This window comes from Pseudoliparis swirei, chromosome 6 (assembly GCF_029220125.1).
Source record: "Pseudoliparis swirei isolate HS2019 ecotype Mariana Trench chromosome 6, NWPU_hadal_v1, whole genome shotgun sequence".
Classification (NCBI taxonomy): Eukaryota; Metazoa; Chordata; class Actinopteri; order Perciformes; family Liparidae; genus Pseudoliparis; species Pseudoliparis swirei.
The window spans coordinates 11690320-11751665 of NC_079393.1; the positions used below are offsets into that span (position 1 = coordinate 11690320).

General features: G+C 41.4%; 3 protein-coding genes across 5 annotated transcripts; all 3 read right to left on the bottom strand.

Moving 5' to 3' along the window:
• Positions 1-10361: 10361 nt before the first annotated feature.
• On the bottom strand, positions 10362-15336 carry morf4l1 (mortality factor 4 like 1). The gene is made up of 12 exons (XM_056416750.1): positions 15224-15336; positions 14345-14391; positions 14178-14245; positions 13998-14084; positions 13627-13704; positions 13488-13513; positions 13211-13302; positions 12940-13041; positions 12223-12311; positions 11950-12122; positions 10933-11017; positions 10362-10850 (listed from the first exon to the last, which is right to left on the bottom strand). The coding sequence occupies exons 1-12, from the start codon at positions 15261-15263 to the stop codon at positions 10766-10768; spliced, it is 972 nt and encodes a 323-aa protein (XP_056272725.1). The 5' UTR covers positions 15264-15336; the 3' UTR covers positions 10362-10765.
• A 1378-nt stretch (positions 15337-16714) lies between these two features.
• On the bottom strand, positions 16715-24544 carry pias1b (protein inhibitor of activated STAT, 1b). 3 transcript variants are annotated; one of them, XM_056417408.1, is made up of 15 exons: positions 24521-24525; positions 23051-23145; positions 22395-22827; positions 22100-22184; positions 21879-21926; positions 21619-21709; positions 21384-21518; positions 21165-21270; positions 20640-20713; positions 20249-20409; positions 19885-20018; positions 19620-19797; positions 19361-19500; positions 18637-18674; positions 16715-18539 (listed from the first exon to the last, which is right to left on the bottom strand). In XM_056417408.1, the coding sequence occupies exons 2-15, from the start codon at positions 23051-23053 to the stop codon at positions 18207-18209; spliced, it is 1959 nt and encodes a 652-aa protein (XP_056273383.1). In that variant the 5' UTR covers positions 23054-23145; positions 24521-24525; the 3' UTR covers positions 16715-18206. The 3 variants fall into 3 exon arrangements, with proteins under 3 accessions (XP_056273383.1, XP_056273382.1, XP_056273381.1); XM_056417407.1 differs by lacking the exon at positions 23051-23145 and having other exon boundaries at positions 24521-24544; XM_056417406.1 differs by lacking the exon at positions 24521-24525 and having other exon boundaries at positions 22395-24512.
• A 1338-nt stretch (positions 24545-25882) lies between these two features.
• On the bottom strand, positions 25883-32207 carry skor1b (SKI family transcriptional corepressor 1b). Its single transcript, XM_056417521.1, has 8 exons — positions 32145-32207; positions 29959-31694; positions 29540-29633; positions 29335-29439; positions 29153-29212; positions 28697-28771; positions 26683-26757; positions 25883-25980 (listed from the first exon to the last, which is right to left on the bottom strand). Exons 2-8 carry the CDS (start codon positions 31675-31677, stop codon positions 25883-25885), a joined length of 2226 nt encoding a protein of 741 aa, XP_056273496.1. The 5' UTR covers positions 31678-31694; positions 32145-32207.
• Positions 32208-61346: the final 29139 nt, after the last annotated feature.

Consider the following 61346-nt stretch of genomic DNA (forward strand, 5'->3'; position numbering starts at 1 on the left):
TTTCAGCTGCTAAACAACGTGGCTCCTCGAAACAAGTGTCTCTAAAAATGCAGCAGCAGCGGGCCTGATGAGTCCTCAAGCATCCTCCCAGTGCTGTGATTACTGACGTTTACCCTCTTTAATATGTGTAATTCCCATTTTCTTTGATTCAGTAAGAGCCCTCAGGGGGACCACAGCAAGTGGCAGTCTGCCAAAGCCCTCCCGTAGAAAAGGCTAAGTCACTTCTGCCTCAGCAGTGAGATACAGCGTGACAGTTACAGGTTGTCTCACTCTACCTTTATTGTTGTTTGCATCTTGGAGCACTGATGATAGCTTGATTATACAATGCCTAATGTTATGTGCTTCACATGCAGGTGTGACACAATTATGACTACAGACCTATAACAAGGCACTGAAAAATAATAAGATGATGTTTCACAAACATTGGTTATAAATGTAACACAAATTGCTACTAATCGCATGCCAGAGCCCATGTAATGACCACTGCTTCGTCCAGCCAGCATGACTGACCACAGAGGACACAGGTCGTTTCCTAATCCATTTTCCAATACATAAAGACTAAAAACACTAAACAAAATTTGCACGCACACATTTACATTTGTGAGGACTCAGAGAAGTGTTGACTACCTATATGTAGAATAATCAAATGTTCATTTAAGTTTTTACCAGAATAGACAGCATTATATTATTGGATGTTTATGTTATTTTGTTCACAACCCTTCTGGATTTAAACTTTTGATGATTAAGCTGTAACTGTTTTCAAAGTCTCACACAATAGCCCATGGGCAAACAGTCTGTTGTCAAAATAACATGTCCAGCTTCAGTTTAATAACTAAGAGGAATTCAGAGACAAGTCAATATAATATTGGATTTCTCCCACTTCCTGGCAGGAAGTACCCTTCATCTCCACAGCAGAGAGGATGTGAGAGGTAGTTGTTTCATTTAATGTCTAGTCGGTGTATTCTTTTCATCTCTGGGTTACAGAGGGCGCTACAGGCCAAACACAGAAGGCCCACTGTTGGAGAACAGCTACATGATTACAGACCCACCAAGAATGTTGCCCTGACCGCCATATGTAATACAGCACCAGAGTTCCCTTATTAAGGAGTGAAATAATTTCCACCAAAGTGGTTGGTGGTGCTGACAGCTCAGATTAATGCTCTCTGTAAAACAGCCAGAATAACAACTGCTCCTGCACGCATCGTGAAAACCAGTACGTCTGGCTGAGAGAAAGCCTGCCAGCTCTACAAATTCATGCATATGGGTTTGTGAGCATCTGCCAGCGCAAATAATTTATGCTGTTCTCTCGGTTAAGGGGCAGTGAATCCCCTCTGAAAAGTTTTCTCCGACTTGCCTGCACAACCCCCCTCCCTTCTCCCTCCCCCTGGTGTGAAGTGGTGCAGACACACGCTCCAACCACAGACCCGGCTGAATGAGGAGGATCCGGGGGCGTGTGGGAAAGTCCCAGGCACCACTTCAGTCGACCGAAGAGCCAACTGTTTCCTGTCCCTCTTCAGGCCTTGGGGTTAGAGCGTGCTGTCAAGGCCATATCCATAACATCCTCCGTGCTGCAGCATGAATGGAGTCTGGCCTTGGGTGGGATCTCCAGCAGCAGCCAGAGCAGATATCTGCATGCACGCCTCACTGTCGGGGCCCCGTGGACATCTTTCTCCACTGGAGCGGTGCATATCTTATGAGCATCATGGAGGTGGATCAAAACATTTGAGCTTGCCGACACTAGAGCACTTCCAAAAGCTGTGTTGTTGTGTTCCAACACAATGGTATCAGGTGATTAAACATCCAAGGGGAGGCGTATTGATATTCACAATGCCTCCACCAACAGATGGTCTGTTAATCATTAATTGATTGTCTGCCATTTCTGTTTGATCTACAACACACAATTCTGTGCTTATTCAGCTCCATTGGGTTGTGTGCTGCTCGGTGATGATAGCTCGACTATTTATGAGCGTAGAGGGAACCTATCATTTCCTACTAAAATTATAATAATACACTGCTCTCTGTTCCTGTCGTCAACACACCCCGTCGGACACAAAGCCAGCTCATACTCCATTATATCAGCTTGCAAATTAAATAACAACCGTCAAAATATGTTTGTTATTATACACCTGACAACTAATTATAACTTATAAAAATGCACCTGGAAATGAAAAGAAAGTAGAAATTTAATAAATGAGCACATCGCCCTTTGACTCACGAAGTTGAAATGCACGAGAAGAAAGCCTCAAAATCCTCAGATTAACTGTGCCAAGTGTGTGTGTGTGTGTGTGTGTGTGTGTGTGTGTGTGTGTGTGAATGTGTGTGTGTGTGTATGAGGCAAGGCCAAGAGCTGTCATGAAACTCCTACTCATTACTCCACTCATCTTCACCCTCTCCTCCCAGTACAAACCACTCTCTTCCTCTCCTCCAGTGGACTAGCAGGAGGTCAGCAACGGGCCAATCCCCGGCAGCCCCAGAAGGGAGCTGCTGTCAACAAGCTACACGGATAGTTTGAACAGCGAGGGCAACGCTGTGGCGCTCTCAGGTCAGGAGGAATCACTCAACCAGGACCGGACCAGCAGCACAGTTGGAGGAGATGTAACCGTCACGGTTCAGGCCTCCTAATGAGATATCACCATTACATTCCTACACATGTGCTGTACGCCTGTTCTGCTAACCATTTTAAATTAGAAATTCATTAAGAACTGCTGTGTACTTTACTATATTTTCAATAACCTTTAATTATTATTATAATAATAATATATAGATCATATATAATATAATAATAATATAGTATCGAAAGTATTTGTATTACCTTGTTGCCAATGCAAGTACAAGTGCATCATACTCATATTTATTGTTAGGTACCCCTCGCTGAAATGAATGCAGTCTAATACAACTGTTACCTTCATGAAATTGTAATTTTCTGGTTTTTTTAGCCTTTTTGTGTTATGTTGTATTCAATTCAATTCAGTTTATCTTGAGAAGTGTTTCCATTATTTAGTCTACCTTTCACTTTAAATGGCATGATCATTTAACTACATGTTACAATTTCCTTGAAGGTAGGATATATTCCAGGGCTGTTGTATTAAAATGAAATCGACGAGTAACACAGAGTAGCTTCCACTCTCTTCGCTCACAGCTCGACGGCTGATCTCTGAGCTCAGTCTGCCCTCTGCAGGTTCAAACATGACAGCTTCATAATTATCAAAAAATCTCCAGCTGAATATTCCACTGTGTCATTGGTGCACCGCCAAAAACATCTTTATATTAAACATGTACACCCCTAAATGCTCCTTTTAATCTCACTAAGCAAAGCTAATAAAATGGAATAAAACTAGATATTAGGTGTGAATTACTAGTTAACAGTGGCGGGCCGTGCATTTTCTACCTAGGCCTACCAAGCCGTCTTACTACAGCTGAACAACCTAATGTAAGATTAGTTCACCATGTATTTATGTATGTACATGTGTATATATCAGAGAACCTATCTATCTCCCCCCTCCTCCCCAGTCTACGAGTACCTAGGGTACAAATCCTGGTTACCATATTCTGGTCCCCAGGACTCTCCCAGATCCTCAAGTAGACCTCAGAACAGCGCTCGAGTCTGCTCTATATACAACGGTGCTCCGTGACGTCACTAGCGACGTCTCAGCACAGAACCAGAACGCTGCGTTGTGAGAGCCAATCAGCGCTGAGCTGCTCCGCTGTTGGATCTAATTGGCTGCTGCTGCTCTCGTGACGCTGGATGCGGAAGTCATTCACACCGGGGCGCTAGATGTTACGACGTGTGTGGCATTTCCACAAGAAGTATAACGTAGAAAAATTGGTTAATTATTCCGTGGCGGATGGCGGAAAATATTTTTCCACGGAGCAAAGTAACGGAGATAAACCACGCCCCCTCAACGACGCGTATGACGGGTTAAGCCACAAACAGTCGGGCTAGTAAACTCACGCGAGTAAGCGCTGTCAGTTCTGTTTGTGACGGGTTCACACACATGCTGACCAGTGGATCTCCAGGACCTTTCCAGGACTTTAAACCAAATGTCCATGATTAAACATTTTGTGAAAACTCTGTGTATACATGAACAAGTGAGAAGATATAGTGTGTATGTATAGCCTACCTCTTTCCCGTCTGTGACGGGCTTTGTAGCGTCGGCGTCGGTCTTAAAGTTCGTCTTGAGAATGGCGTTATAATTATATCCTCGACCAAATCGATATCTTCTTCTCCTTCCGCCATTCTGGGTTGAAAAAACAGCTTAGTAATACGCGAATTAATTCGTTTATCAAATTCAGTTTCCTAGTTCTGAGGTTCTGCATATACCTGCCCATAGGACCCGCCTCTCAATATTGGTAATCCAATCAAAAGACGTGCACGCACGACGCCTGCTAGCTGGCTCCTGTGTAACACTGGAGCCAGCTAGCAGGCCTACGATAGCCAACTCTAAAGCTGATTGGTTGACCCTACATTTTCATTTCCATTCACTTTAAGCTACAAGCGCCCGCACTGTTTATTCTGAAGGCCTGAGGGCAGATTTTAGACCCCTGGCAACACATGATGGCTGAATATGATTGGAAAAAAGATCTAACATAAAGACCAGCCCTCCAAATCTCAACCTGGGGCTGGAAGCAGTGCAACCAAGAGGAAAGCTATGAAATAAAGAGTATAATTCTTACTCTGGGGAATAATTTAATACATATTTGTGGGAAAATATGAAGGACACAGCTAAACTCACATGACGAGAGTCTCCTGATGAATGGGTGTGTGTGGAGGATGCTTCCTGAGATCTGAGCCTTTTGTTTTTCAACCATGAGACTGCAAAATCCTGGAAAGCGGATCCAACCCTCACGAGAGGTGTCAAAGGTTAAATGACACGTCTGCCCTGTATTATTTCTGAAAGGGAGCTTTCAGAAATGTCTTATCAGAAAATCTGAATTAACATAGAGACAAATCTTTAGTGCAGAGGCACAATCATACCCAGACACTGAGACGGGGATCAAAGCTGTGGGCGACGCAGGGGAACAGCAGATGAAAGAGGTGCGCACTAAACTGTTTACAAAGGTGACATGAAAAGGTGTTTAGCTCAGTATTCAGCCTAATGAGGGAGCGAGACCGAGGGTTATCTGATTAGGTATTCTGAGCTGCCAGTTCGCAGCCCTTTAGATCCCCTGTCAACATCAAAAGAAAGCTACATTTCCTGGCAAGGTGAACTCTATTAATCGTGAGGTCCCTGGAGATTAAGTTAACATTTCATTGACGGGCTCACTTAGACTCAGGCACTTACGGTCTGAGGTGAGGTCTCAACAGTTAGTGGTGTGTAGTGTGATTCAAGGACACTTGTTCGCAACCTGTTGTTCAGCGGCCCAACAAGGGGTCATAAGTCACACTGGAGGGGATCCCAAATGATACACAGCGGACAAAAGACTATTATTAAATGGATTAACTTTTTTTGGCAGACATTTGTGTTCTCTGGAGGTCAAACGCCACCGACTTTATTGATCTTCTGACTTTTCCTGGAGCGCCGCCATGAGGCTGGACTTTGGTTTTCAATGAAATGCAAACTAACTTTGTCTCTATTGTCAAACAATGTACAAAGATTCATGTTCCCCTAAGGATGACTTCACTTGGGGGATCCCCTGATCTTCCCCTAGCCCCACCAGGAGGCCAACAAGTTGATTTACTCCATACTTTGGCTTATGACCAAATATTTGCAAAACTAATGACATTCCTGCCACAGTTGTAGGCCCACTTTGTGTTCAGTGCTAAACACCGAATGTCAGTATGCCAAACTAAACCGACCATTTTACCTAATAATCAGCATGTGAGCACATAAGCATTTAGCTCAAAGTACCTCAGAGTCTGACTACAGACTCTCAGAACAACGACCATAACATTAGACTCTCTGCTTTTTTATCTGCTTGAAGATATATTAAATAAACCTGGTTGAACTGGACATAACTGACAACCAGAGAAGAGAGGATTCAAGTAGACATGGCTTTGTTTTAACAGGGCGTAAGCCAAAAAGGTTGGAACGCACTGTTCACGTAGTCCAAACAGAAAACATAAACTTCTCAGCACGAAAAAAATATTCCTTATTCTCCCAAAAAGACTTACTAATTCATGAATTAGTCAGTTTATACAATTTGATTAAAACAAACAAAGATAATGCCAGAATATAATGACTGTGGGGCAGAGATGAGGTAAAAAAGTCAAAGTAATAAAAAATACAAAACTATCTGAAGTCTCCACAATGTCTTGAAATTGATAATCACAATGAGACTTTGAAATCATTTAATTAATTAATTTCATGTAAAGGAAGTTACTGATCATCACAAGTGATATAGTATCACATTTTTTTGTCAGATTAGAAAACCTAATAAGCAAGCAAATGTATAAAAATACTACAGCTGTCAAATGAATGGTGTAAAAAGTACAATATTTACCCCTAAAATGTGGTAGAGTAGAAGTATAAAGAAGCATACAACGTACATATACATGTACTTGGTTTCTTTCCACCACTGCTCGGTGGGGGTTCCTGATGGGCGCTCACCACACACACAATAAACCAGAGTGTAAATTGAGCAAAGGCCCCAACATGCTCTGAAGCCTCCACGGTTTCATCGTTTCCCATGAGTCAAGATCCTGTGCACCAAACCACTACGCCGCCGCATTGAAAACAGATGGATCAAACAGTCCTTCCCCTTTATTTGGACTGCTCTCTGTTATTGGAAAGAATTTCAGTAAGAATTACCAAATCTGGCCGTCTTTCAGGAAAACAAATGGACACAGATGTAGTTTTTCCATTTTACAGGCTGTTTATGTCTTGCAAATTCCTTTTCCAGAAGAGCGGGGTATGTTCTTTCATGTTGTAATGGCTCAGAGTGACCACAGCCCTTTGTGGCGAATGCTTTTTTCCCGATACTAATGACATACAGTCACACGAGGCTCTGGCAGCAGTGTGCTACAGAGGCTGCATGCCCACTGTGTAATTAGTCTACCACTAACTCCTAGTGTGGGGAAACATTCACAACCACATTAAACACAGACGGTTTTTCACCTCAGAGATTCTGAAGCAGATGGATATGATCTGGAGGAGAAAAATGTCTTTCATCAATCAGTTAAACTGATCACATTTGTTTTCAATGGGAGGGGAGATCTCAGCCAGACGACCGAGAGGAATTGGACTACAATCTTTGTATTAGAGTGTGTCTCTTATGTGTGTTCCTGGGAGAAGAAACAAATCGCTGAAACAATTCTGATGATCATAAAAGGAGCCAATACTGTCAGTTTCCAGCACCTCAGAAATACCACCATGGCACTCAAATGGATAACCTAGAGACGCACGACTGTGTCGCTTTAGTTGTTATATGAAATCCTGCCATCTGGTGGCTGTCACACAATAGTACACCAAATCAAACATTGTTTTCAGTGGTGGAAAATGTATTGAGATCTTTCACTAAAAGCCGCTATAATTGCTTATTTTTTAAGAATTGCAATGCATCAAATTATATTGTGAAACATCCCAATAATAATTCACATGAATCTGACCCTGCCCTCGGCTTTATGGAGGATTACCTGGCTGAGTGGCAGGCCCCACAACTTTACTGTGTTTTCGGTAAAACAGTAAACCCTCCATGACAGCCACATTACCTGCTCAACACCACACAGCAGACACACAGTTACGTTAGCGACGAGCTAGAGAACATAGTTGAGACTTAAGACGTCAGCGGCTCAAGAGACAGATACCTCTCTGGCAAAAGCAGAGCTGCAGAGACTTGACTCCAAATGAATGATAGTTCCTCCTTAACTGCTGGATGCAAACAGGCTTATTAGGCACCTGTTTGCTTTCAAGCTCTTATGAACTTTAAAGCTGATGTATGGTGTTCACAGCTTGTTTTTACTGCACCAAGTGGTCAAATCAACAACAACAACAACAACAACAACAAATCATGTATTTCAGGTTTCAAAAGGGAAAGATTTGACATTTTGGGAAAATGCTTATTTGATATCTTTAATGGTTATGTAACAGACGATGTCTTGGTCAGACTAGTTGCCTGGCAACATGCAGAAACTTCCAGGAATACGGCATTTGTTTTGTATACACTTTTGTACGGATTAAACTAACAAGACGTGATGTGTTATTTGCAGAGTTTGGCGCTGGAAGGTGGATTTGTGTGGCCTGTGGACAGACTTAGGCCATTTCCAATTTGTTTATGTTTTTAAAATGCAGAGTGATTTCCTTTTCACTCCAGAATGTAATGCTAGCGGAGTAGAAGTATAAGGTGGGCTAAGTGTAAAATGGAGAAACTCATGTAAAATATCTATTTGAATGAATAGATATTAGATATTTATATGAGAGCAAACTCGTATTTGCCTTAATATTTAAAACAGAGCCACATAAATGCTAAAATATGCTGTTAAATCCTTCAGTCGTCCCAAAAGAGCAATGAACTAACTGCCTGAAAAAGAAAAAAAACCTCTGAAATCCCTGAGTCAAGCGGTTCCTGCATTCCGGTCTGAAGTGAGTCGTTTGGTTGGCGGACCAGCACAAGCAGGGAAACCTGCTGAAACCATCACTCAGGCGTAGCCCGGCCCCATTAGCTGTGGCCGTATCATGCACAGGCCCCTCTCATCTGTGGGGCTATGAAAGCACTGTGGCTCTGCGTCACCAGGGTCCCATGAAGGCCCTCACTCCAGAAGAAGGCCTCTTGCTGACCCTGCATGCAACGCCATGTGTGTAAAGTGTTAATCACAGCAGCCAAGGAGCCAAGCAAGGAGCCAAGCAAGGAGCCGGCACCGAGGCGTCTCCCTGAAGGGAACTGCAGAGGAGTCCTGTGTCACGCATCAGACTTTCTGATGGGCTGTTAAAAGCCATCGGGGGCTGCGATCGGAGAACACACGCCAGTGAAAACATATGGTCAGGGTTAAGGCGAGGGGAAATTGGATTAAATAAATTCTTCTTGAAACGGTCTGAATTGTTCTTGCCATAATAACTGCGAGCAGCTGACACAGGCAAAACCACAAATCAGTCTGAAACTAATATTATGCTTCTCTTTTTCATGTCAGGCAAGTCACAATAGTGGAAAAGTGGAAGGGGGGATTCTACTGAACACAGTCGAGTCCAGAGAGGTCAGGATGAGGACGAAGGTTTCAATAACCTATTACTTTTCTTTGTTCTTGACTGCACCACATGCTTTCCATCACCGGGATGTTATTCCATCACTGGCAGCAGGAGAACCTGGACTGATGACTCCAAACCATCAGAGCAGGAAAATGATCTCACACATTATGAGAGGAACAAACTCACAGGTGTCTTTGTAACCTCGGCGTTGGAGCACATTCCCCACTTTGCTGGATATGATGTGAATACGGGGGCAATAATAAAAGTGTTCAGGCAGAACTAACAGGCCTGAGAACGTTTCTCTTAAGTCGTTAAATTAAGACCATCTGTCCAATTCATACTAAGTCATCCGTTTGGTCATTTAAATAAAAAAAGTAAGGCATCTTCACCTGCAATAACATCAATTGCGAGTTTCAGAGCCTTTAGCGACGGCTTAGTTCTAATTAAGTCGGACTGGCACAGATCTACCCCAGCCCAACAGAAAGGGACCTCGTACTATTTTGACACACCTGTGTTCACCTTTGCCTGATTAGTCTTCCTCGCTGCCTGTCCTGCTAGTTTCATGGCATCATGTAACTCACAGCATGACGACATTTAATTTGAATCGTGTGGCTACTGACCTTGACACGCATGTACTGGAAACCGGATAATCAAATCATTGTTTTGTATGTTTATACTAAATCAGATTTGACTATTTTAGAATATAAAGCCAACAAAAAGATGAGGCAAAAAGGTCAAAACTCGCTCCCAAATGAGAGAAAACTTGGTTTTGATTAGTCTGAGCCAGGCCTCTCTCCACGGGTCTCTCTAATTCTTGTTTTTCCATATTCAATTTAAATTAATGCAAAAGTAATCATGCAATAAGCAGAAAGCCTTAGTTTTGGTTTCACATTGATATCAGCTCCTCGTGGAGAAATTACCACTAAATATATGGAGACTTAGTTACTGTAGTTTCAAACAATTAGTTTATGGATACTCAAAGTAATAGCCCAACACAGTTCTTCTCTGAACTCGATGACGTTTTAGACAAAATGTACACTAGTATACATTCACTTTTGTCTATGAAATGAATGCACCAGAGATTAAAGCATGTATGACTCCAATAAGCTCCGGTTAGAAGGATGTACTGCCGTCAGCAACAACAGTACCAATAACAAGCATTTTTTTAAACAGATAAAAAGATGGACAATAAATCCCAGCTTGATCTAACCTTCTTACATTTGATATATTGAGACAAACATCTTGAGAATGAGGTTTTTATTAGAAAATGATGATAGCCTACAAGACAAATTTAGCCAGCATTTGAACCAAGACAGGAAACCAAAAAATAATCATGATGAAATTCCTTTTCAAAAGATCTTGGTAAACCACCGGACAAAACAAGTATCATAGAAACTAAAAAGTGGTACTCAAAAACATACCAATACAGGAAGAGCGTACTCAGCAGCTTTCCACATGAAAGAAAATGAATTTGTCCAGGTATTAGTGTGACATCGTGCTCCGATTCTTCTTCTTCTTCTTCCTCCTTAATAATTCAACAGATCTCACACAATCAGTTCTCCAAAGGCTTTTTGTGAAATCACATCCTTTCGACATGTACGAACGTTGACTCCAAACTTCAACTCACAAAGGCTTAAAAAACAACCTTAAACAGCCTTGCGGTGGTACTCTGGAGGGGCGACTTCATAGTCACTTGCATTGAAGAGCGATGCAGAGTTCTTTACAAGATACCTGGAATAGAGGAGCATTGTAATGATTTCTGCAATATATCAATCAGTACGAGCCTTATTCAATGACTTCTGTGAATACTCACTTGAGGAAGTCTTGTAGATAACTGAGCAGCAGTGCAAGGCTCTTCTCATCCAGAGGAGTGTACGCCAGCATAGCTCCAATTCTCACTTTGAAAACCAAACAAAGGCAGAAGAATGTTATACACAACATACTTAAACCTCATCTTCATTTAGAATGACATCACCATTAGAAACTCTGCCATAATTGCACTTATCCTCAAGGAGGCAATTCAAGCGATGAAGAGACTACAATAGCAGGTTAGGATACAGCAACACGTCTTAGTTTACTCATTGTAGCAAATTTGGGATTATACAACATAAACTGAATTGAATTATCGATGGCTTGAATTGTGCACCAATGTTCTATATGTTGATTTTTTTAAGGTGTTTTAACTTTAATTTGCGATACATCCGAAAAGGCAGACATCTGTTTGCCAACTTGATGTTTTATGCGAACAATAAAGCTAAGCAGCTACAGCTCAGAGGCCGAGACAAACGTGTTCAATCTTCTTTTGTTGTACATGTGAGCAGCAACACAACCTGACCCACTGTAGCTTTCATGGAGATAACAATTAAAACTGTGATACTGACAGAGCGCTTAAGTGAGTTTACCACAAGTTAAGTCGTAGGAATGCTGTATGGTACAGGGCCCAGGACACCAGAACCATATTCAACATCCAATTGACATGCGTGTCATCGCGAATAATAATAATAATAAAAGATCCAGAGCCTCTCAATATTATGTTGCGTTGCTCGTTTTATGCGTTTAGATAAGGACTGTAGCTTTTTCAAATATGCTAATAAAGCGGTTTATTTATTATGTCTTTTTCAGCTGCCTTTAATGCACACCATGTCCCATAAGTCTGAGAACGGCTAAACATTGGGGTTCAACAAATGAGCCGCGTGCATTGGTGATTAGATATGTTATTGTGCTAATTCAACTTTTACTGGGATTACTTTAAGTAGCAACGCATTAAAGCTTCTCTTCTCAACAATAATAGAAATACCACAGCAGAGTAATGTTGTGTAGGTGTTTTTACCAAAGAGTCGGAGTAGGTGAGGAGCGCCGTAGATTTGAGACAAAGATGTATCTGGGTGGTTGGCCAGGATGTCTGCGTACTGCGGCCTCTCAAATTTGTAGAGAAGTTGCGTCCCCAGCATGACACTGAAATACTCCCGGATACCAGAAACCACCTCGTTCACAGCAAACTCCCTGAAGAGTGGAGGAAAAACAAGTTTTAACCCTGCACGAACTATAACAGAGTAGCAGGTATGAAAACAATCACTGAAAAAACAACAATGTATATTTTTACTTGCTGTCAGAGTTTCCTCTCGATTTCTTGTAGTTTGCATAATCTTCAAGGACGGCATCGACGCTCTTTTTGGCCGGTAGGTGGAAAAGCTGGAGGCATAAAACAAAAAAGGACAAAAAGAAACAAATAAATAACGTTGAAAACATCATCAGGGCTCTTTTGGTTTAATTAAATCAAACGACAAAGCGATACCCCGTACAGTACAGAGCATGCAAACATGATTGAGAGCATTTCAAAAGACTGGGTGTGTGTTATAAGGATGAAACCTCCTTAAAACAATGCATTGTAGCAATCATGCAATTTATTTTTTCAAGGACAAACTAAAACCTACACTGTTAATTTACCAGCACTAGATAACTGTCAATTTCTTCTCTGCTCCGAATGACAACGACGAGTCTTATACATTAGTTAAATAGTCAATTTGCACTTCCCAGTGTAGCTACAGTGGCATCTAGCTAGCAGACGGAGAATTCTTTGCTCTTAGCAACCCAGCTTGAAAAATAAATCAGTGTTGTTGGTTCTGCTATCCGGATAAGAGAAGAAATAAGATATTACTACTACTTCTCATGTCTTGGCATTTTTAAGAATTTTGAAAGATTGACTTCAGGCATTTTCATAAAATGTGCCTTTTAAGGATCTGCAGGAAACAGTTATATTGGAAATAAATCTGATAATATTAATGAAGAAAAATACAGTGTAGATTTTAAGGTTACAAACCTGTTTTTGCCGTGTAATCAGGTCCCAGTCATCCACCAGCCATGGTTTCAGCTCCTCTGGGATTTTTACTTTAACCTCTACTCGATTGATAAAAGTCTCCTCCTGAGCAGAACACATTTAACACAACGGTTACGCAGTTAAAAAAAAACTCCAAACCATTCCTACAGAGAAATAGACTTCTTCCCTTTAGTTCAACTCAGTATTATTTGACAGTCTCCAAAGAAATATAGAAACCACCAATTAGAAACATCATTACTAATTGTGAACTTACACTTTCAACAGTTGGGTCAACGCGTGCCCTCTTCTTTCGTGGAGGGTGAGTTGGGTCACCTCCTGAACTTGTCCCTTCTCCTGCACCAGGAGCTGCAAGATCATAAAGTAAATCATGTCATTGTGAAATGATGCTATGACTAATTATACTTGTATTTACTCGACAGCTTGTTGTCCAGTTGAGAGAAACACACAAAAACCTGCCGATTGATTTTTGAGGGCATGCATTGAAAAAAGGTGTCTACTATATAAACACACAACAGGACATTCACACTTACTCTTTTGTTTGTTCTTTTTGGTTTTCCTACAAAAGACAAAAGGTGTTAAAATAATAATTTAAAAAATCCGTAACATGCATCAGATCACAAAGACTGGACAAATCACAGCAGCTGACATGTAGAATAACCAATGACTCACACATCATTTTTCTGCGGTGGAGCAGGTATCTTCTTATTTGGCGCAGCTCCCCTCATTCTTCCTTCTACATAATGGTCTCTACATTAGGAAAACAATTAAGAATACATCATTCATATTAAATGCAGACTGTTTTCAGGAGATTTTTAGGACACAGACTACTGTTGGTGACTTTAGGCAGTACATTTAACAAACACCATTTTCTATTTTCTTTTGTAGACATACATATCAGCCTGTTCTGTGTGCCCCAGTGTGTTGTTACACATTAGGTCTTATATTCAAAGTTAATCATGTAGAACACCATGTTATATTAACATTAGGCAATGACTGTATTTTGCCATAATAATATGGGAAAAGTTGGAGAATAGACTTACTGATTGGCCCTCTGAAGCTCTTTCTGTTTCTGCAGATTACTGTCCACATACTTCAGCACTCTGCTTTCAGGTACCCATTCGTCCCAGCTGAAATATAAAACACAGAGCAAGAAATCAAGCACATGGGAAATGTTTACAGTATTACCATTAAAGATTAGATTAATCCGAACCAAAACTTACTTCTTATTCCAACCACTGTAATGAATAAAGTATTTGATTTGTTTTTCCTTGATGTTTGTCTTTACACACTGCAAAGAAAGACACAGTACATTGTCAAACAGACGTCATATCAGAGACACAGAGGAAGATCACATGATCAGAGTAGCAGGCTAACTAAAGCAGCCTACCTTAGCTTCGTAGAGCAATGGCCCATGAAAACACAGCACTCTTTCACCTGAGCAGAGTGTTGGTCAATTACAATCAGCATGAGAGCAGACCAAGTAAAACACAATGCAATAGTAAAGCGGACTAAACTACTCCTACATACAAACACAAGAAGCATAATTACACCATACACTTAGATTCTGGCACATCAACAACATTACATTATAAATCCGTTTTAGCCATACACACGGGGACTCAGAGCACATTAAATTAACTCGAGTAAGACAAGAGTCAAGAGGTTCATTTAGCAGCAGACCTCACATGGTGTATTAAGGGTAGGACTGAACCCAAGACGAAAGATTATTTTCATTATCAATTTGCCCGTTGAATTTTTAATTTGTGTTATCCAAATGAAAACGTGTCTATAATTATATATACACACACAAATACACACACACACAATATAATTTGTTTTACTTGGGAAAAGTTGATTTGACACATTAAAAAACAACAACACTAAAGTCCTCAATACACGATGTACTTGTCATATTAAAGAGCGGCGCAGGAACCAGCAGCTCGGACTCAGGTGGGCGGTGAAATCAATGGTGAGCTAACGCTGCCTGGAGGAAGCTACCGCTCTTAGTTAGCTGGGAACCAGATCGCAGGAATTCAAACCACGACTTCACCGTTACACAAACGCTAAAAATGCACTACAGTGTAAATTAAATAGCTATCGCGTCAAAAAAATCATCAAGACCTGGTATGTGCAACAACAATGAGGGCAAAGCTAGCGGTTCGGCGGCTGCAGTGTCAAAGCTAGCTAACACCGCGGACCTCTCCGAAGCCTCCAGCGCGGACAGACACTACACAGCCACCAGGAACGAAGACGGACAACTTGTTACCTTCTTGAAATTTAGGTTTCGGGTCCTGTTTCGGCGCCATTCACGGATTAAACTATCAAAATATGGGGAAAATTGCTCGCTCCCATTCCAGTCTGAAACGGCGCCGCTCTCTAAAAAACGTCATAACCAACGCAATGACGCAATAATACCGCGACCTGAGATGTGCCTGAAAGCAAAGAACATGTATATGGTCCTCGCCTGAGCGTCGCTTTAAATTCATGAATTAAATCAAAAACGCCAAATTTAAATGTAGAAAATAACTGTCTTTTTAATACTTTTTTGTTATGTGTAATGAGCGTCTTATTTAAATTGTTTTTATTTTAGTGGTATGTTTTATAACATACAAAGGTAGATACGACTAAGATAGACTATTGAATGCAAATTAAACAGAAAAACTGAGGCCACGAGTCACGATTGAGCCACGGCTAATGTACCCTTAAAAGAAACGTTTTCTAGCAAGCAAAACATTTTGATTTATATATATATATGTATGTATGTATATATTTCAAACATTTACTGTTTCTGATGGTTCAAAACGATACCATTATCGGGATTACATTAGAGAAATGCACCATTCCGTAATTAAGTGCAATTTAGGCTACGTGAAGTCCTCCTTAAAATATATCCAACCCACATTTGAATAGATAATACTTGGGATGCGACCTGCCTTGCATTTATTTTACATTCAGATTAGATGGGGACTATATGGTCATTTTTTAAATGTCTAAGCAGTATATACTTCCCTGCAAACCCATACTAGTGTTTCATATACAGGTTATTAGCTGAAGGCCCGTTGGTTCCATGAAACAGCCCTCTGTCAGTGTCGTCCCTGGAGGCTGCCTTCCTGTTCGCTGTGCCAGTGCTACTCTCACATATTGTGCATATTTGTTTGGCTCAGAGTGGAACAAGCAGTAACAGTAGATAACGTGTCTAAACAAGGAGATATATAGTTTCCTCTTGATTTTGCCTATAGTGGTGTTAATTATAGGTACAATTAAATACGAGTTTTAAGACACTAACTCACCACATCAAGGTCTCTGTCACTCCTTCATCATTCAATCTCAAGACTGAATCCAACACCTGCTGAGCCACCACCTCAGAACCATGTGATCCAGGTCTAGGAAAAACAATGTCCTATATCTTGGCATAATGGCAGTTAATACATTATTTTTTAAAGATTCAAGCAGTTTGAAATAGGCCAATATGTTTGGGGTTTAAAATGAATCAATAAGTATGCACAATTGCAGTAATATGACACCATTTCTAAACTAATTCAAACTATTGGTGTTGCTCTACAGCACATTCAGGTTCCTCAATTCTTTCACATAAGCTGATTATTTGTCTGGAAAAAGTAAATATTGGGCAATATATAGATACATTACCCAATGTTTACTTTTTTAACTACAAGCATGTGCTGTATTGCAGTGCGATTAAGTTTAGGATTTTTCCCATGCAGCTGAATCTGAACTGCATTCAGAGCAACTGCAGATGTTCACTTTCTTATATCTGTTTAATTCCTACAAGTATCAAACAGCACAGTAGACCTTGTAGCGGTTCAAAATGATCAACGCCTCTATTGAGTTATTGACATCATCTGATAGTAAAACAAACAGAAAATGTTACAATGCATGTCAAGCAACTATGACATCTTTAAATAGCATTAATTATATCATTACAAAAGAAATATCACATACAATGACAGCAATGCATATCCAAAAATCAAACAAATGCTTAAAATATATATGATAATAAATAATCCTAATTGTAAGCACAAGTCAAGAAAAATAAAGGGAAGGTACGCGTCCATAATAACTTCAATGGTTTTAACTTCAGGGCCAAAATGCATGTTGCGAAACACTCAAGAGAATAAGCGATCACTGTTCCCTTAGAGGCGGTTACATGAAGGCTATGCATCCTGTGGCCTCAGTAAGGAACGGCATAGCACACAACAGGTCAGTTTTCAGGCCATTTGCAGGGACATGCAAAGCTGGAAACAACTCTGGAAGTGTTCCCTGCAATTGTGGACTCTTCACTGCTCCACACAGCCTTTACGTAAAGATCAAGTGCTAAAATAACATAAATGCATCATGAAATGTCAAATCACCTCAAGTGGACCACAAACTAGCCGTCTCGAAACATGTCATCTTTCGTGAATATCTTTGAGTGTAGTATTCCAAATAAAACAGGCGTGCCATCCATTTACACATTGGAAAAACCTGGTCTTACAATACCGACGAACTACCAGTTTATATGTATTTTGGGTATAGTGTAAACTATACACTATGGTTCATATTTGAGAGACGAGTGCTGAGTTCTGACGAAGAAGGATCTAGCGTTTAAATTCTAGTGGCAACGGTTCCTAGAGGCATACGGAATGCTTCTTTAAAAAACAGCATACATACAACATAACTTACATCATAAATAATTCCGTGACAATAAAATGACAACAGCATCAATGTTTTACAGAAAAATCTACAGTGATGGCAAAAATGGCCAGATCTTTCTGCTGTCAAAACTGTTTCGACAGAAACTATGCCATTTATAAAAGAAAGTGTTACACATTTTCCTGTTTTGCTGTGACTCGCCTTTTGCACATCTATAACAATGCCCATTTTCTTTATACTTTAAATATCATGTTACATAAGGTGTCACCTCATTGGGTTCTGTGCACATATCATACTGAAATAATGCAATTGACATGAAATATCAGAACAAAACTGTAAAAACCAGGTACAAAAGGTACAATATAATCAAAGGACCACATGAAGAAATGTGAAAAAGTCTTCAGTATTCACAGAAAAATATCAACTGAAGTAACTCACCGGACAAGAAGCGTCCTAAGTTTATATACATACGATAAGTAAATTGAAAATAGATTTTCCTCTCTGTACATAGCACTGTATTCTTTCATCTTCCCCTTCCTTATTTACAAAGAACTCCTGTTCCCGAGGTCTCCCGTCATGTCTTTCAGTTTTGTGTGGGTCTAGTCAAGAGAGATAACGTCAGATATGGAGCCATAAATGGCCGCCGCCGCTGCAGCTTCCACTGAGGACCTCGACAATCCCGAGATGGTGTCTCTGTCTCGCTCTCTGTCTTTGTCGCAGTCCCGCAAACTGCTGGAAGACACCAAACTACTGGTGCTGCCACTGTTGCTGCCCCCGTTGGTGGCGGCCAGCGTGCTGCTCCCCGGGGTGCCCGGCTGCTCCCGCAACATCTGAGGGGAGCCGTAGGGCAAGAAGCGGTTCAGCAGCAAGTCGTGGTCCTCCGATGCCGAAGCCGAAGCAGCTGCCGCGGCAGCCATCACCATGTTGTAATGCTAACGGGACCGAAAAGAGTGACCGTTAGAACATCAAGCAAACATAAACGTACTGTGGTCTGAGGCTGCCGAAGTTGATGTGTTTTAGAAAAAATACCTGATTGTCGCCTTGGAGGAAGGAGAAGAAATTTAGATCTGTAAGAAAAGAAAAAGGTTCAGTCTATTTACTTTAATCTGGGTATACACAACCAATATTTATAGTGAGAAATTTCTCTACAAAGATAGGTATGCCTAGATTGTGTCCAGTCTGTCTTAAAACCAACTTGAATGGCATATGTACATTGAGAGAATGATTGGTTGCTGTAATCAATCATCACGTTCATACGGGCAGTGAAATAATCCTTCCTGTCGTTTGGTCCACACTCGCTCAGCAGCTGCGGCAGTGACTATGACACACAGCTTATGGAGGAAATTAAGGTTTGGTTCATTGAAAACCCTATTACTACTACTCCCACTAATACTATTACTACTACTACTAATAATAATAATAATAGGCATGAAAGGGTGTTCGGGGGGCACAGTGAATTTGAATACTCCAGCTGAAGGAGAGCTGGGACGTTCTCAGCAGTCCATGTAAAAACAGTCCATGTGGAAACAAAAAGAGGGATTTGTCTGCAACAAAGACTCCAACGTTGAAAGATACCCAGTTGATTCAGCTCACTTAAGATTGTTTTGACATGTTGTTAGCTTCAGCTTCACTTTAAAAGACACCTTGTTTTACAACCAGTACGGACAGAACAAATGAATACTGTGATCACATTTGGGCATGTGATTATTGTATTAAATCTAGACCTATCTTTGAAGGCAAGAGGCAGGTGTACCTGGCAGGTCACTCGTTGTGTGGTAATAGTGGCGATAGTCCTGGATAAGAGGCGGAGGGGGAGGAATGTAGCTGGTCTCCACGGTGGGCATGCTGGGTGCTCTGCTCAGAGGAGGGGACGGGCTGTGTAGGTTAAGTACTCTGAGAAGAAACACCACGTCAGGTTAGAGACTAATAACAACACACAACTGAGCGAAGAACAAATATCCCTAAAATACATTTGCTTATGGAGATTTCACTCTCATGGTTTGGAGACTTACCCCTTGCTCGGAGGTGGAGAGACAGGTGACAGCGAGGGACAGGCTCTTTTAAGAGGCGGCTCATCATCTAGCTCCTCCTCTGAGGAGCTGTCCAGTGTGAGGTCAATCACGTCAACATTCTTGCCGTTGTCGTGAGACGATCTCCGTTTGTGCTCATGCGAATCTGTCCGAGACGAATCTACACAGGAAAAGTGAACTCACACTGTGCTCACAGTTCTCAATGACTGAGTACACTTGAATAATATGAAGTACACAAGCTACATACCGCTGTCGACACCATTGTACGAAGCAGACACATCCTGCACCTCTCTCTTCGACCTCATGGGGGACCAGTTTCCATCTTCTTTGAACTGGATTTCATCACAGTCAGAACAGCTATTCAAGATTTCCATGAACAACCTGTGAAAACAGCATAATGTTTCTATACAGTTCGACAACTTTGCAACCAGAATTACAAAGACTTTAGTACTTCACGGCTTACGTTTTGGAAAATACTGTGTTAGAGAAGGTTATAAAGCTGGACAACTAAATAGTGAAAAAGGAACTGGTAGCAGAAGTGGGTTGACCTGAACCATGCGGTGTAAATGAGGCGTTCGACAGTATTCTACCAGGAATATGAGTGTGCTCACCCGTCAATAATGAGGTGCTCATAGGGGGCCTTCTTGTCACAGACTGGACACACCCAGGTCGGCTTCTTCTCATTCATTTGGATGTAAAGTGTAGCATCGAAGCACTGAAGGTGAGAACATGTCAACGCTCTGCAAGGGATCGTCAGCCTCATCTTCCCCAGCTTTACCACAAAACAAAGAAATACACAAAATTAATGCTGCTTAGTTTTTTAATGACAGAATATTGTAGGAAAAAGCAACAGTTTTCCAATTAAGAATACAGTATTTGGCAATTTTTTCTCTATCAGCTGAATAAAAATCATAATGTAATTAGAATTGTCAATAAACTTTTTGTAGAATTAATTACAATAACAATAACCACAATAAATAGGCAGTAAATTGAAGTATTTACAGGACACAGGAGAGAGACTCGTAGGCTGGTGGTGGCGATCTCACTCTCTGGATCAGCTGTTAATTTCTCTTTGACTGGGAGAAAAAGAAGAAAAAAATACACAAAACAACAATCATGACTTTATTTAATCCAAGTGTGCTAATATTAACTTGTTACTCAGGATCTCAAACTACACCAGAAATAATACTTGATCAATACATAAAGAATACTATATGTATATATATATATACACAACTGTCTAACCAATACAAAAATATGATTGGAGGAAAATGTTCTACGTGTGTGCAAAAACCACAGTGGAACAACACCTGTTCAAAGGCCATTTCAGGAATCGTTAAGGAACTTTGCAATTTTTTTTAGATCTAATCCCGGGAACTTTCAAATTGTAGTGACTACGTGGCCAAGTAGGCCACAAAAATACACAGGATTTACTATTTAACAAAATATAAATGAGCATCTTTTACAAACAGATGCAGTGGTAACACCTGTTCTATGTTTTTACGACAGAATTAGGAGGCAACTTACTCAGAGCTCTTGAGTGGTCAGGGTTCCTAATTCCTTTCGCCCGCAGCCTTTGCAACAACACTGCAGACGACTGCTGTCTTACCAGATAAACAGCCATGGAAAAACTCTGACAAAACAAAGATAAAAGGAGCAAAACAAGTTACACCGAGGTGAATAATGTCCGACTTAATGGGATATCGATCACACTGGATTTTGAAAGCTTTGCTTGAATCTTCTTACCCTCCCAATTTCTGAAGTCCATGACACCACAATTGTGTTGGGGACTGTGGTGGACAGTCGGACAAGAGAGGTTATGTTGATGGGGCGACTGGGCCTTTTTGGTTCAACTCCATTTTTGGTTGGAGGAAGATATCCCTGCAGACAAGACATCAAACATCAGTGACCTTGAGTCTCAGTAACTGGTGGTGTTACACAGACACTTTGACAAGATAGACAACAAACGGTCTGGACTCACCGGGAGATTACAGGGTTTGCTGTTCACCTTCACACACAGATTAGGGGGGAAATGATCCTCTTGGGGACAGCTGGTCTCTGATAAACAAAATCTGAAAATGCAGAAATAAATTATGGTTTAGTGACATCTGAGGAAAAATGTTTTGTACAAGTTGCCACGTTCATGTTTATTTTACTATTTCAGTTGTGGCAAGTGCAGCCCACTATTCACTTTACACAGATATACTTTTTGGATCAAAGAGAAAAGTATGTTTGACCTACCGTAACTGAACTTGAACAGCAAAGTCACATTTGGTCCCAGATATGTCCCTAAAGAATTAAAAAATAAGCAAGATCAACCTGGTCAATTGTTGAACACATAATCTATAAACAACTTAGTTTACTCAGATTGCTCGCCGTGTTGGATAAATCATGTAAACAATGGTTTCTACAGTATTATTTCTTCAACCCTCGCATATCTCAAAGATAAACGTTGTACTTACATGGAGCTGCTGATCTGTTGAACTTGCTGTGGTGTTAATGCAAAAGCATAACATGCTTCCTGGAACCGTTGACTGTTGTCTGAGGCTACGAAAAAGAAACCGGAAACAGAATATGCCAGTCAGAGGAAAAACCTAAAGAAATCACTCGGCTAACTAATGTCAACTTATATTGAACCAAGCATGGTTTTGACAAGTCTTGGTTCAGATATCTGTGATCACAATGCTACATCAATATGCAGATGAGGGAAAGGTGTTATTATTCCACATATGGCTGACATGGAAGTGGTGGACTCACCCAGACTAGTTGGCTTAATGAGCTCATCCAGTACGTCGTAGAATGGTAATCTCTGGAGCTTGACATCAGGATGTACCGGGTGAAGGGCGGAGGGGAGGTGAGGCAAACCCAGCTCATGCTTAGGCCCAAGTAAAGAAACAGGCAGCAGAGGCGATGCAGAACCGTGGCTGTCAAATCCCAGCTGGGCAAGGCCAGCAGGCAGGCTGGAGGCAGAGTGAGCACTGGGCAGAGCCAGGTTGACCGGCGAAACCATTTTGGTTGGGAAGCGCCGCCTGTAGAGCTCTTTGATCTTCATCTGCACTGCGGGACTGCAACCAGCCTTGAGTAGGTGGATAGCTTTGGTCAAAAGTTCGTGTTTGCGCCCGTGCTTATTCCGCCCAGCATACCCCAACAACACTTGGAGCTCCGAAACTCGAAGGCTCATTACCATTTGCTGGTGAAAAATGCAGAGTGGGGAAAATTGTAAATTATTAAACCATGAAAAACAGATTTTCTTTACTAAAAGGTAAAGAAAAAAGGTTTCTTTTGTCATCAGACTTATCATTTAAAACGTAATTCTTAAAACATGGCTTATTCATTTTCTTTAACACTCAGAACATTTCTATTGTTGAGATATGCTTGGAACAGGAAGACGCACATAAAGAGCACCATCATACCATATATTTAACAGAAACAGCCAATCTGAGGTTGTTTCGGCAGAGATGGCCTTCTGGCTTGAAGCAGAGACCGCACGTAACTTCTACTAAAGTTACTTTTTGAAGGGGTGTGTGGACAAAACAGCATGAGTATCATCATCAACAATCTATGAATTGGATTATTTTTTCAAACACATCTTACAAGTACAGTGAAATGCAAGCAGATAGAGCAACACAACAAGCCTTAACATCCTCATACCATTGGATCAACACCTTTGTGACACAGAAGCTATGAAACTAAAACATTTTCATATCCACAAAGGTGAAGTCTCCTATGTATTCTGTTACAATGTGGCACCATTGTGACACCATGTTGTCATGAAAAAAAAAATCTGCAATTATGAAGTGCATATGAAAATGTAACTGGCAATTCACTTTATAAATCAAGGTTATCTGTGTGTTAATTGCTGATTCCAAATAGCACTCAATGTGGAACTGCACATGGTAAATATTTTAGTAACTGAATACATGATAGTCAGATACATACTGTAATCATCCCCAGAAGGAAATGAGTGACGCCTGATATCTGACCTGTTTATAGAATGTGATGTCGCATACCACCAGATGTAAAGTGATGCATTTATATGTATTCAATTAATGAGATGAAATGTAAAGTGTCTTATACAGTAAATAAACAATGCTGCTCATATGAGGCAAAGGAGGAGTGTCAATGGCACCGACATTTGGTTAGGAAGTGAGCAGTTCAAAACGAAAACGTTTAACAATGAGCATTTTCAATCAATTAAAACATAAAGAGCAACATGAAGAGAGTAACGATAGAAGGTGGAGGGAGACCGCGGAGCTAGATTTAGCATTGAGGCAACAGCGGCAGTGTGATGCCGGTGTCACGAAATATGACTGAAACAAACCCTAATGTTACAGTATTTACTTTATTTAATTTATTGAACATCAATCGTAAATATACGTTACATTCCCGCATTGTGTGAATAGTAGCTAGACTCCGCGGTCCATCGTCACATCCCATGAGAAATAACGCTAATGGAAGCTACATTGCGCTCATCTTCCAGGGAATAGACAGAGCCCAATTTAAAAAACAGACATTCTGGTCCCTCTGTGGAACTATCGATAACGTCACGTGGCTAACACTACAGTGCCGTTAGGTGGAAAACGTTGACATTGATGATGGTTTTCATATCTTAGTAAAAGCGACATGTGGCCTTATCTGCAGAGAGCTCACAGCAGAAGCAGCCTAACGGAACGTCGGCAACAATAACAAAGCTAATGCTAGCGAGCTAGCCAGCCAGCTAACCGTATGTCAGTCACCACAGCTCTGTTGTTTTGGTATTATATGCTTTGGTAACCACATTATTGGGGTCCCTGCTGTCCAGTAACAATGGTGATATGATTTTTAATTCAAATCTCACAATATGAAACATCTATTTGTCAAGCTGATGAAGGGGCTCTTTTTACCTTCAGTTCCGCACTCTCCGCCATCTTGTTACATTTGGTGCGCATGCGCAACAGCCATCCTCGAGGGACAGCGCAAATTCAAATTTCTGTCACTTCTCCCCACAAACAGAAGGGGGCGCTGCTGCAACACGGACAACTGAATGGGACATTAGGGTATCGTTGTTGTGCCTTTACACTAATATGCCATTGTATTTGAAGATATGTTGTACTGCTCGTATAAAAGAGCTAGCACAAAGATAACACTGACTGCGGGTCGAAACGCAATGAGAAATGATGTTTCTTCTTTTTAATTTGTATTTTATCAAACAATTAATCAATTATTATTATTTATTCATTAGTTGTTTACGTAATCAAGCGCAAATGACAAACACTTGCTGGTTCCCTCAATGTGAGGATGTGCTACTTTTCTCTATTTCATATCACTGAATATATAGGCTATTTGTGTTTTGGACAAATTGAAGGTGCGGGATCTGGGAACTTGTGTTGCCGATGTCCCTATTCTTGACCTTAGTCTAATCAATTAATATATCAAATACATATCTATCAAAGTGTTTTCTCAAGCTTCTTGTTTTTGGCACGAAACCAACATGGCCCTAATAATTCAATACGCTGGTAAACGTTCACATAAATTCAAAGGCAGAGCAAAATATAACTTCTCTTGAGATAAATGGCTAAAATAAATGAATTTAACTCAAGAAAGGGAATTATGCACTGAGAGCAAGAATTCTCATTTCTTTTAATAAATTAATATATTTATTAGCGATGAAAACAAATATATTAGACTACATGAACAAATAGGTTACTCTGAATAATATATGTCGGACCTATTCAGCCGACTACTTCAGTGGTTTGTAAGTCTTCCGAGACCATGGCTTGGTTTGACCGCTACAAATAATTACATTGTAGGCCTATTTCAATGAACACGTTTTTGTATGTTAATTCCCATCATTTGTTTAAAGTGCATTACATAAAGGAAGCTATTGGCCTGCAAAGAAGAACACAGCAAAAGTAGTAGACTAATTCACAATACTGAGAGGATAAGGAGCAATAAATTGGCTCATCAAATCTGCTATTATTGACAAAAACAACAACGAAATAACAACCTATAACTACAAGATACATACATTGTCATTGCACTTTGCCACAAATAATAAATATCATCAATGTTATAATTTCAGGAAAACAAATTACACTGTAAGCACGATGATGACATAAATAGTGAGGATGATACACATTTGATAATATTACATGTAATTACAAGTTCATCTTCTTTTAATTTGATTCCTCGGAAGTTTGCCATGGTTTGACAGGAGCTGTATGTGTCCTTTGTTTCCTTCTAATATAAATGTGTGATACTCTGATTCAGGGCGGCAGCAGAGGAGACTTGAAGGAGCAGGATCCGCTGCAATGGCGAGGAGTCAACATCTTACACGAAAAATGATGTAATGCGTCGTGAGCTTCTATGAAGAAGGAGATACAACAATCAATAGTGTACGTGCATGCGTTGGTAAATCGGTTTAATGGAAACATATATTAAGCTACGACACTCAATTGGTTTGAATTAGGCATTTTTTGTCAAACACTACACAATAAAAGGATCAATTGATTAAGGGTCATGCTCCATAAAGGTCTTGATCGACGCGTCTAGTCTGGTAATTGTCTGAGCCTCTGGCTTCAGGAATATAATCTGCCATACTGCTATTTCACTGCATTTTACAATTACTTTGTAACTACTGTTGAACACGAATTTTCTTTATTGGTCCAACTCGCTGCACAAAGCACCGGATAAAGACGTGCACTGAGCCCATCAGTTTAATTATCGGAATAAATGTTATCTTTATTTGAGATGTCCATTGCATTAAGGGTACATTTCCGTATTTTAAATGGTAATGTGGGTCTTTATTTAATAAGTGGAACTTAACAAATTGATCACAGGTCAAATGTGAAATAAATCGGAAGTGTTTTCCACATAAGTGATGTCCGTGAATTTAACGGATCTTGCGTATCAACACGGTAAATTGAAGCCGAGAGACAAATCCTTGGTATCAGCACACCGAGCATGTCGTGCATATAGTCTGTCATCAATCACGTCGGTAAACATGCCACAGTGAATCTGTGAATCCACGCTGATGTATCCACTCCCTCTGCTTTAGTTCTCTCACCTCTGACGACGTGAAGCTGCTGGATCATCTCCTCTCGGTAGGAAAGTTCCCTTTTCATTTGATCCTGAAAATTATCTGAGAAAACAAATAGCAGATTTCAGTCACTAATGCGGTCAGCCGCCATAAAACAATAAAAAACAATACCACAACCATCAGCGAAAGCGTAATTTACCCCCCCCCACACACACACACACACACACACACACACACGCACACACAGTGTTTTAATGTTGCTCCTGTAAATACTTTGTAATTTACACACATGTTGTTTACAATAGTTTATTCAAATGGAAATAAAATAGAAACCTTAAAAAACAAAGCGAATGAGGTTAGTTGGATGAAGTCCTCCTTATAGATTCTTGATTATAGGAAATTAATAACATTAATATTAACACTTAAAGAGGTCCGTCCAGAGGATTCGCCGCAGCCTCTTGAGGGCGCTGCTCTCAAGATAAAGCAAGACAGCAGGTGCAGAGCTCATCGAGAGGGCTACAATTAAAGAAATCGTCACACTATGCTCTGGACATACCTGCATTTATATTTCATCGTGGAGATAAGGAACTGGAATTGTTTCTAAATAATTTACTTTAAAATAATTTAACTTGAAAACAATGTCTGAATATTTTTGTAACAAATGCAACAATGAGAGTTGAAATTATAAAGTGTAAATGGAAAAAAACGGATTGTAGGCCTACTCAAACCCTCCTTGATTTAAAGTAAATGACCTATGTGACACATCTAATAATGTCCAGAACCGGTTGAGGCATTTGTGTTGATGTTGTAATCGACATGCTTTCGTTATTTTAAATTGTATATGGTTTGCAGAGACTTGATGCTATAAACCCACATTGTTGGCTATTAATTGATGAATGAATGAGTACAAAAGAGAGAATAAATGTTGAACGGTGTGTCTATACTGCTATAGCCCCATTGTCTTGTCACTAGATTTAAGCTCTTATCAAACTCCAGGCATAGGTCCAAATAGTCTAATTAATGCATGAAATTAATAAAAGTATATCTTCAGGAGTATGAGATGAATTTGTAGATAATCAAATGCACTTGGATTGTATAGCTTTTAAGTTATTTCTAATTCAGTCTTCTTACTTTGGTACAAGTGATGTTGCACCAAGTTGAGACAAAATAACTATAATTTCAAACACAACAGTTCATTTTTTTCTGGTAAAATTATCAGTATATCTTATACTGTTTTGGTGTATAATATTTATATTATCCAATCAAAGATGATGAATCACATATGTTGGTGTAAAATATCCACTTTGAGAAATAAATACCGTTAAAACATAAAAGTTATTTGTTTTTTCCTTTCTGAGATGTTTCACAAATAAATAAAATTGTACAAGGATTTATTTCCTGCTGTTCTGATAACACAGTTATGTGCATCACATCAATTCTCCATTTTAATGAGATTCTCAAATAGCTTTCTAGAAAAACAGATTTGAAAAGAGTTGAGCGGGTGAAACAATTTCAAGCATTTTGGAGAGAAGGTGTTGAGAGTCAGTTTTAAAATACTGGAGCAGTCAGAATGTGAGAGGTATTTGGTCTTATAATTCACCTGAGATTGATGTGAAGCATGCGCTCTTGTTATGTGTGTCAACATATATGTAAAACAAGTTATATAACCTTGTTTCTGGTTCTTGTTTCCGACTCCCAACATATCTGAAGTTTCTCCAAATAATTAGTAAAGATGCAGATATGTTTTTGGACTGAAGGGGATTTGCTGCATGAAATAACCTCTAAAATCTGATTAAAATGGGGTTTAAAGCAAAAGCAGGACAGCATGTCCCTGAACCACTTAGTATTTTTGGAAGAATGCAGCCCTTTAACCGATTTATGCTCCGCAGAGAGGAGCACGTGCGCCATGGGTTCATGTTGTGGCCTGACTCACAAACCGGAATGGAGCAACACAACATTCACCAGAAAGACTTTTGGGTCCCTGTCGGTCAAAGATAAAAGCCCAAATAGTGGAAAAGCACGGCTGCAGAATTTAGCTTACCTTTCAAGTTTTGAAATTCACGTTCCAGCTTTTCCCTCAGCTCAACTTGCTCTAACAGCTGCTTCTGTAGTTCCTCTAAAAAGCAGACAGAAATAGAGGACGTTGGAGGAGGATATCGTACAGCAGGATTCCTTCTAGGACAGTTTTCTATTTTTAATGACAGTGATGAGGACACTACCATCATTTACATCGACTATTCAGAGCAGGTCTGCCTGGGCCTGCAGTAAAAAAAAATATATATATATAAATTCCTTTTATGTTTTTGGGGACGAAGGCCAAATAATCTGCCTCAAATCAAAACAGAGAAAGGAAAGAAATCAGTAATTATACGCTTTATTGGAGATAACAATAATAATATAAAAATCGATAATTATTATAATCATTCTTACTATAATTTTTTTTAAAGAAGCTTGTTATCTTTCAATCCTTTTATCTAAAGGTAAGACACCGTCTTACCTTTTGCCAGACTTTCTATGGCTCTTTGTGTTGGAGGAGCTCTAGCTGGCGCGTCCTCGCCTGAATACACAAAAAAATAAAAGATATTCCCCTATCTGCAAAAAGTAGACCACAAGCCTATTTCTTAAAACGTACAGCTCATAACAGAGAACATCCAACTCGCTGACCTCGGTGTAACTTACCCTCATCCGGCTCTCGCTGGTTCTCATCACTGCTGTGTTCATTAAAAGATTTCGTTTCGATCTCCTCCACTGTGGAAGACGGCTCTTCTTTACTTGCACTCTCATCTTAAGAGAAAATAAATCGATGCAATTTTAACCTCTATTTTTTTTCTTGCTTTCTTTTTTAACAGCGATATGTCTTCACAGAAACAGAAAAAAGTCTAACCATTTGTTGTAAGTACTCCAGTCTTGTAATTCGCAGGTCTGAACTGATACGGACTGCTCCTTTGTTGCAGCTCACCCCTCTCCGGTGTGTGCACCTAAAGAAGACAGAATCACCACTTCTTTGAACTCTTAGAATTAATAAAAAAGAAAATAATAATTAAAAATATACTCTAAGTTGCAGTGTGTACATTTTTATTTAAAGGATTGATTTAAGTTTTTGTTTTTTTGTTTCTAAATGTTGGACATGCTGTTTGTTGCTGCTGTTACACTGTTTTAACATAAAAGACACATTTCCCCACAAGATCACAGAGATATCTGTTAACAAAAACACACACAAGCCAAGGAAAGAACCCCATTTTCAGAAAACCATCGAGAGATATAGCTTATTATCGCCATGTTTCTCAGTTATAAGTCACTCACTTCAGTGAAAGACGCAGCTATGTGTGTCTCTGATAACTGCTTGTTCTGCAGTTCTCTGTCAGAGGACTGGGCCACGTGGAGGCTCATTTTCTGGGAATCAACCAGACTGCTCTCCTGCAGGCTCTTGGAGTCTGCGTTGTTTGGCGAAACGCTGCGAGCCAAGCCCGGGGGAGTCCGAGGACACACCGAGGACAGAGGCCGGGAGTCCTCCTCCTCCTCTGCTGTTTTATTCGTCTCCACGTCCACGTCCGGCTCGCCATCGCTGTCCACGCACGGGGACATGGACCGGTAGCTTGAGCTCTCGCTCAAAAAATCCGGCGACAAATAGCCGGTGCGACACCCGTTGTAAGCGCCCCGGTTGCCGTACAGCTTGGCGATGCAGTCCGCGTCTTTAATAACGGGTCTGAACGCGGAGACGTAGCTGATCTTCCGGTGCGCGAGGGTCATCCCCTCCAGCGGCCTCCCCTCGTCCCCCGACTTGTCATCGTCATTACGCGTCGACTGAGTGCTGGAGCACCGGTCGTTTTCCACCATGCTGTCTTTGGACGTGTTGGTGCTCCGGTCGCTGTGCTCGGACATGTCCATGTCAGTCGGTCTCGGAGGACACAGCAGCTCTGGCGGGGGTTTGTGCTGAGCTTGTGGGTACGGGGGCATGGGCAGCGCGCCCGCCGCGGGCCAGAACATGGGGAAGGTGTGATAGGCGCTGTCCTTGGTACCAGGCCACAGGACCCCCGGGAGGCCCGCTTTGCTTTGCTCTCCCAGCACGCTGTCGTCTTTCTTCTGGCACAGGCTGAACGCTGGGAACCCGTACGGATGAGGGAAGAGCGGCGGTGGGATCTTCTGCAGCATCCCGAAGCCTTTACTAGGCACGGGGATGACTGGGTAGCTACGCGTGCTCGGCATGCCGCCCCGGTTGTCCTCGCAACTGAGGATCTTTGCAGGTATATCAGGTGAGTCTCGGGGACGGCTGTGTCCATGTGATTTTAAGGAAGACTCTGACCCGCTGCCTGGCAGCGTCCTCTTGCGACTGCCCCCATTGAACATGGCCTTCACGTCTTCCCATGCGTGTAGTAAATCTGTCTGGTTCCCTTTATCTGATAATTTGAGATGCCTCCTCCAAGAATTAAAATTAGCTGCGTCTGGCTGAGTGTACTTGGACTCTGGCGTGCGATGCGAATGAAAGATGAATTTATTTGGAGAAAAATACATATTGCAATAGGAGCATTTGATGCACTTGGCCCTGGAGCTGTTGTATCTGGCCGGGATGAAGTTGCCTCGACTCCCCCAGGCGCATTCGTGGGAAACGTCAAAGGCAAAATTATCTGGAAGTTTGGGCGGCGCATGAGCTCCTAGGAATGACTTACATAGTCTCTCGGCTTCGCGTTTAGTGATCATCCCGCAGCGCCTGGAGGAGATTGGCATTGCACCGGATCTCCGCAGGATCTCCAGCTGGACAGGAGTGCACTGGACGCAGGTGATGCCCAGCGCCACGCGCCGGTTGTGTATCTCGTTATAGCTGTAAGTCTTCAACAGCGTGTTAGATATCTGGGCAAGGCAAAGTCTCTCCTGGCCATCTATCACCAAAGACACGATCGGTATTCCGTACAGCACCGTCTGCCCGACATGGTTGGGCTTCAGATTCTTGGCGCTCGGGTAGGAAAGTTCTTGTTTGGAGCTTGGTGAAGAGCTGGAGTCTCGTCCCGCGGGTATGGAGTCCATCCTTGGAGGCCTGGAAGCTGCATTAATACAAGTGACCATATATTAACAAAATAAAGTAACGCTTTATAATATAATATATTAATGTACCTATTAATGAAGCGTTTAAGATGCTAAACATGCAAGCGAGGACAGACAATTACAGCTCTTCATTTTGAGAAAATTGCATGAATTAATTTGTATATGTTGGTCCAAAATGCAAATAAAAACAGCTTTTTATTAAGCAATATGTTTGTGGTATGTTGATGGGTTGATGTTGATTTTATGTCCCTGGTCTTAAAACTCCATATATTATTTATATTTGCCTACAACTTTCGCCTTGGTTCACTGTCAACAAGCAGGTTTCCATTTGGAATTTTAAAAATAATTTCAACAGACTGAGCGTGACATTTAGTTGTAATAACAGATGCATTAAAGTCATTCCTCAAACACAGACTCCACTACCGCCGAAATCAGTTTCCAAAACTCACCTTTCTTTAATGTCCGCGCAGCTCTCCTCCGTCGTAAACGAGAGAGCTGAGATCAGGTCAAAGTCGGATGCGATGAGGAGTCTCTCTGTGTTGGAGGATGTCAAATGTGTTTGCTTTCGGAGTGGGACGCAGTTGTCCGTGCAACACCGCCTCCACCACTCCCCTCACTCTGCTCAGACGTGGGTGTGCGCGGATGGTTTGTGTTGCACGAGCAGCAGCAGCAGCAGCAGCAATGTCCACATGGCATGTCGACTGGAGTACAGCCCCCTCCACCACACACACATACACACACACACACGCACACGCACACGCACACGTACACACACACACACACACACACACACACACACACATACACACACAGCAATCAAATGCACTCCCACTCACACAGGCTGCATTAACTATGGATTCATGACCAATGAAGATGGTTGGGTTTGAGTGGTTGGTCTTGTAGCCTGCAGGTCCACATATCTATAATTATCAAACAAACACAAACTATATTAACTAAACATGTTGCTTAATGCAGCCTATATAAGTTTAAAAAAACAAGAAAACATTAACATTAATATGCTATCACTCTGCAGAGTATTCTTTCGACCACATTGTATGAATTCAATCATTTTGCTCTTTTAAACACACGCAATGTTATTGACATTATGCGCGCAGGATGTGCCGCTAAACGCAGCGGGGACCCACCGGCACATTGTAGTCCGGGCCCGCGGATGAATACGTGAGGCCTTCAACACGTGCTGGGTTCCCACGGATTCATCGTTTACAAGCAACACTTCGCCGACATGGGTTTTGACAAGAAGCAGCTGCTCCAAAGGTCACTGCGAGCGATCTGCGCTTTGTTCGGGTTCTAGGAGCAGAAAACAAATAAAAAGATCCGACAGAGGAACAAAGCGGACAGCCTCGCGCCACAAGCGACGGGCCTTTAACTTTTTTAAGTCAATACAGCTCTGGGTGAATCCTTTCATTTGGCAGCACGCGCGACACCAACACTGATGTAAGATGGATGAAGGAAAGTGGACACGTTCCTTCTGGTCCGGAGGACTTCAGTAATGACAATGTGTCCCTCGTTATCACTTATTTCAAGAGAGGAGGATTATTGTTCATGAATACAAAAGAGTTACATATATCTGGCGATTGGGTAATTTAAAAGATAATAACAATTGGTCTGGTCTAATAACACTATAATTTGATCGTAAAACAGTTAAGATACTAAATGTAAATCGAAATGTTAATTACAATTTTTACTGTTATTTGCCGAGCAATAAAAAAAAAAGTTGGCAACTCGTATTAAAAAATGAAAATGTGAAACCTCTACAACTTTGCTTAAAATGTCATTTGTTATTTTTGCTGGAGAAGAAAAAATATCATGACAACAATAAAAATGACAACTGTGATTAACGTGAGTCATCTGCACGTCAAAAGAGCAAATCAAGCAGCTATATCTCCTCCATCTGCTTATCTATCGATTATTGAACGTGCACAGTCCTGTTAAACCTCGACTGTCATCCGCATCTGAAGTAAAAGTATTTTTTCTGTTAGATAAATTCAAAGCTTTATTGACAGCTGGAATGATTTAAAATGTCTGTCCATCTAAATAGATTGCAAATAGACCCTTACAATTCAACACATTTGAATAAAATGTATATTTTCAAACTAAAAGTATAACATTCAGAGACTCATTTACTCTAGGAAGAGGTATAATGGGTGCAAATAAGTGCGGAAAGTAACCCAAGAAGTCATAAGGTCATCAGGAGGCTGCATGGTTCTTATCATTTTCTTGCGGGGGAGAACAGCTCATTTAAAAGTGTGTCTGCATTAATCACAGTACTGCATCAAAGTATGATAATCACCTGAACACTCTATTAAAATAAAAGTGCCAGCCCAGGGGAAATCTTACCTTACTCTTTAATTGTTTTGAGGCTTTGATAGGCTTTTTAATCTAAGATTAATTTATGCATTCTTAAATAACTCTACATATGATTAATAAGCTTGAAAATTAAAAGGAGACTCAAGCAATTATAACAAGTGGTTGGTCATCACCTCATTAGATGGTATTAGAAAGCTGCTGTTTGTGTGTGTGTGTGTGTGTGTATGTGAGTGTGCGTGCGCCTGATTGCTTATCATAAGAATGAACAGTGGAACGGTAAGAGCAGAGCAAAATGTGAAAAACAGGGAAAAGTGCTGCTGTCTAATTATTCTGGATGAGTCACAGTTATTTATTAGAAACGTGAGATAACAAATGACTTATTCTAACCGGCTTCGTGTCCATTTTAGCAGCACAGATCCTGATCAAGATCAACTCAGACTGTTCAAATCATGCATTGTTGACCAGCGTTGATCCTGACTGGATTCTGAGCTGCGAAGACAAACACAAGAGAACGATCAGCTGTTTGAGAGACCACAGAGAGACGCAGTGAAAACAGTGAGACTCGCTAAATGGTTGCTAATGTGTAAACAAGACATCACTCTTCTCCTGCTCTGATGTTTATTTGTCTCCAAAAAGCCCACCCCTGGGTCCTGACCCCCACATCCTCCACCGCTAAATGGAACATTTCTTCTCGCAGGAGGTGGTGTGCAATATGTGTGTGTGTGTGAGAGGGGGGTGTAGGGGGAGTTCATTCCTGCATCAAATGAGTCTGAGCGCGGGGACCCTTTTGTCACAGACAGGGACTCATCTGCCAATGGTGAGCTGTGAGGTCCTGTGGGAAGGTAGGAACAAAGGTGCTAAAAGGCTGTGTGACAATGAGGGTGCTCCGAGGAGAGCCTTCAAGTGCGGGACGCAGGCTGCCAGGGACAAGCTTTGCCAATCACTCCGCAATTACTTTTTTGTGTCAATCCAGAGGCCTTGTGTGGGCATTCATGAAGAGACGCAAGGACACGAGCAGCCACAGCGAGGTCCGTGTGTCTCTGTGCTTTGCTTCTTCCATAGAGCTGACCCGAAGCTCTTCGTGGCGTATGTATATAAATCACCTGCTCTCATTTCTGTTTGATTGTGGAAAACCAGACAAGAAAACCTCTTGCTAATTTAGCCTCTTATGACATTACACTCCGTATACATCAGAGAAAAAGAGGACATGTTACACTGGAAAGATTGAGATGCAAGTAATGTGTAGTGAAATACAATGTTGCATAATCCTTATGTTTAAAATAAAATAAGATCTAGAAAAAAGAAATATAGAGTATACACATTTAAAATAGAAAAATGGCAAATCTGCAGGGGAACGCAAAGTGTGCATTTAAGATAAATACTTTAAGTCGGATGGTGTACAAAAGCCAGCTTTATCCATCCTAAATTAACTGTGTTGGGAAAAAAAGAATAACAATGCATTTTGTTTCATTTTGCGTGAAATCAGTCTAAACCTTTCACACAACACTCATTTTAAGATTTTAAATTAATCTTAGACCTTGGAAGCAGTCGTTCACAAATGATCTCACCACAAGGTCCATGGTCGACTCATATAGTTAGTTTGTAATTTCCATTTGCATGGAATTATTAATGAAGACAACAGAGTCTTGAGAAAACAACATGATAGAGTGATATTATATCATCATATCTACAACAAATCTGCACAATAAGCACAGAGGCCCTTCCACTGCTAATTCATAATAACAAATAATATGCTTAATTGTCATTAAACCGACTGCCTCACTATATTTATTTAGGGAGTTTAAGTTGTGTGTATCAATATGCAATGTGTAATAAAAAAAGATGCAAGAATGTGTCTAGATCAAAAATCGAGTAGTTTCAGTGGTGTAATGAGGAGTCAAGTGAGAATGGGAATTATCGTAATGATAACAAAGGTATATGCACCATGGCTGGGGGCTATATTGTAGGGCATTACCATAAAGATGCGATGTGCTTGTATTGCAGGGTTTCTGTGAGGGAGCAGGCCAAAGAGATAATAACTATTAGTAGATGACAGTGCTTTGTGGGATTCCAGCTGTGGAGCCCAAATTTCCATACAGATAGAATGGCTCTGGGTGGATGATACGTGTATGTGGGGGAAGGGCTGGACGACTCAGTGGACTCATCACACACACACACACACACACACACACACACACACACACACACACACACACACACACACACACACACACACACACACACACACACACACACACACACACACACACACACACACACACACACACACACACACACACACACACACACACACACCATAGTCTGCAAGAGGCACATCTCAGTGTTGGACTCAGTCTTGGGGTCCCCTGTCAGACTTCGGGGTGAGAGCCTCCGGTATGAACATTCAGGTCTCTGTGGAGGAACTGTCCAGAGTACTGAAAGTAGTACGGTTGCTCTGCTGAGCTTTCAAAGTCAGGAAGTGCAAGAAGCTGGGTCTCTCTCTCTCTCTCTCTCTGAACAGAGGGCCAGATAATTCCATCAAAATCACAGGTAGGTGGAAGTTGTGTCACATACTTGTCAACACCAGGGATTGGGGGGGAAAGTCACTTCAGGAAGTTACTGCTCCCGGCCATTAATTATTCCACCTCAACGTAAAACCCCACATGCCCTAGGTGGATTGAATGCTAATTCATGCTAAGCTAGGACAAGTTGATAAGTCTTGGATGTAGCTTCATATCTTAAGGTCAGAGTGGCGTTGCTCTTCATAATTAACTTTCAACCAGATAGTGAATGTGGACATTTTGGGAAATGTCCACATTCACTATCTGGTTGAAAGTCCTTTAAAGCGACAAAACTGGAACTAGTTTTTCACAGTAATTCATTAAACTTGTGTTCCCTCGATATGAACTTGACCAGCAGCTTGTGTGAGAGTGTGTCATTATAAACCACAAAGGACATGCAGATGAAAGGTTCAGGGTCAAGTGAGACAGACAAAGTGTGAGATCAGAAGGTAACGGTGATACATCATTTATGGGAAGAGGTTAGGTTAATAATAGCAGAAGATGCGGTGGTGGAGAATTGAAGTCAGCGGTCTCCTGAGTTCCAGTAAATCCACAAACATCTGTAAACAATGGTGCACATGTTTTCTAATAAACAAACACAGCTGTTTAAAAGCAGAGCCCGGGGAGTGAACAGGTGAGAGGGCCGGGGTCCCGGGACCGAGCAGCTTTTTGGTCGACTTCCAGTGCCAGACATGCTGTATGTAAGGGCGAGGCGAGAAGAGAGGAGGCAAAGATAGTGCAGAGAGCGCGAGGAGACCAATCACCCTGTAATTATCCCCCTGGTGTGTGAACTGCCCAACTCTCCATCCTTGATAGATTCACCTGACCCAATAACACAACACACAGCCACAGTGGACTGGAGGCGGGATGATAGATCAGCCAGGGATCAGCAACGAGACAAAGACACAACATTTGGGAGCCGCGGTGAAATTAAAGAACGGAAAGACTGAACCAATCCTGTCACAGCTTTCCATTAATAGCCTGGGAGCTGCTTGAGAAATGGCACAAGTGAGGTAATGCGGGATTCAATTTCATTTGATATTAAAGAAACACCCCATGGCATCTCTCTCCCTCTCGTTCTCACACTCTCTCCCTCTGCTGCTCACACATCACTCTGTTACCTTAGAGTGATGCATTAAGCCATTTAAATTAACAATGAAATGACTTATTCTAATACACCCGTCCTAAGGAGAGCCTGGGATGCTTGGCGGAGTGGGACATCAACACCACCTCTAAACCTCAGGCGAGGCAGCGATGCATGTCGCTTCTTCCAGATCGCCCAAACAATCTGGCCAGCACTCCATCCGAAAGGCATATACATTCATATGGTCATTATGATGCGGAGAGGGTGAATAACACCACTGAGCCTGTCATTACTGGATACATCTCCCGAAGACGAGTAAATACATGTTGTTTCTGTGGTGGAATTGAGAGAAAAAGCAGCAGTAAATACACCAGGGTCCTATAACGAAAATGACTTTTTTTTGGAGTTTGAGGCGGAGAAGTAGTAGCTGCAGTTTTTATGAACTTCAGCAGCAGCTTGTAAAATCTCATATTACTGCTTCTCGTAGTCCATCTCTGATACAGACTTCTAAATCATTCATTCTACGGCCTTGGTCAGCTGAATACAAATGAGGATACAGTGGGTGCCTTGTCTGTCCCTCAGGGGGTGCACAGAAATAGATCTGAGAAAAGCACAGCTTGATTGATGCTGCTACACTCTGAATAATGATCGGATCAGAGGTCAAACTACTTCAGTGGCATGCATTATATCATTAATTACAGACATCAATAAACAATAGGACACTGTCCATATGTTTTAAGTGTACTTATGCCTCCTCTCCTCCCCTACTTGATGATTTTACAATTAGTAACCGTTACACAGTGACCTTAAAAATACAGGAAAAAAGCTATTGATCGCTTTTTCAGAGAATCACAGGAGAAAAATGTAGTGTAGTAATTACACGTGGCGAGAGAAGCACATTTCGATCTCACAGTTACATATGCAATTAAAATATTATTCATTACCTCTTAAATAAAAGCCTGGTTCTGAAATCCCATTAAATTTGGGATAATTGTTCGTGTTTAATTATAAGCCGTGGCAGGGAGGAAGGAAGGAAGAAAGGAAGGAAGTTTCGGAGAAAGTAACAGAATGAGCTGTGACCTAGATAGCGGAGGAGACATTTTGTTTTAAAAGTGACCTTGCTGTGAAACCTCAGCTCAGAATAGCTCATATAGTTTACAATGGACTCTCGGTGCATAGAACTATCACTTCAGTGAGCAGGGCCATCAAATCCTCACAGTTTCTGCTGATGAAAAGCTTATGATTTGAGGAAGAATACAGCACAGTAATAGAGATATTTTGTCTAGTTACAGCTATAAAGACAGATTTTAACAGTTCATTGTGCTGTGAAAACAAAATGCTGTTGGACTTTTTTATTCTGGCAAAACAAAAAGGACGACTGCTGGTCCTTTGTCAGTGGTGGAATATACATTAAATGCATTTACTCACGCACTATACTTGACAGATTACTGAGATACTTACTTGAATACTTTAATTAAATAATTAAAATGCATGAAATAGATACAACTCGCATCTCTGTCCATTAAATATGAAGCTCCAGCCAGCAGCCGGGGAGCTCAGCTGAGCAAAAAGAATGAAAACAGCCTGTTTGTTTTTGGAGATGATGAAACATGCGATGCTTGAGTTTTAGAATTGCTAGTCAAAAGATTTGTTTTCCTTCTTCAGAAAAAGCCAGGCCATTTCCATTTAAACCAACACATTAATCGTCATTATTAGCCGCACAAAGCAACGGGCATAGTTTCAATAGTAATAGTAGTCCACGCAGCCATGTCAGTCGGTACTCAAGCGAGTCGTTTCCGGTCACTGGCTAGTCACTAGTTTCCTAGGTTTAGGAAAAGAACGTAGCTGATGTTAACTGGACTTGAATAATTTTTGTTGCCTAAACCTAACTTCCTTGGAGGAATCTTTTTTTATAAAGAAACGATTAATATAACCAGCGAATACTGACACTAGAGGAGTACGCAGAGGGTCATAGTTGACGTTTCGGGACACTGACCCGACGTCAGTATCTGAAGAGTTGGCAGTGGAAATGTGTTGCTCAAGCGCGAGGCAGACTTATGTTGGTCAACGTGAAAACACAAACACCTGAATGACCCTATCAAGAGCCAGTGCAGTTTGTCCGTTCTGGGCTACTGTAGAAACATGGCAGCCAGCTCTGTGAAGAGGACGCGCTGTGTATGCCGATATACAAACGACTCATTCTAATGTAACGGAAACACAATTCTTATTGTCAGATGTTTGTACACTAATGAAAACATAGTTATTCCTATTCAATTCAATATCTTCCAAAATGTTACACACTGTACCTTTAAATACATATTTTGGATAACAATTTCTTCTGAGGTAAAACGACCTTTGGCTTCATGAAGTATATTTTAAAATGCTGTATTTCTTTACTACATATCGTGAATACCTCCTCTACCATTAGACATTTTTAGATTTGTGTCTTTTTTTCTCAACCCATAAGTTCATGTGTAAACTGTCTGCTGCCGCGGCCCAACATCCCCTGCTGGCTCCCTGAGAGCAGCTGGGCTCGGGCCGGTGGCTTCAACCTGCAGGCAGCCTTAGGACAGCCCAAGCGAAGCTGTCTGCACTCCTGTGCTTCATTAGGAAACAAAATATAAGGTTTCCACTCCATTAGGAATGACTTTAGGAGTGAAAGCACATAAGACGCCGACTCACCTCATCAACAATGCATTGCAATAACGGCTGAGGATGAATGAGAGTGAGGAGAGAGAAAACAGCATTAGCCTGTATACAATGTCTTTACAGCAGAGTGGAAAGGAAAAAAAATCATTAATGCAATAAAATGTGGCCAGATTAATCAAACGCCTCAAACTCTTATGAAAATATTACAAGGAGAGAATTTTCTATTACATCTAATGGTATCTAATCTAATACTGGCAGTTAAAGGCTTGGGCATCTATTTATTGTGAAACACAATTTAGGAAGTTTAAAGGGAAGCAGTGAAGCATGCGTGCTGCATCGCCGACAGGAGCATAGACAGAGATCTTTTATTTTCTTTCCTGCAACTCATAAAAGCTGACTATTAAAGGCTGTAGGTTTCTTTGAGTTTAGGGGTGGGGGTGTGGGGAGAATACACAGAGGGGAAAGGCAATATGTAATTAGCATGTCATAATCAAAATGACCCACTCGGACACTTTATGATCAGCAAGACAAAATTACTGCACCACTGGTGGCAATCTGTGGGCCTGTGTTAACAACATGAACATCATGAAAATACACAAATGTTAATAGCCTGCCTCTTCATTCCGAAGAGGAGCTGAAGCACAATGTTAATTTCACAGAGCATTTTCACTAACCTGCAGGTTGTGGGGAAACGGCGGACTGAGAGACATACAATCTTTTTGTAAATGGCTTGGAAGAAGAGAAAAAAGGCTCCTTGTCTCTTAAAACAATCTGTGAAAAGTATCATTCCCCTGCTGCACATCTCCAGTGAGAGACTCTGTGGAAGATCTCATTTTCAATTAAAATCTCATTTGCTTGGAAGTTGAAATGAAATCATGTTGTGAATTAGCACATGAATTTACATACTGGGATGGCTGCCAGTGTGCACGGAGACTAATTTACCTTCAAGATTGATTTAAAGAAGAAGGAGAAGAAGAAAAAAGATCTTGGTGATGGCGTGAGAGCAATGGTGCATACGTGGAATCTGAGAAAACATTTACCAACATCCAGCAGCAGTGAAAAACTCGATTGTAAGATGTAACTCGTGAGGAAAAGCCAATTCCATCTCTACTGATGCACAGTTGAGGAGCTGCAAAGAGTTTCTACAAAGTTACAAATATATTTTAAAAAAACAAATCACTTTACAAACTTTTTAAACCTTCACAAACACAAATTAAAAGGATTGTAGGTTTACCGTTCATGGCTCCATCCAAATGGATCGCTTGGAAATGGAAAGGACATGTTGAAAGTTCTTATTCTTAGTTATGGATTTATGCATGAGTGAGAAGAAACATCCAGTGTGCCTTTCATCGTCTGATGAGGAGAAAACAAAGTATTGACAAATTACTTTGGTCCCTGCAAGCGTCCACAGAAGCGCTTGTCCTCGTTGTTTGTTATGTTCTTAAAATATCCAACTGCAGCTCCAGTTGATGGTCTCCACTCCTTCAATCAGCTATCCACTGGGCCTCGGATTGTCCTCAGTAAATTACTTGCTCATTTTGCAAGGCCTTCTCTGACAAAGGGCTACAGCTGTTATTGATTCATTCTTTCAATTAAATAAAGCTTTGCTCTCTCCACTTCTTGTAAATACCTAGAGACCCCCTATCCAACACAATATCCATTCTTCTTACACTCGTAACATTATCAGTCTGCACGCAAAATTAATTCCCCCACTATTGCTGAAATAACTATAATTGCAAACTACGCAGAGAGAGAAATAGGAAGGAGGTTTAATATACATTTCCAGGTGTATTCTCCATTTGTTCAAGTCAATAACATTTTTCATTAACATTGTAATAAAAAAAAGAGCAAGTTTTGCTCCCTGCTCATTTCCCTTTTAATTCAGAGATGAATTCACGGCACACTTTATAAACTGCTATGTGCTACACTTTCTCATTTAATTTGGCTTAAGACATCCAAATGAGATTAATCTTGGCTATCAAAATAAAACATTTTAATTTACATATTTATCAGTTGAATGAGCCATGACTCACAATAGGTAAGATGTATTAACGCCATTGCATGTTGATGCACTTAATATAAGGAGGCGGCTTTAGCTCAGTGGGGTAAGAGGGCCGTCCTGCAACCGCAGGGTTGTGGGTTCGATCCCCGCTCTCCCCATTAGTTGCAAGTCGAAGTGTCCTTGAGCAAGGCACTGAACCCCCAGTTGCTTCCCGGGCGCATCACTGCAGCCCACTGCTCCTTAATAACTAAGGATGGGTTAAATGCAGAGAACTAATTTCCCCTTGGGGATTAATAAAAGTGTATATTCATATTCTAATAGAATATGAATATGTGTGTGAAAATGGATAGCAACTGTAAGAGTGCAATCCTTGTCATTTTGAATATCTATTTAATTATCTCTTTGACCGACTAAGTATTTGTAAGGATGCTTTGAACATTCCATTTGATACTTTAAAAGCAGCACTCAGTGTGTGAACAGCGATATTCTTTTGAGGAGGAATGAAGAAAAGCAGGGAGACGGTCAGTGTGCGAGGACATTCAGGTGTCTCCACAGACAGGCCAAAAAGAAAAGGAGAGAGAGAGAGAGAGAGAGAGAGAGAGAGAGAGAGAGAGAGAGAGGGGTCTTACCCTTCATTGTTATCCCACTGACGATCCTGCAGGTGGGCAGAAATCAGAGCAGCTTGACCTCAGCTGTACTGAGGTCAGCTCTCTGCTCGTCTGTGCTGGAATTATGGGCTAGCCTTTTGCTCGCGGCGCACAGATTTAGCCGCGACCCTGAACACGCCCTCCCCCAGAGGTTGACACATTCTATCACCACATTTTCCCAACTTTGCTCAGAAAAGAGACCCGAGTCACAGACCCACAGTCGATCCAGCCATCAGCAGCTTCCCCTAACCTCACATCTCATTTCAGACATAATGGGAAAATCAGACCTCTGTGAGCAGGAATCTTTTAAGATTCATGAAAAATACATACTGAATACTGAAATGACAATGAGTGCTCACAGACGTCACTGCAGATAAATTAGTATAAAGACCATCAGGTTGTACGCCAAATCTCGACCTCTTGCACAATAGAATGTTTCCAAAGATAATTTGAAAAGAGTAATAAATACTGTCAAAGACGCCACTTACATTTAGTTTTGAAACATTTTTAAATAAATTTGAAAGTGATATGTTTTCAAAGTACTGGAACTTAAAACACACCAATATCTTAAATCTCACAATCGACAAATGGTTATAAAATGCTCAGGACTCAAAATCTGCATAATTTGTCTAAATAATACATCGAAAAAAATGTTTGCTGGACACAAAAGGTAAGATGAAGAGAAAAACACACGTGTTGAACATAAATCTAGTTTGTTGAAACCCATGGCAAATATCTTGGGAGTCTCCACTCTGCATGTGAACACACACAGTACTACCACAACACAAGGAAGAAGGGGAAAAATGTGCTAACACAAGAAACACAATAAATCAGAAAGCTCTTTGCTAGCGGCTGCATGCACATTAGACCGCATCTTCAAGATTTTCACAGCAAACCGTCGAGCAAAACTCCATTACCTCCTGACACAGAATGCAAATGAATCACAACATGGGGTGGGATGGAATTAAAGACCCTTCTCTAATCAATGACAAGCCAGGATGAAACCCTCTCTTCCATGGCTCTGCCATAGGCTAACTCCAAGCCTCTGAAAACACATACACGCACGTGCACTTGTGTGCACGCAAGCTAGCGCCCGCTCAAACAGACACACACACACACACACACACACATGCACATTTGGCAGGATCTCTGTGGCTACGCTCCAGCTCGACTGTTCCCAACTGGCAGTGAGGACGTGAGCCTTTTGCGCGAGGGTCTCGTCTTCACCTGCCACCGAATTTATATTTTGCCATATTTCAGAATCTTAGCATCTGATTTTTGTCAGGTGGACGGAGCCGGACTCAGGCTGGGAGGTGAAGGGAAGAGCTGTCTCTGTTCTGCTCAGGCAGATGCACAGGCCTGTGTAAATGACAGCCTGAGCCCGAGGATGTCTGCTGGCTGCCGCACGGCCTGCTGCAGCCTGCAGGTGAAGTGTCTGTGGCGCCATATGGAGCAGGGAAAATTAACAACGAGAGGAAATTCTCCGGAACAGCGGGAGGCCTTGCTAGTCTCTCCTCCAAACAAAATTTAAAGACGTAGAGAAACAAGAGAGGGGGAGTGATAAAATTAATGGGGTTTAACATTTTAACACAACACCGACGGCAATGTTTGCACAGAAAAACAAGAATTCCCTTTACAGTTTAGTCACATTGCACTCCTGCAATATAAATCAGCGCCTGGCCTAAGTAGTTTGACCTGTTCTATAAATGTACATTAACCCTGCTGGTGCTCCCTTGCAGCTTCGAGCCTGCTCCACGAGCCCAGCACACTGGCTGTTAGTGCAGGTGAGCTGCCTGCATCCCTGGTGGCTCCTTATGCTTTCTGCCATCATAGCGGAGGCGCCCCCCATGGAGCCTCTCTTGGTTTGGGTCATTGATTACAAAGAGCCTCCTGGTTTTGTCTGACAGATGTGAAGCCATGCTATTTAATTTGGAGAGTTACCCTCAAAGGGACCACCATTAGCTTTCCAATCTGACCACAAATAGTGTTCCATTAAGCAAAGAGTTTGAGAAGCTCTGGCGGTGCGTCTCCTGACAGCATGGAGGAAGCCCTGGCGCACTGAATGTTAAATGCCCGGTTGTTTAAACAAAAGGGAGATCTGACTTTAAAGAACATCTTTGTTTTAGAGATACATAAAGAGTCTCCTCAGCGGGATTCTTCAGGCATATTAGAGCTGAAACTGTCCTTGTTTAGTGTCTAAAGAGGGTGGGGTTGGTAGTTAAAATGTTAATAAGTGCAATTCAGTTTTAATTTAACAGCCCTCTGCATTCCTAATTACTCCACTAGCTGTGAATAAATGAGGAAGAGAGCTCATCTCTTGCCCTCTGCTTTCAACACAAAACAGATTCCTACCATTTCAGATATGGAGCTAAAGAAGACTGCGAGGAAAGTGATCTCAACTCATCGTCTCCTTATGAACGAAGCAGCATGGCTCAGTTGACGATAGCTATTATTTTCTCAGTAGGCAGACGCGTTCAGATCTGGATTTTGGATCTTGTTGATAAAGTAAGAAGACAAGTGTGAAAAGTATATGGAAGCAAAACAGACATGATTCAAGCAGGAAGAGACAATAAAAGGAACCTGATGATCATTAAATCTTCTTTTTAAAACATTCAACAATAGACACGTGCATCCCTGTGCAGCCTTGGAATAGAACTGTGCATAAATTACTTTATGTAATCATACAATGTAGATTAGCATGATAATGGTGGGTGTTAATAGATGCCAGGAAGCAGGGAGTGACAGCACTTTGAAATGAGACATGCTTGGGGCAGTGGGCTCACACACACTCATGCATACACACAGCATTGGGGAATAGCCAGTGAGGCTCTCGTGCCATTACGACAAATGTGAGTGACGGGGAAGAAAGCCACATCGCGCCAGCTGCCTGAAGGCTGCTACAGTATTTCCACAAGTCTATAGGCCTCTGGTCTCTTGGGGAGCTCTATTAATTGTGAGCAAAATGGTCCACCATTAGATCTCATGCTTTGAGAGACCAGAGGACATCTTACCCAGTCACAAGGGCCAGATTCAAAAGATCGCTGAAATAATGCCAATCCTAGATCAGCCAAACATTCTTGGACCAAAGACATTTCCAGTGGTGATGTCCTTATAATTTTACATTTAATCTGGAGTTGGGCTTTATTAAAAAGGAAGACGATGTAATAAGAGTAAATAAAAGTGAAGAGTACTTAACCAAAACACATCCTGTGTATCCATCAGTGAGCAGATAACCACATGTCTAATCTGAAGAGCAACTTGATGACATCACTTTGAGGAGAGCTCTGCAGCCACTCAAAACCCCTCATTTCTAATAACTTCATAGCCATTAGTGAATCAGATTAAATGTAGCTCGCTACGGAGACAAAAGAGGGGTAACATGAAGACTGGGATAAACCTAAGAATTCAACCTCAGGACAAGGGCACTTATTTAAAAAGCCCCTTTGAACACAGTTGACACATTTAACAAAGTCCCACTTCCTTTCATCCTCCCTGGCAGATCACAAAGGGCAGAGGGGCAGGTGGAAACATAAGGACCTTTAGATTTACAGGCCAACGGGTGTCACCACTCCTGTGGATTAATCCACATCCGAATGGCTTTCAGACAACAGCACTATGATCAACTCTGATCCGGCTTATCTGCAGGCCGCCCAGATTTTAACTCACGCGTAGCGCGAGAGAGCGGCACTAAAGTCCTGACTGTGGAGTGTTACAAACAACTGAGAATATGACAATATATTCCATCCTTCTAAAGCTTAATAGGTGATTGGTTTTGGCAGTTTTTTCAAGAACGGATACAGCCATGATAAAGACAATTACCATGGCAACTGAAAAGATCAGGGTCACGTCCTACTTAATACTACACAATGCCTTAAGTATTCAGAATCAATACTTGTCATCTTGTTTAGCATGCTCTCATATATGTTCAGGTTAACAGCCATTTTCCTTGCTGACCTCCATCACTTACATATTCTCAAACACCTGCACCATCTTTGTAAGGACAAGGGTCACAGCCTCCTGAGTCCAGGAGTAAGAGAAAGGTGCTCCGGCTCAAGGAGCTTGCACTGCTGACCTTGTGACAGCCAGGGCTGAGGAGAAAGCTACATTCATGAGGCAGATCTGAGGGTCAACGTCACCACACAAGCACTCCGAGGAGAGCCGACTGAAAATTAATTAAAAACGCTCGTGTGCGGTGAATGACAGGCCGCTTTTGTTGGTCGTCTGCATTGACGGAGGAGGCAGGACGGTCCCGTGTCCCTGGCCGCTGGCGAGCCCCTGGTGGCCTCCGCCATTGTCTCGCTGCCAAGCTCTTGCCTGATCAGCGGCAGCATATCAATGAAGCTGCTGTTTCTTTTCTTGCAAATGGTAATTACAACATCCACATTTTTGAGCATTAAAATCTCATCTTAGTCAGGAATGAGGAGTGCTGTCGGAGATCGGTGGACATTTAAACAAAGAAATTGCATCTTTGTTCGCACCGATAAAATAACATAAATACACAAACACATACGTCGGCGATGATCGCTAACCCACTTATCAACCAAATATACAGTCCAAGTGACAATCCAACAACCTCATAGATAAATCTCCCACAGTGTGTGGTCTTCCCACAGTGATATAGCAGAAAAGATTTAGAGTGCAAAAGCGTTTAAGCAGGACGGAGCTCAGAGTTTAATGTGGCCCATCAATTGCATTCACACAGGGCTGCAGCCTCTACATCTGTCCTGTGAGACCATCAGAGTAGTTTAGTGGCATGTTGCAGTTTAAAGGTGCAACAGAAGAGTCAGGTAACAGGGGACAAAATAGTCTCGCCAACTCTCAGTTTTAACTACCCAGGTTCCCTTTTGCCCACACTCATTAAATGCAGAATGCATTTGTCCTTGTAGCTTTTCACACACACACACACACACACACACACACACACACACACACACACACACACACACACACACACACACACACACACACACACACACACACACACACACACACACACACACACACACACACACACACAAACACTTTTGTTCACAACTCACCACATTCAAAGGCGATGGCCATTAGGTGTAAAGGGATGTGTTCTGCTCGAGTCTCAGCTGAGCACGTTTAAGGAACAAAGCAAATGCAGAGGCCAACTGATCCATTAAGCTCCATCAAATAACACGAGGCACACGGTGTCCACCACAAAGGATCTACTTTGGTAAAATAACACCGGTGTGAGGCTCAGCCAAAATATCCCAACAGGTGAAGATAAAAACTGTTTGTTAAACCACTGAATACACTATTCTATATCACTATTAGTATTATTATGAACATGTTATAAAACAGAAGAAGGCACCAAGACAGAAAAATAAACTTCTCAGAGTGAATCGACAATGATGACGGCAAAAAATAAAAAAGTCTTCACGGTTGAGTCAAAATAATTAGATTGACAGAAAATGTATCACCAACTATTTTATCAATGAATTAATCATTAACAGAATTTTTCAAACGAAAATGACAAGAATTGTCTGGTCCCGGCTTCTCTTCTGTGTTTTGTAAAATTGAAAATATTATATATTTAAGCTTTAGATTGGTTGGTTGCACAACAGAGCAAAACATGTCGTAAATGTTCTGGCTTGTAGCCTTCATCAGGGTCATCCTCACCTGCGATGGTCTCACAACTAAGTTGTTCTTAATACTAAAAGGGTTGTTGGTGTTTTTACCTCTAGACTTTATCCTTTTTCTTTGCACCTGGGAAGTCGGCAAAGTGGCCAGAAACCACAACATAGTCAGACAAAGGAGAAGGCACTTTTGCCTCTGGGAAATCATGAAAAACATTTCCTGATGTTTTATAGACCAAACGATTCGCCGATTATTAGAAGAAAATACTGGCAGATTAACCGATAATGAAAATAATCGTTAGTTGCAGCTCTGTTTCTATGTGCAATTTATAATACAGACAAGGTAAGTGGGGAGCCAGGGAACTGGATTGATGAATTATTAAGCAAGGTACTAAACAGCGCAATTAGGCAAATAGCAGAACATTAACACTATAAAATTGCTAAGATGTACAAACAGAGTAAATTTCAGACATATTGCAGATAGCATGTGTGTGCAGTCTGTCTGTATTAATGGACACAGAATATACAGCACTAATCCTGGTCATCTTTGTGGTTTGCTTTAACACTCCACCAATATCAAGGACAGTGAATCATTGTACAGCAGACTGCTTTTAAAGATTTATGCTCATGAAAATGTGCTTGCAGATCTATTGTATCGCTCAGACCGAAGACTTGTTTAAAAATCATCAATAAAGAAGATATGAATATCCGTTGGATAGCACAATAAAAACCGGAGGCAGGAGAGTGCTCTGTTGTTGACTCCATGGTACACAGGCTAGAGAGCTGTGTTCAGCTCTACAGCCACAAGTGACTCAATTACCACATTTGCTCTTTGTGTTGACCCCTCAATTAGTGTGAAACTGTAACAATTTGCCCACCAAATACAGTCATTCATCACCAACTGCCCAAACCACCAGAGGAGAGGGCAGGCAGAGGTCAAATTAAAGTCTGGCCTTTGTAACTACCCCCCTTAATATCCTCTGTTCAACAGGATAAGCTCTGATAGCTCCACAGCCATTACACATGCAGTGCAACACGCCACGAGACATTAGAGTAACATAGAGGAGACATAACCGGGAGTCTCCAGGAACTGCGCTGTGTTTTGGAGTTTGGGGATTTAAGATTGTTCACTCCCTGATAGCAATGTGAATGCTTATTATATGGGTTTAAGAATGTGAAGGTAATCTGCAGGTTAATAACTATAAGTGCACCTTCCCCCTCAAAGGTAATGAACAATGTTTAAAAGGAGTGCGGTAAGTAAGGGTAATGTAGGAGTAACTAAGAGAGCGATAGCACAGATATCCAGATAAGGCCTTAGCGGGTGTTATGTGGGTGGGGGTTGCCCCACCAGCTCCTGCCATGCTGGACCATTCAGAGAGGCTCTCAGCTCGCGGTTACTCCGTCATCGCCGGCCGGCAGAGCCACGCTCCTCTTACCGCTCTCCTGCGGTGGTTAGGGTTGCAGGCACAGTAAAAGCGAAGCGCTGATGATTTAATTATGATACCGGTTCATTCAGTCACCGAGGTTAGGTTTCCAGTCAAGGGTGAACCGATATGAGCTAAGTTTGGTTTACGTTTACAGAAGCACATGTTGGGGATAACATTTAATCTCACTGGAAGGCTAGCCAGAGGGCGTGGGGTCTGCGGGGGGAAACATCCCATCCTAGCTCTGTGGAGCTCGGCCTCCTGTCGCTCCTGTCTCAGAGGCCTAGTTTATTCATGATATATAACTATCCACTATCTTGCTACCTGCGCCGCTTCATCTCCTGGTCGGCCAACTCACGCCGGGGGATTCGGTTCCTCAAATAAATGCTTCACAGGTTCCTGACTGAATGTTTTGATTAATGACCAACGTCTGCACCCGAGTGGTAACTATCATAATTGATAATCAACTCAACAGCCACGGCTACAGTGCTTACTTAACCTCTACCTTCATCTTAAGGAAGACACAGCAACGTGTGCAACCATCTGGTGGTTGCACGTCTTTTGTTTCTCAGAGCAAATCAACCTTCCCACACTGTTCAGTCTGGTATGACTCCAGGGTCCTCTCTTCACTTCTTAGTTTGATGACTTGCTTTTCCTTGTAATGACAATCAATACCTTTAAAAGAAAAAAAATGCTTTTCTTAATTAAAGGAAGAGGGAGATATCAATCTGGAGCCATTATGCACCAAGCCTTATGGTGTCTGACATTTAGTTGTGATTACACCGGTGCCTGTATACTGTCATGGAAGTCATTAGACTGCTGTCATCTCAACATGTTTCCCTGGCCTCATTAACACAGCTTCATATTGCAACCAGCGCCCTACCTATAAGGTAAACCGTGTTGGTGCGTGATAAGCATGTTTATTGAGGAATTATTTTTACTTTTTTAACTATTGGATGGATGCAATGACATTTGTTGTAGACATTCACGGTCGTCAGAGGATGCATCAGACTGAATTTGGGAATCCTGTCCTCTGGTATCATCACCAAGACAACAATTATCTCTGAATGTTCAGCTTATGACCAAATATCTGCATAACTGGCTCACAATTTAATGTGTTTAGAGGTAATTAGCAAATGTTAGCATAACCAACTTTGATTGGTGAACATTGTAAACATTGCCAGCTCAACATCACCATGTTAATATTGTGGTTGTTAGCATGTTAGACTGCAGCTCAAAGCACCACTGTGAGTACAAGCATGGCTCTGTTAGTAGGCGCTCGGACAGACATCAGCTCGCTTCATGCGGCTACAGACACCAGTGAGACCTGGAATGTGATCCAGGAGGTCCAGTTTGAGTTACAGATCTGTGAGTTTGAAGGCTGTTCAGATGCAAAAACACTGCACATGGGTTTAAAGTACTACAAGACAGTATTTTAAACTTTGGAAAGTTATTATGGCGGCAAATTAATTCCTTTCCCCACGATAATAACACAGTGAAAATATTACAGCATTCACATTACCGTGTAATCTACCAGGAATGTGTTTGCATGATTGTGCCTTACCTGATGGAGTCACAATGCAGCCAAAGTTTAGTCTGGTGAAACTTTGCTGCGTTTGCTTAGCCGGAACCCTCTTCTTCATTCAAATGACGGCATTTGTTTTCAAACAGAACGACCGCTGCTCTGAATGCAGCTGTCTGGTTTCTCTAAAGCCAACACAAAATATTCAATTGGCAGCACCATGTGTAACAGAGCTGTAGTGAGCCTGATCCTTGAAATGGTGTCCCAGTCTCCTGCATCTTATTTACATTCAAGTCTGGGCTGCAGCGAAGGCTCTGACATCAACTATTCATCAGATGACAGTCGTGACCCCAGAAAAGAAGGATCTGTGTGACAACCACTGACGTCCCAGCTCAACGGCATCAAGAACAGAATCTCATCTTAATTCAAAACGTGTTTGCTTTACACGGCCACTGTTTACATCTTTTCCGGAGCCCTTTGAGGCATGCTTTGCAATATTGGCCTCTCAATAAATAAAATCTGACTTGTCTTTAGTTGAAAGGAACACCATCTGCTGAGCACTTAAAGACCACGCACACTATTCTGTTCAACACCACCTCCCGAAAAGATGTTTCCTCACACTAACCTGTGATAGAGAAAACAAAGAACATACATCAAGAGCTTGACACAGGTGCCAGACTGGGAAATTATTTTTAAGTGGCACTGTGGTTCTTGAATGATTGAATTGACGTTAACACTGATAAAATGTTCAGTTGAAACTAGCTTGTAAAATAAACATATTTATTTCATCATCAAAGGTGCAGCCTGCACAACTACATATTATTTTGCAAGCACAAGTACTCCCTTAGCTGTTTCCTGTTGTTGTTTTAATTAAAAAGACAGATGGGTGAGTAAAAAAAAGAAGAGAAACAGGGTGTATTTGTGTGTATTCAAACAGTTCTCTTTCTCCGTGTAACTGCACGCGATCCTGCTTGACAGATACACGGAGAAAAGCCCAATAGACCACCTGGCAGAATTATTTTCTTGGAAAGCAATCTAATGTAATATCCCCCATGACCTGCTGCGCACAAATAACCCAGGCGTAGCGGTCAGCCTGGTTGGGTTTTTACAGGAGTCGCTGCATGTACATGAGGTGGAGCACAAAACAAATTATAAAGCAGGTAAATGGCCACAAGGCTCGGCCTCGCACGCCATACTAAACACAGTGTCGCACACCGGCTGCACAAGAATACATCCCACACCACGTTTATTCTGGGGAGGCTGCTGGAAGCTAAATGATATTGCCGTTGTGACTAATCAATTCTGTGGGATTAGTTAAAGGAGGAAGACAAAACACTAACAAATCAGGTGGCTTCTTCTGAAACAGCACCATAAAGACATGGAGCAGCACAGCATATGGATTTTCCACGGGGCTCAATTGTGTGAGAAGTTGTTGGGCTTGCATTATTGACTTTCTCAGTATGGTGGAACCGTGGTAGTTAGGTGCCTTTCCTCAACTCTAATTATGGTGTCATAAACAGGAGAGGCCGTTAATGAAACCCACTCATGGCTTTACAACTGCAGATAGGATTTGGAGAGGAGAGCGGAGGGGGGCTAAAAGCGGTCTTCGAGTAGTCATGGTATCAATCACAGCAAACTACTCCTCTGTTGAGTAACGAGCATGAGAGCTGGTCAATAAGTCAGCCAAAGAGCCAAACGACTGTGATGGAGACACAGCGGAGGATGGGAGACGGAGGTATTTGACCTGAGCCTGCCTGTCATGTTCACAAGGCCACAGTCGTGCATCATCGAGGAGAAAAAGTCAGCGTGCCATGTGCCCGTCTGCAAAAATCTATATCACAGGATAAGACGACACGTCATGTGTTTCCTCCAACATCGTGATCTGAAATCTGAATGATCTGCTTTTTACTTTTCTTTTGTCTTAATATTGAGCCGACAACCATTTTCACAATCTGTTACAGAAATGAGATGTTAACTAGCGAAAGTCATGGCGGTTGATTGAAATACCAGGAACATATCTAACCTCCTCGAAACATCTGAGCAACAAAGCAGGTCACCAAAAGTTCAGCTGCAACGAGAGGAGGAAGATCAATAGAACGTTTTCTGTACGATAAAGCCATAACACCAGGGAGAAGAGGCTGACAGACAATCGTGTGACAAATTTGTTTGGTTAGAGTTGTTTCATCTAATTTTGATAAAAGATACTGGGATGGAGTTTTTTGAAAACAAGACAGAGATTAATGGACCAGAGGAGTTCCTTTCATTTTCTCTACAGCACACAGGAGGGTAGCACCGTAGGAAAGGTGTCTAGGGTGAGTTTTCAGTTTCTGGTCAAACACTTCTGGTTAAAAGCTGTTTTATAAGAAAAGAGTAATCATTCTCTTAGCTGTTGACAAAAAGCAACAAAAATCGGTGTCAGTTGTGAATGTACTCAACATTTGATCGAAGATAATTCGAGCACCGATTAAACATTTTCCATGATTCCAAAGCTGCGTTAGCTAAACTTATTAAATCACTCGTTAATAGGTCAATAGTTTAATTGACCAAGTGTAAAAATAACAAGTTCTGTCTTCAAGCAGTGCGTTGCTATTTTCTTTATCCTAAATGATATCGTAATGTATGACAACGCTGTTAAAAAGATTGCATTTCACCATGAAAAATTCATCACATGTAAATGAAGAATTGATGTATTAGCTGTAATAACATTTCTTTATGGTGTTTCTCATCTTACTTGTGCAAAGAGTTTGAGTGCCTCGTCCGCTGATAGTGAGACAAGTAGCACGTCCACATGCATTTACAATATGATGGCCGCAGTAAAGCCATTTGGATTTTCTAGAGTGAGAGGCCATAAAAAGTAATTACAACATGTTTTACTATTGACTTCAAGACGGAGTCGCAACAGCCAAAGTAATTTCATGCCGCTTGTAAAAACAGTATCCAATGAAAGGAAAGGCAGAGTCATGGTTGAGTGGCAGAAGAGAGAGAGTGAGGCATTGATAGCCCTCTGTGGGCTAACCATAGACCCGACATACGCACTGAATACCTAAACCAGACGAATCTATTTCAGACACATATTAGATTCATATTTATATCCCATAAACTGTATCAATAAATCCCTTGGGGAAGGGAAGCTATTACGCCGCATGTCAATAACTGATTTCACCAGCAGATAATCATTTCTCTCTCAATGGTGGAGCTTGATATGACGTCGATACGTGCCGTCAGAGTTCATTTTGGCTGCAGCAGTTAGAGATCGCGACACTGAGAGGATACGGCACCCTTCTATTCAGGTTCATTGATTGGGAGTCATCGTGTTAGTGGGGGAGAAGAGCTGGCTGTCATGTCTCGTGGCGTGTGCTGTATTAAGCTGCGAGTGCCGCGTGGAAGGTCTGCGGCTCCATTTGACCGCCGTGATCCAGGGGACACAGGGGAGTCGGGCCTTTTAATTGTCTCATCGAGACTTGGCTGCATACGAGTAGCCGTGATGCGCAGGAGGGGGAGAGCAGAGGAGGTGCGCGGGTCTAAAATGGCAAACGCACAACACTACTCTGAGACAATGAACATATACAATCAGTCAGGATAAAGATCTCACCCTTGGCGGCATGAAAGGGGGAAGTGAGCAGCTCTCAGGAAAAATCAATACGGAACCGCTCATTTTGGAGGGACATGTGTGTCACAGTCAATAGATGTTAATAGGCTGTTCAGTGAAGACAGGCGGCTTGGGAGAGCAGCCCACTCTGACAGCTTAATACATACTGAATGGCAAGCTGGTTGCATGTAACAGTCACTATGGACACATCAAGTGTGGAATGGAGCCTGATGGGTGCAGGAAAAAGTTAATTATAGAGCTGAAGGTCTTACGCACAGAAGTACAGAATTACCCATCCAGTAATCAGAGCAGACTGGTGCAGCTGACCTACGATGGAGCACACGCTTATATTCTCTGTTATTAACAATGACTCTAATATACACTGTGGATGGGAGTATGTTTAAAGCTGCCCTTCTGATTGATGGGTAAAGCATGACCTGCATCCTACTGTGTGGATGACTGAGATGACTTGAGTAACGCACTAGGTCCTCGTGTTTGGCCGCGCACATGAGGGAGAGAAGGCAGCCGATAACGGCTAAATGCTATCTGGTGCTCACCTAAAGGTCTTCCCCACAGCATCATGTCACCTCCGTGCCCTAATTAAATAGCGTTGCACCGACAGACTCCTCACAGGTTAATTGGCTCAGAGGATGAATGTGGGACTTTGTGGCAAAACAAACAGTAGCACATTTTTTAAAGGGATTTTTTAAGACACATTTTGCCTTAAATTGAACTAAATCCAGATCAGCCAAACAGGGAAACCGCTAATAATAACTTCATTAATTGGGGTCTGCAGGTCATGCTGTTTGATTCCATAAAGAAGGATTATTTTCTTAATTAGTACCCATCAAGACCTAATTTGGATTATCATCGTCTCTTAATTTTATCAAGCTAATTAATAATTAATTACCATTTCAGTATACAGTAGAGTTCAAGTTATCTGTTACATTTTAATTTGACAAATTACAAACTGAAAGTCATGCATTCAATTTAAAGAAACACCAAAGAAGCTCAGCCATTACTGCTAAATTGAGTCCCTGGGAAATAATCTCTGTGAGGACAATAATCACAAGAATAAATGCTATTTTTGATTAAATGTTTTGAAAGTGCGGTTGTATCCTTCTAGTATTGGTTAGGACTCAGATAGGGAAGGGAAAGTGAGGCATTCATAGTGTACTAAGAAAGACTGAGAGGAGAAGTAAAATGGTCTTGGCTCCAATTGACATTTCAATAAGTGGAACAGAGCGTTAGCAATCCATTCCCAACTTTTCTGAAACAATTATTGAGATGGTACCTCCAGGCGATGTATGTTCCTGGTCCCCGGAGTCCTGCTGGCTGAAACAGTAATTGACTAAATTGTAGAACACATCGGGGCCATTTACAAATTTGCCAAAAATGAATCGTTTAAAATGAAATGAGGGTGACTCTCAAATTAGCAAGGAGTATGATTGAGATGTGGCTCTGGGAATTAAGAAACATGATTTAGAGCTTTGCAGAAAGGAGCGTCTGTAAATTGTCCAGTTGTACTCACCACCTTGCTCTCAGTCGTATTTAAATATCACTGTGGTTTAACAAATGTTCAGCAAAACACGACAATCTATATTTAAATGTTCAATCGTGTGTCTATGGACAGACAGAGAACGAGAGAGCGAAATATTATTTTATTATTAAGTTTATGTATATGTATATATGTGTTTATATTTAAATACTGTATGTATATATGTGTATATGTTTATATGTATATATATGTGTGTGTATATGTATATATATGTGCATATATGTATATATATATGTGTGTATATATGTGTATACATGTGTATGTATACGATGTATGTCTATATTTATAAATATGTATGTACGTGTGTGTGTGTGTGTGTGAGTGTATGACTAGAAGTGAAAAACAGCTCTTACACTGAGCCACACAACTGAACCAAAATGTAAACATTCAACCCCCCAGAACAAGAGGAAGTGACTGCAGGTTTAAGAGGAGTAACTTGAGCTCATGAAACAGTTATTTATCTAAATTTTTTTTGTCATAAATCATGTGAGACAAATCTCACTGGTTTAAAAGTATTGTGCTGCAAGGTGTTTGTGAAAGTGATCTTAGCTACATTCTACAAGGTGTACTCATTTCTGAAAAACACCATCAAATTACTCTGACTGTTAAGGGCCCGACAGCTTTGATTGATTGTTGTGCAGACACTGTGTTGATTGTTGCCTGTTGTGCCGTTCCTGTGGCTCCCAGCAGCCACTGCTTTCATCTCACCCGGTCTAAACTCTTCCAACCAGTGATGAGTAATTACTAAGTTCATTAGCCACGCTAGTGGCCAAGATATTTATTAAAACAAGATTTGTCATCAACTGCAGGTCCGTCTTTCAATCAGGGGGTTTGAGGTTCAATCCCCGCCGTAGTCGATGTGTCCTTGAGCAAGACACGTAACCCTGAATTGCTCCCTGTAGCTGCGTCTACGGTGAATGAATGTAACAGGATTGTAAGTTGCTTTGGATAAAAGCGTCAGCTAAATGACATGTAATGCAATGTAACACCCTCCACTGTGAATATCCTTACTGCATCCGCATGAACTAGGTAATTATTAGCGTCTCTTTATGATATTCTCATTTTTACAGGTGAAACAATCAAAAAGGGGAAGACCGTTAAGGTTAAACTGAAAATGCTCTGATAAGTGGTCTGTCGCAGAAGTCCTTGGAAATGTGTGATACCACTATTTGTCTTGTCTTGTCACAGAAAGGGTAATGTAGAAATACCGTGTCACCAAATAAACTACCCTAGAAATTCTGAAATATGATATTAGGGCCACTCATTTTCAAATGTGCAGGCAATCCCTTTGAACAATGAGCTGGAGTTAAACGTTGTGTCCGTTCAAGATCTCTTTTAGTGGGTGAATGAGTATTTACTGGGGCTGTAAGAAACAACTCTTGGTATTACCAATTAATCAATTGACAAATCACTTGACATATATTCAATTTCAAATGATGTAAACACAGGAAATTAACAGATCTTTGCATCTCAGAAGGTGGATCAAGTGGTTCCAGCTCAAGTGTCGATGAGGAACTTTGATCCTTTTTAAAAACATTTTTCTGAGAAGTGATGATCCAACTGTATGTGACATATTAGATATTTGTCAATTAGCTGCTGTCCATTTCAAACATAACATGTGGGATGGATAGAAAGAACAATTGAATCAGATGAGAAATGTTTCAGTAAAAATGTCCAGTATGTAAAGTATATGAGCCAGAGGAGGCATTCACGAGGACCATAACACATGTTCAGGCGCCAGCTGCCGGACTAGACTGAAGATTTGTGGTTTGAGGGACTTCAGAGCATTTATAAAAACAAAAAAAGAGAGAAACTACAACCAGGTAAATTATTTTTGAATAAATATCATGGAATCTAAGTACACGGGGCGGTTGGGGGAGGTCCAGAATCCCCAAATCTCCTCTTTTCAGTTAAGTTATTGCCGAATACAAGAATGAAAGAAAAGCAAATAACACCTCAGTAAAGACACCATTACACAAACCATCCTTCAACAAGAGACCTTTGCGCTGGTGTGAAGTGAAATAGCCACAAGCTATTTTAGTGCAATGTCCAAATAATTTTTCTTTAATAGGAAAATTGTTACTTATTGATCTGCACTTGGTAAAGTTCCTCCCAGCAATGCTCCAATCACCGCAACTGTCAAAACCATTGAACTACACCCTGTTCCTTGGCGACTTGATGGCACCCTGGTTCTCATTACTGGCACATTTCCAATGTTAATTACCATCAACATGGCGACATCTCCCTCAGAAGAGTCTCGTATAGACCACTCGTGTCCCACCACAGGACAGCGGGGGGTAAGAGTGATAGGGCGAGTGAGGAGATACCGTGCTTTGCCTGTCTAGAGCTTGTGTTGAATCTGTGCACCACTGAGTCCGGCTATTAGGCTGCATGATGGGCTTTTCTTTTCCAGACCATTTCCCATGGTCAAAATAGCATAAAAACACCATTTTGGTTCAATAGCAAAGACTTCAACTGAATAATCACAAGGGTGAAACTGTAACTATTACAGAGGCACCTCTGGGATAACCATACATAACAGGGGTGTCAAAAACACTGTCGGCTTTCTGGAGGGCAAAGTGTTTAAAGTGTATGCTGTTGGCTCTTGCTCCAACATCTGCTTTTAATTACTCAATTAGTGCAATCATTTAGTCTCCTTGACATTCATCCAAATGGCAAATCATAGCCGGAAGATGTTCTGTTTAAACAGAGCGTTAAGAAGAGTCATGAAAAATGCATACACGATAATGTATATGGATACTTAACTAATTGAACAAATTAAAGGGAGGGAACTGGTTTGAGTGTGAACAGCGTCGGCATCGCCCTCCGGGAAGAAACGTTGACACTTCTGATCTACAGCCTCCCCTCTCCCTATTCACAGACCTGGGCCTGAGGTCATATTTCAGCAGACAAAAGGTTTTTGACTTCAGTCACACAGCAACAATGAACCAAAAATGTAAAAGCCACGCAGATTGAAGACAAGACAGTATACTACAAAGTAATAGCATATCCAGGACCTTAAGAAAATGTACATGGTAGTTATAAATGTTGGATCTACCTTCAGAAACTGGATGAAATATATCTCTGGATTCATTAACGCATTCAAATCTTCTTCTCTATAGAGTTCAATGGCATTGCTACCAATGTAGTGAGATCCCAAACTGTTACATGCTCATTAAAGCACAATCCCTTCTGGTTGTTTTTCAGGACTTCTGATTGTGCTTTAAGTATCATAGTATCAAGTATCATCTCTCAGATATGTATATTTCATAGACATACCAACAGATCAACCTGAGGGTTAAATGAATATCTGGTCGGTTTAAGATGAGCTCGCTTACCCCCCATCCCAAAGTTAAACCGATGCAATCCCCCCCACCACAAAAAAAAGAATGATTGTACCCCTGCGGTGGTGATTTCCTGCATGCTATGGATGCATAAATAAACATAGGCATAAATACACAAAGGACACTGACTGGGACTAGCTGGCCAAGTGGGGCAGCTGTTATTAAAAGGGCTATTTATCACTGTCACCCCTCTCAGGTCCCATCCCTCTCTGCCCTCCAGCGATGTCACTAGGCCGCACAGGAACAATGTGGCTCATCCAACCAAACCTACCCCCTCGATCACATCTCCACAAACACACACGTGGTTGTAGTCACAGCCACACACACACAAAGTAAACACGTCTCGCTTTGACCTGCTCATATATTGTGTGAATAAACTGGGATTGACTTCTCATTTGATGACTTGGCTGAAACCAACACAAGAACACAAGATCCTCCTCGCTCCTTTCCATTTCCGTCAAATCCCGACAACACAGCTCCACTGCGCACACCGTTCATTTTACGCTCTGCTACTTTATTGATTGTGGCCACAATTATCCACTTTTCTGAAGCACTGCATTAAGTGAATTCCCCCTTTGTTGGACAATAAGTACAGAAGGTTGGCTAAGTCATGCTATTCCTCAGCCTAAGGGGACAGTCTACTTCTCCAGCACCCTCATCATCATTAGCAGGCCCAGATAAAAACACACCTCAATTAGTCCACCTCTGCTGGGGGAGCCACATCAAGTGAGGCAGACGCTTCCAACTGACCCTTGCCATAACTTCACTCACAGCAGCTCTTGCCGTGTCCAGACTGAGGGCAAACGATTACAGTATTGAACAGTTACCTATTCTTGAAGGTTTCAGCATTCAAAGGGAGCCTTAAATGAAATTTTCATTCTCAGTCTTGCAGTAAAACTTACAAAATAGTATCTAAAAGACCCTGAGGTACAGAAGTGTAACACCATCAGCATGTTATACTGTAGATATGTAGTGAGCAAGGACTTTAAAAGCACCTCTTGCTGGAGTTTTATTACACATTAAGTACCAAAGTTACATTGGAAAATAGATACATGAATGAACATTTGCCATAACATGGAGAGTACATTATAATATGGCTGCAGCTAAAGTTTATTTCATTATCGATTAACCTGACGGTTATTTGTTGGAATAGTTCTGAAACGTTAACATCTTTTTCATCATAACTTCCTAGCCCGAGGTGACGTCTCGAAAAGTCCCAAACCCCAGAAGTATTTAGTTAATTTTGATACATGACAAAGAGAAGCAGAAAAGTTCTCATTTAAGAATCTAGAAACTGCATTTTTGTTGTTGCATTTTCATCACCGTTGTTTTACTCAGAA

Excerpts from the sequence above, each read along its gene's own strand:
- morf4l1 (XM_056416750.1), bottom strand. The coding sequence starts at position 15,263 with ATGGCGCCGAAACAGGACCCGAAACCTAAATTTCAAGAAG. Across the intron at positions 14,246-14,344 it reads CATTGCTCTACGAAGCTAAG|TGTGTAAAGACAAACATCAA; the intron begins GTAGGCTGCTTT and ends CTTTCTTTGCAG. Across the intron at positions 13,514-13,626 it reads CCACCGCAGAAAAATGATGT|GAAAACCAAAAAGAACAAAC; the intron begins GTGAGTCATTGG and ends TGTCTTTTGTAG.
- skor1b (XM_056417521.1), bottom strand. The coding sequence starts at position 31,677 with ATGGACTCCATACCCGCGGGACGAGACTCCAGCTCTTCACCAAGCTCC. Across the intron at positions 26,758-28,696 it reads TGAATTTCAAAACTTGAAAG|ATAATTTTCAGGATCAAATG; the intron begins GTAAGCTAAATT and ends TTGTTTTCTCAG. Across the intron at positions 25,981-26,682 it reads GCAGCTTCACGTCGTCAGAG|AAGCTCACGACGCATTACAT; the intron begins GTGAGAGAACTA and ends CCTTCTTCATAG.
- pias1b (XM_056417406.1), bottom strand. The coding sequence starts at position 22,938 with ATGATAAGTCTGATGACAAAAGAAACCTTTTTTCTTTACCTTTTAGTA. Across the intron at positions 21,710-21,878 it reads GCTGTTCAAGTTCAGTTACG|ATTTTGTTTATCAGAGACCA; the intron begins GTAGGTCAAACA and ends CTGCATTTTCAG. Across the intron at positions 18,540-18,636 it reads TCCTCCAAGGCGACAATCAG|CATTACAACATGGTGATGGC; the intron begins GTATTTTTTCTA and ends CGGTCCCGTTAG.